We start from the raw sequence: 72,089 nt of genomic DNA, 5'->3' as shown, positions 1-72,089 counted from the left end.
CAAATGCCTGTTAATTGTGCTCAGTTTACTATGAAATGATTGTTTTTACTTCTAATGGCTTATACAGCAAATCAAACGGAGATTGGCTCATCCATCTGACCTCACGCTTGCTTGCACGTTAACAACAGGGCAGAAGAAAGCAAAATTATGCCTGCAGTTATTGCAGGCAGTCATGGTCTTCCAGATAGTCTCCGAGTAATGTCACTGGAATCCCATTATCTTCAGCAGCAGAGATTAGGCTGAATTAAGCAGCTATTTTCCACCAAGTTCCTCCTTCACCAGTTACCGAATTTGCAGGGCTAATATGCAGTATTAACAACTTTCCAGTACAGTCTGGATTTAGTGCTTCAATGAAGCACATGTTCTCTTGGCTACATTTACTGGATACATGTGCATTCAAAAAGAGGGGTGTTGAGGGGAATGCAAGCAAACAAAATTCACCTGCATCTAACTTCAGCAGTACAGAACTGTTTGGTTTAAAGTTGATAAATATAAGCCATCACTGAACAGATCAACACTGACCATGAACAAGACCAGAAATTTGAGCTCTTACCATCAGAACAACGAGGTCCTGGAAGAGTTTTCTTCTAGAAATATTACGTGTTAAAGTAGGAGTAGCCCAAATGTAACCCTGGTCCTTCATGAGGATTGCAAGTGCAGTGTGCTCCAGCCTGCCCAGCAACAGGCAACCTCTGGAAGTGACTCCAGATAGGAAGCTTGCCCGTGCACACATGGAGATGGCAGGGTTCCCACCCCACCACCGCCTCCCCTCACCTCCCAGCCCTTGGCTGCAGGGCTCCTGAGACAGCGTTAGAGCTGCCGCAGGGAAGCGTACGCTGCTCATCACTAAATTCTCTCCTTTTTTGATTGAACTGCTGTTTCATCTGGGCTGGTAATTTGTACTCCTAGAATGTAGATTCCAATTAAATTCAAAAGGAAAACTAAAGTAACTATAAATTGATGTGAAAACTGAAAGAGTCTGATGAGCAGAACCTAAACCCCATGATACCTTTTTAACATTTCAGCATGCACATAAAAATTGCAAAGGTATCTCTAAAAAATTATGACCACTGCTGTAACAGAAATATGTTCAGAAATCATCAAGAAAGTTGTAATTGGGTATTTAGGCATTTGCAGGCTAATTTGCCCCCAGAGCACTAAATTTTCTGTCCTTTTCCCGTAATCTTCTTTAACTGTAATTTCATTTCAGTTCCTACTCACTGTAAGACTCACATGGCATTAGCTACAGTTCTGCTCAAGGCACCTGCCAGTTTGTCAAAGGCTCTTCTGAAGTTGGTTACAACATATTTTATGCTAAGACATATTCAATAGTTCAATAATCTATTAGTCATATTAAATTGAAATATCTAAGCAGGAGCGATTGGACATTTCAAGAAACCATTGGCAGCACAGGAGTAAATATAGCCATAACTCCATTTTCCTGGAGTTAAATTTATCCATTTGTTTTTATTACATACAGAAAAACTCAAATGTATTCTGAGCTTAAAACATCACCCTTGCTATGGCTGCCACAGGTCAAAATTCCACTCACTTATGTAGCACATGGGAAACCTCTGGTATCAGGGAGGTTGTGTGGAAGGGAAGAAAATAAAAACATGAAAGGCTCCAAGACAGCAGAAGCTTCAAAGCTGGGAGCTCGTGTCTCTTTAAGATCCTCTCTGTGAAAGCTCAGGAAGCTCCTTCTCAAATTAATTTTGCATCCTTCTTGATGGCACTAATGAATGTGAACACTGATGTTTTCTCTGGCACTGCAAATAGAGGATCATGCATGGAGTCTCACTGGAGCCAACTGCGGGCCATGTGGTCTAGCTGAGAAATAAAAATACCTCGATAGTGCACTCAGCGCAATGTGTACAATTACTGCCTCTTCTTACCAGCTCGGAATCTTGAGACTTTCCAACAACAGAACCTCTGTTCTGGCTTTTGTATACAACCAAGTAGCAGCAATTCATTAAAAGACTTGTTAAGTTGTCCAAAATAGCTTCAGTGTTGTGGTATTGCTTTCACACCATTAAATCCATGAGGCCTTTCCAAATACCCATAAATTGCCTTAAAATATCTCTTAATAATTTAAATTCCCGATCAACTCTGCTGAAGTCAACAGCATTAAACAGACCTGGTTGTATAACAGAGTTCAGCAAAGAGCTCAGCAAAGAAGGACTCAGCCAAGGGGGAGATTTGGGAAGAAAGACAGAGGCCCCAGTAGGGCTCCCAAGCAAAGCTTCGCACTTTGGCTCTGAGACACCTCCAGCAGAAAACAAACATTTTTTTTTAAATCACTTGAAATTTTACCAGTAGAGGGAAACAGAGCACCTTGGCTTCAACCTGCTCAGAGTTGCAGGGCTGTGGATGGCACCTTAAGCGCCCCTTTTCCTTGGTGATGAGCTCTTCTCCTGCCTCTTCTCTTGGTGAGTGCCAGGTTGACCCCTTGCTTCCCGCAGCCGTACATTTGTGTGCAGGCAGCCCCGTGCCTGGGAGCGGGTGAGGGAAGTGCCCGGGCCATCTGCTCAGCTCAGGCGATAAGCAATACTTTCAGCATCTTGCTATCCAGGCTTGTCTCTTCCCGAAAACAGGATAGTGTTTGCCCTTGGTATATAAATGAAACATGCAAAGCTGGTTTCGTAAAGTTAGGGTGCTAAATCTCCATTAAAGCACTTCAATACAAGTAGCTTAATCTTCAAAGTTACATCCCACTGACTTAATGGAATTTGTGGCTTCTTAGCACTTCTGAATATCAGGCCCCTGACGATGTACTTCAGCACTTACACTTGGCATTGAGATCCTGGCTTGAGGGACAGAGTTGTTGTGAAGTGGTGTGTGATTTGTTTTTCTCAGTCTGTTAAGAAGTAACACTTTTATATGTAACCTATAATCAGTGGTTTTGCTTGCTTTTCAGCCTCCCTGCCTTTTTCATAGATGGGACCGTGGTATAGAGGTTTAGCTAAAAGGAATGTATATCTATATCTTGCATGGTACAAAAACAGCAGCAGTTCATTGAAAGCAGTAAGTTCATAAACTCAGAAGAAAAAAAATTCCTTGCTTTCCCTGGGATACATCCTATCTTTGGCAGCTGGAGAGCAATAGCACGGTCACAGAGATTTTCTGCTCATGCAAATCTGTGTGCAACCTGTGCTTCACCACCCAGCCCAGATTTCTGTTCTCCTTCTGTTCTCTGTCCCACATCCTGCAGTGGCACCTTCGTGTTCCAAAAAATTATTCCTCTTAGGAGTTGTAAAGGAGGGAAGCTGGCAAGGCTGTGTTTTAAACTTGCCATTATTAATCCAGCAGATGTACAGAGTGATACCAGGCCTCTGGTTGCAGCCTACAACAACGGGTTGTAAGTAAATTTTTTAATGGACTTCATTTCCTGAAGTGATGCCACGGGGAGGAAGAGTGCTCCAAAGTCTGGGTCTCCCATCATCAAAGTCAGGGACTCGTGGTGAGGTGCCATGGTGGCTTTGTCCAGGAGTTGTTGGGAGGCAATGGGACTCGCTCCAGCATGGAGCCAGGATGCGACTGAGATGGGCACCCGGGTCTGAAGGACACTCCTAGATCCCGCAGCTGAGAGTATCCCTTCAACAGACATAAATGTGCCACCCATTATCTGCACACACAAATGCAACAGCTTCAATTGATATTTTGATTCTGGAAAACCACAGACTCACAGCAAAGTAGTGAAGAAGTGTGAGTTACAATTAGCAGAGTTTTTATAGTTTCGGTTTCCCTTTTGAGTAGCATGCCCATTAGCACGCTCTTCTTCTTAAAGGAGTCAATGCTCTACAACTATTCAAAAGTAATTTAAAAAAATAAAAAGTGTGTCTCATTAAGAGAGTTATCATTCCCTAGATATGATCAATAGGCAAAAGTGATTTTTCCAAGAATCAAGGTTATTTTGGGGCTTAGTCTTGCCACTGAAAAATTTTCTTGCATTGAAAGATTGATCTCACAGAGAAACAACGAGGAATTACTGAAAATGAGGCAGTCTGAAAGCGCTGGAAATGTGTATTTTTTCGGTTGTACTTTTACAGATTTGTCAATGAAAGATGTTAATGCAGCACCACATCTGCATTTTAAGGGCAAGAATCTTTATTTTTCCTCTTTCATATAAACTATACCATTATAATAACCACTACTTATAATGAAAAGTTTGCATATGGCTGGAAAAATATTGAACAAATGATAGAGGACATTAAATCATCAGTATCACCTGTTTCAAAGTGAGAGTATACAGAAGATTACTTTAGAATTGGTTATTTTTTACAAGGTTTCTCTGTGATTTTTTTCCCATTTGGTTTTAATACCAGTCTGTGCAGAAGTGATAGACAGAAATTGTTACAAGCTTTTTCCAGAGTGGACTATAAGCTGCAAGTACAATGCAATAGATGATAGGATTATATTAAATTGCCTCAGTCATCAAGCATTTTCTTCTCCTTGTTATCTTTTGTGGTAACAGCATTACTTACTTGGCTCATTCTTGCATCTCACTCTTGTTTGTTGGGAGGGGAAAAAGAGAAAGTTTTCTTACGCTTTACTCATTTCAGCTGATTTTCTTTTTTTCAAAGAATGACAGGATTAGCTAAAAATAAATCGGGTATTGACAGTGTCAGCTGTTTCACAATATAAATTACCTTCCAACAATCATAATATTAGATCAAAAATAATTTCTTCCAAATAATTCAATCTGAAAACCTATTACCTTCTTAAGTAATCTGGATCGTGCTTTCAGGTTTTTTCCTTCTAAGTACAAGGACAAGGAAATTGCCTTCTAATGGAATAAGTATTTTTTTTTGTTTTCCTTTGACTGTAGAGGATAAATACCTAAAACATTGAGTCTCAATAAGATCCTGAGAGTTAGGAACACAAATTAACAGTATGGTCAAGATTTTCAAAAGCTGGTGGATAAAGCTGGGCGATAACTTCATCAGATGACTTTTATTCAGCTTCCTAGCCCTTGTAATGATAATTGGAAAGAATTGTTCTTTACCCTTAAATGATTCCTTAAGCCTCTCCATTTCTGTGTCACTTTAGCTGAGGGATGGCTTGGGTAACAGAAACTCAATTATATGTTGTTTTCCTCTTCATACAATATGCTCCCCTTGTTTAAGAAAACACACTCAAAACTAGAAAAAATATTCAGTTCCAAAACAATAGCCGATAGCGGTACTAATGATGTTTTATTTAACAGGGCTCTAATACTCACCACCCATGGTGAGTACGAAGTTTACAGAGAAATCATCTTAAGCAGACCATTAGTATTCTTTACAGATGTCAAAATAAAAAATGTCTCCTTAAACAATATGTATTTTCTATTCTGTCTTTTTTCTCCTTGTATTTAAAACTCTTCTGATTAAAAAGAAAGAGCTTGGTTGGTTGTGTGAGGGATTTCAGTGATGGTCCATGTAGGGCCACTGTGGGAAATTACAAGCTGCACACAGCTGTGAGAACGCAACCTTGGAAAGGGGAGCTAGGAGGGTTGTTATCTCAGAGAGGGGAATTAGGAGGGTTGTTATTGAGCAGGATGTTGCTGCTATCTGGGAACCGCTGTTAGCCAGCACGTACTTGGCAGGGCACGTACTTGGCAGGCCTTGCTGCATGCGCTGGCCATGTGTGCACCAACACCTGGTCAGTACTCAGCCACTGAATCCGCTGAGGGTGTAAACAGAGGTGGCTCAGAGCAGAGGGAGAGAGAAAAGACCCAGAGCACACTCTACGAACAACAGGGGACGCCCTGAAGGTGCTGCGCCTACCTCCCTTCTCTGCTCTGACCCCGCTGATCATCATCCTCCTGCTCGGCGGTGTCTCCGGCTTAGTTGGGTTGGTAAGACTCTCACAAAGGGAAAACAATATGCGAGTAACTGCTTATGCTAGGAACTGTAACTGCTTATGCTAGTAACTGTTTATGCAAGACTATAATAGAGCAATAAATACTGTTGTGCTTTTAAATATCATATGCTGGGTGAACTTTGTGCATAGGAATCCTACGAACCAGTTACATCGATGCTAACTGTCCCAGTAAGAGTGCGTTGTGTTGATCATTGGGCTGTGGTAATGCGTTCCCCTCTAACGCTATTGCCATTTGCTGGTAGTTGTCCTCAATGCTGATTGCTTGACCTGAACTTATTTTACACACTTTTTACCAGTTATTTTTTCCACATGCTTAAGATTTAAGCAAATAGTCACTCAGCTTTGGAGATACAAATAAAGCATAAAAATACACGTCATATTTCACTAAACTGATTTATATTTGATGAAGCTGTTCACTGGAGGATGGACTTTCCTACAGAAATAAGCTTCAACAAAGCAGTACCTTGCAACAGCCTAGCAAAAACCATCTTTGTGCCTGTATCTTTGCAAGTGTTGACATACCCTGCTTGAGTGCTTTCAGCTTGTAAATTATTCAGATGGAAACTTTATGCTGCATATGATCACACTGAAGAGCTGTGAAATGAAGAGTGGTGCACATGGACTGAAGGAAAATGTGTAGGGGAGTCTGCGTAAGTAGCTGTCTCTGTTCCTCAAATCCCAAATCTGTGAGGGCTTCTGGTACCTACAAGAGAAGTTGTTGCTTTTGGGTGCTTTACTTGAAAGGGAGCACGCTCCTCACCCTGCCATGCCATTACTTTCCCTGAAGCATTGCAGCAACAGACAAATACAGTTTATAGCACTTGCTTCTGGGGTTTTATGCTGTTTGATTAACTTCATGACACTAAGAAGTTCAATCTTGGACTGCTCTCTTAGTTTGACATTAGTTTGAAGTTATTGCATGTGTAGTTTTGTATACACACAGGTATTTAAATCTAGTAACTGAGATGACACTTCAGTGCCAAGGTCGGAGTTACAGGGCTTTTTAACCTGCCAATAAGAAATTATCAAATTTTTGCACCTCTTGTCCTTGAACTTACTCCATCTATTCTAAAGTAGGGATTATAGTTTAGTACCAAAATTCAGCTAGCAGGTATACTGCTTTTTAGCAAGATATGTGGACTTCCAGATCTGCAGATAAAGCTTTGTGGTAAGGAGTCTTCTTCTTGTCTGAAAATGTAAGCAGAAATACAATACTTGGCCATGTTTTGGTTTTGTTAGTGAGGGGGGGCCTAAGGTGGTAGCTTCTGTAGGAAACTGCTAGAAGTCGCTCCCCTTTGTTCAGTGGACTCGGCCGGGCCTAGGGCTGACGCGCTGCTGGCCAAGGCCGAGCCAATTGGTAGCAGAATGTCCCGTGATAACGCCTCTGCGATAACGTATTTAAGTAGGGGAAAACAGGAAAAAGAGGAGGAGAAGATGTGAAGCAGCTGAGCGGGGGGCAGAGAGGGGGAGGCGCGAGCCTCATGGGCCTTGCAGGCCTCACCCTCTGGCCTCCCGCCAGGCAGCCGACTGGGCCCAACTCGGCCCGGCCTGGCTGCAAGAAGTGGAGAGGAGATGAGAAGAGAATAAGATGTAAAAAGGATCCTGAGAGATGTCTGCCAGCCTGTTGTGAGGAACGGCTGCAGACACCAAGGTCAGTGAAGAAGGAGGAGGAGGAGTAACATGGCTCCTGGCCGAGATTCCTCTGCAACTCGTGGTGAAGACCATGGTGCAGCGGGTTGTCCCCCTGCAGCCCATGGAGGTCCACGGAGGGGCAGAGATCCACCTGCAGCCCGTGGAGGACCCCACGCCAGAGCAGGTGGAGGCCTGAAGGAGGCTGTGGCCCATGGAGGGCCCGCTGGGACAGCTGTTCTAGAGGGACTGCACCCCGTGGAAGAGATGACCCACGCCGGAGCAGTTTCACGAAGGACTGTGGCCCGTGGGAGGGACCCCACGCTGGAGCAGAGGAGGAATGCGAGGAGTTCTTCCCCTGACGATGATACAGTGGCGTAAAACAACGCGTGATGAACTGACCGCGACCCCCATTCCCTTTTCCCCCCCCGTGCCGCTCGGGAGGGGAAGGTAGTAGAGATAATGTTAAGCCCGGGAAGAGGGAGGGGTGGGGGGAGGTTATCTTGTTCCCTGTCTCATTCTCCTGCTAATTTTAGAAATAAATGAATAGTTTTCCCCAAGTCGAGTCTGTTTTGCCCGTAACGGTAACTTTAAGGATTTCTCCCCGTCCTTATCTCAAACCTTGAGCTGTTTTTCTTATATCATCTCCTCCTATTCTCTCAGAGGGTGGGGGGAGCGAGAGACAGACTGCGTAGTCTGGTCCTGATCGGGGCTGAACTATGACAGGCCATTACCATATAAAGAGAAAGTTTACACTGAAGAAGCATCAGCTTTGCAGAAATCAGATGCTACGTCCAGCTGGAATCAGGTATGTTCCTCAGCACGTGTAGTCACCGGTAAATAGCAGATCTGATTACATGCTTTGCAACATAAATCAGAAGTCAGAATGCTGTTACAAATTGTGGCACTTCAAATCTCAGTCTACAAAGCAAAGAACAAACGGCAAGAAAAAACTTCATTGTTGTTGTTCGCTACAATATTTTTCTATTGCCTACCACTTTGTAAAGCAAGTTGCTACTCATTTCCTTCAGACCAGGACTGCAGTTTCAGAAAAGGGGCAAGAGTTTCTTTATGATGAACTGAGAAATGTGCAAAGACCTATTTTCACCATTTTCATTGTTGACTGGGAATGGAGTGCTCAGAGGCTCCCTCTGCCCCATGGCAGTGCTTAGCCCCATCTCTCCCAGCACTGGGGCACCCATCTCCCCATGTGGGGCTGCCTCGTGGCGGCTCGCTGGACCTGGGGGACAGAGTAGTGTCTGTAGAAGTCTCGAGGGCAGAGGGTAATGTGCCTGCCAGGTACGCTGCCTCAGACACACATTTTAGTGATTGGCCATGGTGGTGTCATTTCCTCCCATCAATTTTCACAACATATGGTTATTTTGCTACACAAAGCAATGTCTTATCGTACTGAAATACCTTTTTTCCTCCACTTGCTGCTATGGTAATTAATGTGATTTTTTAATAATCTGAATTTTATCAAAAACCGAATGTTTGGTGATTTCTCCTAAAAACCTTTTCCAGGCAGTTTGAGGCTAGCCTCTTCACAAGCACTGCCGAAACTGTGGTCACTCTTGGAGCTCATTTCCACTTCTTTTTTCAGTAACATTTTCTCTGTCAGTGGTCAGTTTTCTTCCAGGTGAAACATGAAGCCCATGCCTAATCCTGCAAAGATTTTAGTGAATGAGTATTTAGAGATAATGTGCCCCAGCCCAGCTCCTAAGAATAAAACTCCCTATAAAGACTGTAGGAATTTAGGAAGTAGACATGTTCATTAACTGCACCAAGTTAATTTGATTTTTTGGAAGCTCATCAATGTTTGTCTACTCATAATTTGTATTTTTTGCTGAGACATCAGGCAAGGGAGACTATCCTATGCTATCCTATCCTATCCTATCCTATCCCATTAAACAACCTATCACCATCAGGGATGATAAGGAAATTATCTGCCCTGTACTTGGGTCTCACGTGGATGGGATGATCTGACTAAGGCAGCTAAGTACCCTCCTACAGGCAAAAGGAAGACAGGTTTAAATGATGAAGGTTGTTCTTAGTCATAGTTACAACATCATAACAGCCAAAGAGCAGTTAAATTGCATGTTACCTGCATTATAAAGGCAAAAATGAAAAATGATTTCACCCTGGAAAGCTTGATCTTATTTGAGTGCCCCTAAGCCTCCAGAAAAGAGGCTATCAAGGCTGTGAACTGTAAAGCAAGTAAATGTGCCTGAAAAGTGCTCCTCTCTCTCCTAAAGTGCTGCTCTTCCAGCTCCCCTGTGGCTCAGCACGCATGGCAGCTCAGGTCTTAAAATTGCTCATGGACTTTCCAGGACACTACTTCTCTAAGGAAGAAAGTGACACCTTGTACATTCACCTGTCAGCATGTGCATTTTTGCACATAAATGCAGATTCCGCAGCAAATGACATTTTTTGATTGATTGATTGATTTTGTTAGACCAACTGTTGCTTTGGTGCTCATTTTCCTGTAATTAGTCACTCCCTAGAGCATCAGTTGCAACATGAAAGTTTGTTCTGGTTTCTAAGAAAACGTACTAAAATGCTGCACGCTGCTTATGGTCAAGGGAGGGGATTTTAAAGGAAGGAGTAAGCTCTTGGCAAGTGTATGTGGTGGCAAGTAGGTCACAGAGCTTAAATTGGTCCTTGTGACCCTCCTCAACTGTGGCATGAGGAGACTGTGGACCAGTCACCAGTAGAAGGCTTGTCCAATTTTACAGAGTAAGAAAAATGACTAAATACTAGAATAACTTGTGCTGGCAATGTTCAAATAAGGAAATAATGCTTGATTGGTAATAATTATAAACTCTAGTCACCCCCAGTAATTAGAATCACTCACTCATCCATGAGCAATGCGCTGCCATGTGCCCCCGATGCCTTTGTGTTCAACAAAGCCTGACCAAGATCAATGGAGCTGTCACAGGCTCCATGCCAGCATATCCTGTGTCACTCAAGTGCCACGTTCCTCTGACTGTGACATTCACCAGAGGTGATGGGTTCCAGACAGGCCAGCACATATCTGTGCATAATGCACTGCCCTGTTCTGTACCATGGCCATTCATTCTTGGCAGGGCTGGAAAAGGAGCAGGTTTTGACTGCCTGTGATCGAACTGGTCTTGTGTCCCTGGGACCACTGGGCTGTCCTGGACCAGTTGTGACACAGTGTGGCTCAGGAAGGAAAAGTTGCTGAAAAAGTTGTGACTGGCAAGCCATGGTTTCTTCCTCCCAAACATGCGGTTTTTCACCAGGCGACAGAAACAGCCACAAAAGGCGTTTTAGAGGCGAAAATTGCACAACTTCTTTGGAAGCATGTTGTAGTTTATCCCTGATCTGGACCAGACTATGCAGTCTCTTTCTCTCTCACTCCCCTTACCCTCCGAGAGAATAGGGGGAGATAACATAAGGAAAAAGGCTCGAGGTTTGAGATAAGGACAGGGAGAAATCCTTAAAGTTGCCATTATGGGCAAAACAGACTCAACTTGGGGAAAACTATTCATTTATTTCTAAAACCAAAGCAGGATAATGAGACAGAAAACAAGATAACCTCCCCTCACCCCTCCCTCTTCCTGGGCTTAACATTATCTCTACCTCCTTCTCCCTCCCCCCAAGCGGCACAGGGGGGAAGAGGGGATGGGGCTTACGGTCAGTTCATCACGCATTGTTTCACGCCGCTGCTTCATCGTTGGGGGAAGAACCCCTCACATTCCTCCCCTGCTCCAGCGTGGCGTCCCACCCATGGGCCACAGTCCTTCATGAAACTTCTCCAGCGTGCGTCATCTCTTCCACGGGGTGCAGTCCCTCCAGAACAGCTGCCCCAGTGGGCCCTCCATGGGCCACAGCCTCTTTCAGGCATCCACCTGCCCTGGCGTGGGGTCCTCCACAGGCTGCAGGTGGATCTCTGCTCCTCCATGGGCCTCCATGGGCTGCAAGGGGACAACCTGCTCCACCACAGTCATCACCACAGGCTGCAGGGGAATCTTGGCCAGGAGCCGCATTACTCCTCCCCCTCATTCTTCACTGACCTTGTGTCGTAGTTCAGCCCCGATCGGACCAGACTACGCAGTCTCTCTCTCACTCCCCCCACCTTCCGAGAGAACAGGGGGAGAAAATATAAGGAAAAACGACTCGAGGTTTGAGATAAGGACAGGGAGAAATCCTTAAAGTTACCGTCACGGGCAAAACAGACTCGACTTGGGGAAAACTATTCATTTATTACTACAAACAGCAGGATAATGAGACAGAGAACAAGATAACCTCCCCCCACCCCTCCCTCTTCCCAAGCTTAACATTATCTCTACTACCTTCCCTCCCCGAGCGGCACAGGGGGAAAGAGGGAATGGGGGTTGCAGTCAGTTCATCATATGTTGTTTTACGCCACTGCTTCATGGTCGGGGGAAGAACTCCTCACATTCCTCCCCTGCTCCAGCGTGGGGTCCCTCCCACGGGCCACAGTCCTTTGTGGAACTGCTCCGGCATGGGTCATCTCTTCCACGGGTGCAGTCTCTCCAGAACAGCTGTCCCAGCGGGCCCTCCACGGGCCACAGCTGCCTTCAGGCATCCACCTCCCCCGGTGCGGGGTCCTTCACGGGCTCCAAGTGGATCTCTGCTCCTCCGTGGACCTCCATGGGCTGCAGGGGGACAACCTGCTCCACCATGGTCGTCACCACAGGCTGCAGGGGAATCTTGGCCAGGAGCCGCATTACTCCTCCCCCTCCTTCTGAACTGACCTTGGTGTCTGCAGCCGTTCCTCACAACAGGCTGGTAGGTGTCTCTCAGGATCTTTTTTACATCTCATTCACTTCTCATCTCCTCTCCACTTCTTGCAGCCGGGCTGGACCGAGTCGGGCCCAGTCGGCTGCCTGGCGAGAGGCCAGAGGGTGAGGCCTGCAAGGCCCATGAGGCCTGCGCCTCCCCCTCTGCGCCTCTGCCCCTGCTCAGCTTCTTCACATCTTCTCTTCTCTCTCCTTTTTTTTCTGTTTTCCCATTCTTAAATACGTTATGGCAGAGGCGTTATCACGAGACATTCTGCTACCAATCGGCTCGGCCTTGGCCAGCAGTGGGTCCGCCCTAGGCCTGGCCAAGTCCCCTGAACAAAGGGGAGCGACTTCTAGCAGTTTCCTACAGAAGCTACCACCTTAGGCCCCCCCCTCACTAACAAAACCACGACACCTTGGCATCTGCAGCTGATCCTCTCACAAGAAAAATTCTCCACAACAGGCAGGCAGACGCCTCTCAGGATCTCTTCACATCTCATCTCCTCTCCACTTCTTGCAGCCGGGCTGAGCCAAGTCAGGCCCAGTTGGTCGCCCAGGGGGAGGCCAGAGGGTGAGGCCTGCAAGGCCCACAAGGCTCGCACTTCCCCCTCTCTGCCCCTGCTCAGCTTCTTCACATCTTCTCTCCTTTTTTTTTTTTCTGTTTTCCCCTTCTTAAAGGGAAGGTTTTCCCTTCTTATCACAGAGGTGTTATCAGGGAACATTCTGCTACCAATTGGCTTGGCCTTGGCCAGCAGCAGGTCAGCCCTAGGCCCAGATGAGTCCACTGAACAAAGGGGGACAACTTGTAGAAGCTTCTTACAGAAGCTACCACGTTAGACCGCCCCCCGCCAAATAAAACCTGAGTAAAGCAGAAAAAAAAACAATGACTAACATTTTACACATATTTTATTGTTGTTAATTTGTTTGTTTTCTATGTGGCTGAACAGGTGTAATGAGATCTATCTGCTGGAGATGAAGCAACGGCTGCCTACCTACTGATTCTGCAACCTCAGTTTGCATCCACATTGCAAAATAAGACACAGTTAGAGCACCTTACTATCTACAACAGTGAACGATATCTTATACCCTGGCTGTCTTTGGGACTACTCCAGCTCCGCCTTTCCAAGAAGAATCTGTAGACAGAGCTAGTCCTAAGATAGAGTGGCGAAAAACCGAAGTGTGTCACGTAGTCTCAGGGCTAAGGGTTGAGTTTTTGGCCCTTTGTCATACACTCGTCTTGAGAAATCTCTGCCTGAGAAGCCCATCTCCTCATGAGGGAGTGAAGAAGATAAGGAAGCCTTTATAAATCCATAACAGCCTCTCAAGCAGGACAGTACATGCAGTTCCTAAGTGAAGAAGTTCCCCACTACACAATATCTGGAAGAAGGAAGACTTCTTGGACAGCCGCATTGTGGCAATGGTTTCCAGGGAAGTGGACAGCGTCAAAACGAAATAAATGTCTGAACTGTGAGTAAGTAAAACGGGAAAAGAAACCAAAAGCTTTGGACTGAAGTAGGAACAGATAGTGTGGGTGTGTTTGTGTGTCCTAAAGGGGCAGAGATTAGATAGGATTGAAAACACCATAAAAACTTATCATATAAACTGATGAGAGTTAGAAGCTGTCAAGAAAAGGGAATTAATAAATACAGTAAAAAGAAAGATCTGTTGTTGAGTAACTCAGGGACATAAGGAAAAGTATAGAAACAACAGCACCCTAGTAACAGCAGAGATTAGCAGCTAGTTAGTAAGATAAAATTGTTGAAAATTATACAGTCGTGGCACAAGTATCACTTTGTCCCTGGAGTTACTTTATCTCTGGCTTGTTGGGTTTCAGTAATGTCATAGGGTGACAGGACATACAGAAATGCTTTGTCATTTTACCATCCATCACAAGGCAGTTGTTTATCTGAACAGCATTGTGGTGGCCCAGGAAAGCAGCTTTGTGGCAGGGAGGGACAGGTCTTCAGGACGATCAAGGTGTCACAAAACCAGAGTTTCAACGTGCTCTTCCCTTGAACTAGAAAGAGCAGATCTAGTTATGACCATGCATGGTTCTGGATGTAATTTTTTATAGTGAACATATTTATTTAAGTCTTTATTTAATAAAATATTGATCTGTTAATGAAGAGTTCAAAACTAGAGATGAAGAACCAGAAAGAAGAAATCAACTTTACAAGAACAAGTCTTTGTTCTGGTTATTTCTCCTTTGTAGATCAAATGGAAACTCAAGTCATGGCAATCTACCAAATTACAAGCCATTAACTAATATGCCCTAACTGCATTTCCACTCCCTAGCCTATCCCACGTGTGTTCAAATGTCCCACTGAGAGTGGCCTGGACTAAGTTACCTTGTCTAGCAATTGGGAAGTGCTAGGAGCGATTTGGCTCTGCGGTCCCACAAGCGGAGTTGGGTTTGGATAGTAGAATTTATTGTTTTTATCTTGTAAGCTCTTTGTAGCACTTGAGGCAGTGCAGTACGACAGACCGTTAAAGATAAAATCCAAACATCTGGTACCACTCAGTTGTGGTTACAGCAGTCTGCACTATGGCTTCTGCATAGATGTGACACAAATTCCAGCCTGACGTGAAAAGAGCTTAGGACTCGAGAATTTTTGGCCTGCTTGTAGCTTTGTGCATGCATTTCATGCTAAGAGCTCAATGTGGCAGTCACACACAGCCTTCCCACACCTCCTCCCCCACTGCTTGTGCATTAGGAGAAATAATTCTCCCTGTGTGGCTGCAAGTGATAACAAAAAAAATCCTGGTTAACACATGAACCAGGCACTCCCCCACCATTTAAAGCTCAGCTCTGCTGACAAGCCGTGACATTGTGCTGCAGGATGGTCTCACGGGTGACCTGGAATACCACCTGCCATGTGAACCACTTCTCTGTCGCACAATTTCATAAGGGTGCTCACTGGCATGATTTGCAGGAGGCTGGGATTGTTAGTGTTCTTCCCTTTGTAATCTCTGCTCTAGTGTGTTTCAGTGATGGGTTGTTTGTTTTTTTTTTTTCCTGCATGCTGGAGCCTGGAAGAAACAAACTGTTTTCTGATTAGAGGGATCTGAGCTATGTGCATATTGTTCTCAGCTACACAGTGTGTTTGATTACTAACATTCTGGAAATGGCAGGCTCTTCTTCTGGCAAAATCGATTCTTTTCTGCAGTCTCACAGCATGAACACCATTGTCACTTGAAAATTACTTTTTCAGGATTGTGTTTTATACCACAATTTTATTCTTCCCTTAATTTAGCTTTCATCTGTGTTTTTCACAGAGGCAGCTAGAGCACGTGCTGGAAAGCACCAACCAGGGCGTCATTCTGTTGGTTTCAGTATTACGTGTGCTCCCATTAACCGTAGCTGCTGTGATAGGCAGGAGCCCTGACTCTGGAGCAGATTCCCACTGAGCTAGTGACTCCACAGACCCAGAGAGTGAGAAGTTACACATGGGAATTTACAGCTGAAGTATATGCATAGAATCATAGAATCACTAAGGTTGGAAAAGACCTCCAAGATCATAAAGTCCAACCATCAACCTAACACCACCATGTCCACTAAACCATGTCCTAAGTGCCACGTCTACCCCTTCTTTGACCACCTCCAGGGATGCTGACTCCACCACTTCCTTGGGCAGCCTGTTCCAGTGCCTGACCACTCTTTCAGTAAATAAATTTTTCCTAACATCCAACCTAAAACTTCCCCTGCTGCAACTTGAGGCCATTTCCTCTTACGCTAGTTACTTGGGAGAAGAGATCAACACTGCCTCCCTCTACCTTTCAGGTAGTTGTAGAGAGCAAATGCAATAGGTATATATGAAGTACAGGAATACAAGTAAGCCAGTGTAATACAGTGAAAGAGGAAATACAAATAAGGCAATCTTAGTGAACGTAGCAGATAGTGTTCTTGGCACAGGAGCAGCCTAATATTTTTGGTCAAGCTTTCTTAAGTGAGGCAAGGTAATACTAATTTGTAAAGCTGTGCAAAAAGATGTGAGCTCTTTGGACATTCTGACCCTTTTTTTTTTTATGCCTGTGCTGTGTAGTCATAGTTGCTAACAAGGGGAAAGAAGAGGAAGCAAGTAGCTCCATGAGTGGTAACAGGGAGCTCTCCTCCCTTGGGAAGGGTGGCAAAGAGGAGGTAGTTGGATGAAGAGAGCTGGTATCTGAGTAAGGGCTGCAGGATAATCATAGAATAATAGAATAGTTTGGGTTGAAAGGGACATTTAAAGGTCATCTAGTCCAACCCCCATAACAGTTAACATTACACACCTTTGCTACCCACTGCCCATCACACTTCCCTGAGTCTGCCTCTGGCAGGGTGCTCACCAAGCTCCATGGGCCACTGGCCACAGGATGCCCTGCACCTTGAGTGCCTCAGCTGATCTAGGAGTCCTCGAGTTGCAAGCTGCATCTCCTGTCAGCGGGTTGAGGGAAGCAGCCTAGGAGGACATCTCCCCAAATGGCTGGTGAAGGAGGCACAGAAAGGCCAGCAAAAGGGTAACTCCCTCAGGTTCATGGTAAACCTATCAGAGAGTGCAAGTGCTCGGCACAATTTCAACCCTGCAAAGAGCCTTTGGAAAGGAAAGGTATCAGGAACACTGCAGCGTGCATCCCTCAACTTCTAAAATGTCTCTGCTGGGCATAGGATTTGGCAAAGAGAAGCCAGGCAGCCAGACACAAAGCTGTCAGTAGTGGTTTGAGAGAACCTAATCACCCAGTAATGTGGAGAAAAGCCGTGTTTGTGGCATGCTAAATTACATGGGTAGCTGTTTAGGTGGAAGGTAGGGTATGAGTCAGCCAAAAACATATCCGAGTAGCTCTGCAATTCAAACTTCAAATAGTCCTAGCTACCAGCTCTGCAATAGGCATCTCTGATCTGGCAGAGAAACCGAATCTTTCATCTCCATAGCGTGAGCTGCCCAAACCGAAGTCTGCTGCTCAGGCACGTCATTCCCAGACACCTGCTTGCATCAGCCAGGCCACAAGTCGATAGTGAACCCCGCCAAGTGCAGAGCTGAGGGAAAACTCTGCTTTTCCTGACTGAGCTCAGCCTCCAAGTGATGGGAGAAAAAATACCAGAATGTGTGGGTGGGAAGTAACACGTTGAGAAAGAGAAGTGGGGATGCTGGAGCCTATAGGATTGCCTGAAGAAAAGAAAAGGTAATAGGATGCAAAACCTCTGGCAGCAGATGCAGATAGACAGGTGTAGGATAAACACAGGATTCAATTAACCAGAGGAAATTTCTGTCCATGAATTCAGGCTGATTTGTTTTCTGAGTGGGGCTGGGTTTCTGAGAGGACACAGCAACTTGAAATGCTTCTTGGGGAATGAGAATACTGAGGCTGTGTGCAGGACCTGAGCATGCATGGCGTGAATAACAGATTTCCACGCGCCAGATCACTCTGAATAAAGAAACGCCTTCTCTATCACCAGCTAGTTATTTATTCACTTTCAGGAACGCAGGAGAGGGGGAAAGAAAGAGAGACTAGCAGTAGATATTGGTATTCAAGAGCAGATTTAGAATTTTAATCTATGTCTGCTACTCGGGAGGCAAAATTCTCAATATAAATGCTAAGTATTGCATGTTTTTATTATGATGGCTGCATGAATATGCATTGTCACTGCTGGCGTGGGGAGGCTGTCTGGTTGTCCTTTGGCTTTGCCGCAGTCTGGGTGTGCAAGTGTCATAAGGAAGCCAGCCAGCAACTCCACCTGAGGGCATTAGCAACAGAAGCAACCAAGGCTGGGATGGCTCTAACATGGGGTTAAAATAGTTAAAGGCAAGGCTAGGATGTCCCAATGCAGGGGAGATTCCTCCCCCTCCCTATGCTTTGGGAAGGGAACCCAGGGCTCACACCCTTCCTCTCCCCTCCCATGTGGCAGCAGGGACAAAAAGGGGAGGCCAGCTAGAGATCCCCAATAACAGGAGCAGCAGCTGGAGCTCTCCAGTCACTCAGAGATGTGTGTACAACCTTGCTGGGACTGACTCTGGAAGGGGGGAGACCTGAGCAGATTTGATTACTTCCTGCCCTCTGACCTCCTGCTCTCCTCAACTCCCTTTGCAAAGTTTTCCTGGGGTTAATACAAACACGTCTGCTGTGGCTGGTCCATTTGCTGCTCTCACACTACTGCCTCTCTTGTAGGATCTGCCCAGTGTCTGGTTTGTCCAGGTAGACCCCAGGTCTGGGTTGTTTGTAGGGTGTCAATAGTGTGACGACACAGCCCTGGATCGGTCCCTGGCTGATACTATCAGGAGTGTCTATACTGACAACGAAGCGAAATGCTGCTCCATCCCATCACTTACCATCTCAGGATCTTGTTTATTAGTGCTGCTCAAGGAGCATTATTTATGCGGTAAATTATTGATGAATGCAGCTCTGTGAACATTGGAAACTGTTGTTCATCGTTCTGCTGAATGAGTAACAGCATGTGGAGCACTGTGTCTCCCTGATCTGAAGAAAGGGAGGGGAAAAATAGACAAAAGCACTTTCCTTGGATGACTGCAAAGGTACAGAAAATACTTTGCTTCTCCATAACCATATTTGATTTTACTAGGAACTACATACAAATTAAGGAGTGTAGTGAGCTCCCAGCAGCTCTCAGAAGAAGGCACTTAGCTTGTGATGAGGAGACACCAGTGGGTTAAAAACAGGATGCTCCCTTCAAAGGCAGCATTGAGTCCTCATTGTCTTCAGTAGGCACAGGAAACATTTTTATTTAGGGAACATGTATAAATTGGATCTTATTTGCATAGATACAGTAAATTTATTTTTAAATAATAATCTAGAGGAAAATAAGTGTCTGCTAATTATTTCAGACCTGCCCCTTCTGGAAGCATGCACTCCAGGCACTTAGACAACTCTGCACGGCATTACTGTGAGTGTGACTAATGCACTGTGGGTGACTTTTTCCTTTAACACCTGCTTTCTTTCTTTTGCTTTGCAACATTGAACAACAAACGACTCTTGAAGAACTCTGGAGGCTTAACTCTGCATTTCAGGTATAGGTTTGCCAGCTAAATGGTTGACTCTATACAAGCATGGGAACAAATGTCCAGAGTGGTCCAAGAGCAACGTTCCCAGCCACTGGATCTGCTGAGGCCGTGAGGACTACATCAAGCCCTTCCGAGGGATGCAGCCCCCCAGCTGGAGTGATCTCCTTAACCAGCATGAGGTTCAGGTGGAGGAAGGAAAGCCTCCCCAGCACAGAGCAGTTGCCCAGCCTGTGGTTGCCAGCAGCATGGGTGCTTTGCCGGTGGTGAATTTACTCTCCTTCAGCCTGATGCCTGCTGTCTGGCTCTGGAGGAGGAAGCAGCTTAGGAAGAGGAAGGGAAAAGGGAGCTGTGCGCTGGGATTAGTCTTCAGCTGCTTTCAGGAGCTTGTAGCAGGGAAGGAGCCAAGAACTGTCAGAAGGGAAAGATCTTTTCTGCTGGAGGAGGAAACCTGGCGCCCACTTAGAAAGGCAGCTGTAGGTTGGGCAGCCTACACAAAGAGAGCTGCGGCACAGCCAAAGAGGCAGCACTGTTCCTTTGCTCACCCTCCAAAATGTTTGCAATGAGATGACTAAATACCTTCCTTCTCCTGCTGCTGTTCATGAGATGAGAGGCTGGAGTTGTGCCAGGCTCGGCATGGCTGTGGGTGGTGAGGAACAGGGACAACTGAGGTCCCTGCCTGTGCTCCTGGTGTGCTCCAGCTCGGGATGCTGGTCCAGCACAGGAATTTTGGCAGTAACGAAAAGAGCAGGTTTTTTAGTTTGGCAAATTGCTTGCCATGGAGTCAAGGGTCCAGCTACGGAAGGAGGCGGGGCTCTGCAGACGAAGCACCCTGCCAACAGTGCAAAACTTCCCGGCTGGCTGGGTTCAAGTCCTGGGAATAGTGCGGAGACCCTTTAAATAATAAATGCACAACCCTGGTTTCTAGATGACCTGACGTGATCACATCTCCTAAAACTGGCCCACTGAGTCATGGCTCAGACTGCCCTGATGGCCACAAGGGACAGCAGAGAACAGAGGAGACAAGGGCTGTGTGAGGAGGTGACATGGGTTTGGCAGAGGGCAGAGCTGCAAGAAGGAGACACAGCACTCACCCGTCTTCTCCACTTTTTCCATGGGAATTGCTCTGTCAGCCAGACTTTGCAACAGGCTGAGACTCAGGAAGGAGAAGAGAGAGGAAACGTGGACCTGCGGGATCAGGGAAAGGAGTAAACCCAAGCAGAGAGAGGGGGAAGTGCCAGAGGCCGGGGAAGATGTGCAAGAAGGAAGAAAATCAGCCCAAATCAGATAGAAAGTTTTAGAGATGGCAGGAGAGAGGAAAAGCATGAACATGTTGGCTGCTTTCAGGTTAGACTCTCCTGGCAAGCACATTTTCACATTTTCAAAGCGGGGCAGCTGCAGTGGAGCCGAGGCTACAATGGGGGCACAGGGCTGCACTCCCAGACGGCCGGGAATGTGGCTTACCCACCAGCCACTGTGTGAAAGCTGCTCTCCACCTTCACCTGGCAAGCCCCAGGAGGCCAAAGGGGACACCCATCTCTGCAGAGGCTTCCTGGGACATGCTCTCCTGCTGCCCCATCCACTGCCCAGGCAAATGGCAAACACCACCAGTCATCTCCATCCCAGCTCCCTTGCCACCTTCTGCTGTTCAGACAGGCTGCCCAAACACGTTACACCTTTCTGAAGGCCAGGTTACAGATGATGAGGATGTCTTCATCCAACTCTACAGCAAAAATCTTGATCCTCCAGGCCTGATTTCGTTTCAGATAGATCCACTAAGGCCCATCAGAAAAGAGTGATGGAAATCTCCATTCTGGAGGTGGCAAGAGAACCACTTTTGGGTATCCAGGAAAAACTGTCCCATAGTTGCACTTGGTAGACACAAGATCCATAATTTAACCTGATGCACAGCACTTTTCCATACTCACATAGACTTTCCACATGCTGCAAACGATGCTTTTCTCAACAATGCATTTCAAAGGAGACTGAAATTACTATAATTTGTTTTGCAGTGCAGAGAAAGCCCCAGGCTTACTTCCTGGCTTTTGTTTTCCTTCATTACTTAACAATAATTATACCACTGCATCTAGATGACTAAAAAGTAGCCAAACAGGTTTTCATTTTATTAAAGAGTATAACCAGACTCCAAAAAACCACGAGATTTAAGCCCAGTTGTCATAATTTGCTGGAGTCAAGTGACAGGATCCAACCAAGGTGCTAAGGTAGAGCTAGATTTTCTGAACTACTGGAATAATGAACTCTTGCTAGATTTAAGAAAATTATTCTATATCTAGATAAAATTGTCCAGAAGTGTAGACTCACACTCAGTAATGAATGAGCAAACCAAATACAATATTTTTCAGCAATGTTATAGTTTTTCTTCTACTCCCAGGAGTTAGAAAAGGTAGAGAAGTTCAAGTGGAGAATGAAGAAGAGCGTGAGCCCACGTAGCACAGTAAATGAACTACAGTTTTAAAAAGCCTGAAAAGCAAGACCACATCTCGTCAAAGCGTAGCTCTGCTCTATGGACCTAATTCTGCAGCCAGGAGATGATTCAACAGCCTTTGTGCTGTTGAAGCATCAAGTTTCCCCAGAAACCCAGAATAGACATTCGAAAGTAGGTGATATGGAAAAGCTATATTTTAAATATACAATTTCCCCTTGTGTCTTACTTTTGTGGTAACCTCTTAAGAGAGTGGTTACTTGTTTATGGTTATGGAAAGGGGAAGGAAAGGTTGTTTGTCTTAACTGAAAACTGTAGGACTGCAGGGTAACTGCAAAAAGAACTGAAAAATATTTGGGCTGCATTCATTTTTGCTCAGGCATGATGGATTTAGCATCTTTATGTAAAATGAACATATATTTGGATTACCCTGATCCATGTTTGGAAAAAGTTATTCCTGAAATTCTGATGCTCATCTGGAATCCCATATGAAAACTGAGACTGCAGAATCCTATTCTTTCCAGCTGAGTTTAAATCTGTTATGAAAATAAAGCATACTAATTCAGTTACTCTTCACATAATGTGTTGGTCTCAAAGTTGTGTCGTACACACAGTCATGAGCAAGCTTAAAAACTTTTCATGAAAATAGACTCTGCTGCAACAGGAAGAATTCAAGAGGTGAGTGTGCATGCAGGACAGCTTTAGGGTCTTTTAATTTGTTTTTTTTTCACCTGAAGAACAGGTCTTTTAGCCAAAAAAAAAAACAGGAGAAAGAACTGCAGCCTCAGAAATTCATCAATAATGTTTAAGTTATGGTTTATGGTATATTAAAGAGAGGAAGTATTACGTGAGATTCAAATTTTGACATTAAAATTCTTCTGAGAATGCACTTTTTTGTTCTATTTTAGACAACAGTTTGCTTGCTACAGAATCCAAGCTTCCTTTTGATTGTGTACAAATTGAGCAAAAAGTTAGGAAAACTATCCTAGTATCCTAATCCTGCTCAAACTGACCCAAAGGTATGGTCCACACCAGTGTCCCCGCTCCTCCTTATCCCCTGCATAGCGATAAGCACATGCTGGACACTCTTCCAAAAACCACCCCAGCTTCACCATGCCACTCCCAAATGTGGCCACACGTTGTGAAGACATTGGGCAAGAGTCAGCCCCACCAACAAAGAAGGGTACTGTAGAATAAATGATTTGCTAGTGTTACAGGTGACAAGCAAGGGGCTCAGCCTGGGTGGGACTTGATGGCTCTTCGTTCTCCATTATATGGAATAGGATACAATCTACATCACGCTTAGTCTGGTGGGGGTCACACAATATTCACCTTCCATCTCTGCAAGGTGTCTGAGGTCCTTGGAGGTGTCAGAGTGCAGTCACACACAGAGCCCAGACCTGACAGCAGCACCTTCTTCTCATGGAGCACAGGGATGGCAACGTCTTTGCATGGTTTTTAGGAGAAGACCATCGAGAAGAACCCTAAGTGGGTGTTGAATTTCACTGTCATGACACAGTAGAACAAACTCCTCCTGGGAACAGCATGAGTGGTTCCCATTTGCACTGTTGGATGCCTCCAGCCTTGACAGCAATTAGAGTCTCACATGATGTTTCTCTACAATATCCAGTTGAATGTACAAAGCTGTATCATTAAATAGGTCACTTTTTGTCTCTCTTCATTACAATCTTGATTTTATTACTCTACCCACATAATGTGCTTGGGTGTTTATTCAGCCTGAAGTCAGACACAAATGGTAGTGGAGCGGTGTGTCCTGTCCTTGATGGTGAGGAAATGTGAAATGCAGCTGATGCCTGTTGAGGAGCTGCTTCCAAAATATTTGGCACTAAGAAATGTTCAGGACAAATGGGAGAAGACACTGACTGACAGTGCCATGCAGTCACCAGCTTGGCCAGTGACCACAAAGGTTCCTCATTCCCTGCTTTATACTGGAGATGATTATGGGGGAAAATGTATTATATAGAATCATAGAATGGTTAGGGTTGGAAGGGATGTTCAAAGGTCATCTAGTCCAACCCCCCTGCAAGAAGCAGGGACATCCTGGACTAGATCAGGTTGCTCAGAGCCTCATCCAACCTGGCCTTGAACATTTCCAGGGGTGGGGCATCCACCACCTCTTTGGGCAACCTGTTCCAGTGCTCTACAACCCTCAGTGTAAAAAATTTTTTCCAGAGAAAGCCATTTTGCTTTGATTTCAGAGTATTACTCCGAGTATTATTCAGAAGCATAAGCCAGTCCTCTTTTCATTCAAGATACATACGTATGTATATATATACACATATATATTGAGAGAGACTGTATGGACTTGTGCAAGTCCCTTGAAGCAAACTCCCACCCAGGTAAATTGGTGAAGACAATCCCTACATTTGCAACACAGCAGCACGGTACGATGGACAGACAAACAGGGGGAGCCAAGCACAGATGCTGAGGTCCAGTGCCTGCATTCTGCACATTTCCAGTGGCTTTACCTCACTCCTCAGGGCCAGCCAGGGGAAGTCGATCAGGGACACGACATGTGTTGGCCTGGAGCTGCTAGCTGGGGTAAAAAAACCTCTCCCTCTCCTATGGGGTAATTGCTAGGAAAAAATCAGTGATTAGGGGACCCTCTGAGGGGTCTGAGGTGGGGCTGTGTGGCAATCGGGCTTCTAGAGGGCCTTCTTGCTCTCTTTTCGTAAGGCAGTATGTGAATTGGGCCACTCCACCTAGAACGCTCCCGGGATTTGTGTCCCGCCTTTCGCCTGGGGAGAGCGCTGGGTGAATGAGTTCAATTCTGCTCCCTTTCAAGTCACAAAAAGCAGGGTTGGACCCAGTATGACAAAATGTCCCCGTTAACTACTGTGTGGCGTACCAAGCAGCCCACTGTTGCAATAAAATATTTATAACTAATCATTTCGTTAAATGAAACATGTACTTTAGGGCACCTTTTATAATTAACAAGCCATGTCCCAGTTAATTGTGCACATGATGTTTCACAGTTTATTACCAGGTACTACACGGATACATAATAAGTACCTACAAACAACTGCCCATATTAAGCTGTAGTTTTGCAAACAAAAGCAATTAAGCTCCTGGGAAGCTTAGTATTGTATGTTTATGAACAGGTATAAGGGTAGGATCTTTGCCAAACAAAAGGTTGGGTTAGTGGGATGAGAAAGCAATAAACCTTGCAATGCATGAACGCGTTATTGTGGAGTCATGATGATGTTTTTGTAGAGACACTAATGAAGCTGGGTTTTGTTGACAGTTAGTGTTTAAACATATTGGTAGGGTCAAGCGGTACTTAATGACGCCTTAGAGGACCTGAGTGCTGGCATTAGCACTGAAGTAACGGCTCACGATCTGAGTAAGGCATTCTCAGTGGATTATGGCTGCGTGAATATATCCAGCATTTACCATTAAGTTGTCTAATTTGCAGATCAGAGACTAAAAGAAGATGTTTGAGGTGTTTGTGCTGAAATGAAACTTCCAATGCCTGTCATTCATCTTGTTCTCAACAAGCCAGAGCTTGTGGACATCAGGAACTGTTAGAAACTTGTTCTCATCTAACCCAGAGAGTAGAGCTTTTGCATTCTTAATTCGCTGACTTGATCCCAGCAATGTAGAGCGCTAAGCCATCTCCTATTTGTTTCTGCCATGCAGGCACAGAACAGCCACTGCCGCCCTTTCCCACACACGTCTGTGAGGACAAACCTAGTCAGGACACGGGTACTCACTGGGCTTCATCTTGCAGTCGAGAGCAGAAGTAGGCTTAAAGCAACTAACCCTCAACATATTGCAGACATGAGGAGACAGCTCCCAATGCTTATTGCAGCATCTCCTAAGGAAGAATTATCCCTTGGTTAGAGCCAGCAAGATGGGTATCTTGCCCCTTTTATCCATGCCTGGCGTAACAAGCAGGGTGTACAGTGCTCGGGTTGAGCAAGGGAGGAGGAAGCCTGGTCTGGTGCACCTGAGCAAGCCTCCCTCCGTCAGCTCTTCCTACCACAAACCCCAGTGCTCCCTGGGGAAGGACGGAGTGGGAAATTAACTGTGAATGTGGTGGTTTCTGTCTTATTTTGAATGCAAAAGGCTGGGGCTGGCTCTGCTAGTTCTTTGGAAACCGGCAATTCTCATGTATTTGTTACTTTTATTGGTACTCTGGGTTCAATTTTTGCAAATTGCTGAGCAGCTTTGCAAAGCCAATGTGTTCCTTCAGCCCTCGCTGGCTTAATCACTAGTCCTTTGGTAACCAATACATACAACATGAATTAGCCATCTGCAAAACGCTGCCCCCCTGTATTTGTGCCAAATCCCTGTCTCCTTATTTGAGATCAGGGACTGAGGGGGAAAATGAGTCTTCACGTACAATTTTCTTTCAAAACATTTCTTGGCTGTTTCTTTTTTAAAGGCTGTGTCAATATTTGGCTCATGTCCTCTGCAGAGGTAAGCATTTATATTTCAAATATCATGCAGAACCAGGTGAGAAATCAAGGTCTTTAATGATGCTCAGTTTGAACGCTGACAAAATTATTGTGAATTTTCACTGCATTTAACTTTCTTCTTCTTGTCCTATATTCTCGTAGTCTGTCTGCAGGACAAGTAGCTCTGGTTAGGAGTACCCATCCTAGTTGCTGTTGCATCGGTTTCTTTGAATTTGCTCTAAAATTGGAGGCAGAACACCCGAAGAGATGCGCAAGCCGGTGAAAAATTCCTGGTTTCCTTTTTCACGCTGAAGCCAGCAGATGGTGCTTACTGCCTTCACACGCTTCTTGGAGAAACCCTACGCTATCGACTGGTTTATTTATGGCATTTACCAGGGAAAAGCTATAAGGCTCACAGCTACTTGTCACTTTTCAGAGACCTGAAGGATTGGGCTCTTAAAGCAAAACACATCCCACAGTGTTGAGAGCTTTAGGATTTCAAACCCCTACGAGTTTGGTTGTTTTCATGGACTGTTTTATCAAAATGCTGCATTGCTGCCATCGTAATCGTTTAGGTTTTTTTTGTTTAAAACTGGAGGGTAGGAGGAGGAGAGCGAGTTGTACCGTCTCCTTGGACAGGTTTCAAAGTGGAGCTTGCAGAAGCAGCCTGTAAGAGACAGCTTGTGCCTCTGGTACGGGGTTGCTGAGGCCTGGGGGAGCCCATGTGAGTCGGGATGATTTGCAGGGAATACAGAGTAACACATGCTTCCAGGCTGGCTGCTCTGAGACCACTTCAGCCTGGAGGAAAAGGGTGATAAGCTCTCAGAAAAGCATCTTCCCAGTCCATTCCCAGCACTGGTAAAGAAGTGCTACCCATCCTCACCGCCGAGGGGAGAAATGTGTTGAGTTCCCACATGCACTTTGGAAGACATTTACACCTTGAATATTCTTCCAAAACAACTACAACTGTTTCCTCTCCCAGTGTGACTTACCTCTGCAGGAAGGTGCACAGAGGCTGGGTTACATGAACTAGAAAAATAAAAATAAAAAATACGTCAGAGGTGCTCTGTCATTTGGTGATGGAGAGTGTGAGCAGCAGTGCACAGAGGATAAAAGGCTCAGCTACACGTCAACATCATTCACTCCCATGCAAAGAGCTTGACTTTTTCCTATTTATTTACTTATGTATCTCCTTTCTACAAACACAAAACCAGAACAGAAACTCGCCCGGCAGACTGCACCTTCCTGTGAGCACATATTTTATTCTCTTTCTCTCATTCTTTGTAGCTGAATTATTATGACTACATTAAAGCGGTGATTTCTACCTTCATCCATGAATCAACAGCTTTAGTAATAGGTAACAATTTTGCTTACCTTTAAAACCAGTAGAAATTTCTTTCAAGAGAGCTCTTGTCCAACCAGCTCTCTCTGCTTCCAGCCCCACCACAGTGTCAGTGCTACCTGCATTTCTAGGAGTAGCCTGAGGTTTAAGCTCATCCTTTGGTGATGGAAGTAGAAGCAGTATTGCCTTTTGGGGTTCTTTTTTTTTTGTTTATTTTTGACAAATTACCCGTTGAACAAGCACAGCTAGGTTTTCTACATGCGAGGGCAACTTCTAAATCCATTGAGGCTGGTTAGAGAAGGTGGCAGCCTTGCAGCTGGGCTAATTTCCTGGCCACCCTTACCAGCTTCGGCAGCTAACCCAGAGGAGCGAGAGTTGCAAGGAACCTGTGCTGCTCAGTACTCTACCCTACACTGCAGTCTGGACGTGCAGCCTCAGGTTTCTCCAAATGACCTTGTTCCCTTCTATCTGCATGCTTACGCTGGAAACTTGGTGAAATCTCAGAAATATCAGTCTTTTCCTGAGACTGTCAAATAGTTATTTTTATCTCATTGGAAAGAATGCAAAATGAAAACCTCTGATGATTAATATCCATATGATTTGATCATATGTGGGCAGTGTGAATTAAAGATTTTTCTAAATTACTGGGGAGAAGAGTGTGTCCAGGCTTGAGCAGAGGAACCAGGGAGCTCTGGGCCTGGAGGGGGGTCTGGTCCAGTGTCAGCCCTCACTGGGAAATCAGTGTATTTCAAATACCTGGAGCTGATATCCAAGGCATTAACACTTTGCATTAATAAAAATAATAACATAAAAGTAGACATATGGAATAACTTCTTAGTTTTCAGCTGTGTTCAGGAGTGCCGAGCATGTGCCCTTTAATATAACTTTCTATCAATGGCTTAAAAATAAGATGCCAAAACCAAACACTAAGTGGTCACTGAGGTATTATCAAGCTAATTAATTATTGGTATAAGTCATGTGCAGGGTAACTAGCTTTGTTTGGTCCTTAAATAACCAATTTACAAGAAAACAACTTGCGTATTCAGTTCACTTTCTGTCCTATTTCTGGGACCGTGGGGCGAGTGTAGGTCTTGTTAGTGAAGGCAAAAAGTGCTCAGCGACTCTGCGGCCCCATTTCAGCAAAGCACAGGCAGCTGCCAAACACTGAGCTCCATGGGAGACGTGCAAATGTGCTTCCTTGCTTTGATGGACTGAAGATATAGGAAGGTCTCTAAAACCTGCTTTGCTCCCAAAGAAGTAAATTGCAGAGCTCCTATCGATTTCAGTGAGAGAAAAACCCTCTTTCAAGTGTAAGTAAATAAATGTCTCACTGATATAGAGATCAGCACTCACACAGCTTTGAAATGCGAAACGCTGAGCATCTCTAGCATCACGGGGAGTGCCATGCTGCCCTGCTACGGCGTGCTGTGTCACCCAGCCCAGACCTTCCCCCTCCCTGGCTGTCTTCATCTACCCACAGGAGCAGAGCAAGAGGAGCCACATCTCCTCCAGGTCACCTTGGGTTTCCATAGTGACTATTTGAATGTGATTGTCTTATCAATCAGAACCTCCTTGATTCTCATAAGCAACTATAAAATTTCTTCTGGTTTCTATAGTAACCATTTTTAGACCCATATATTTGTTTTCTCTAGGCTTAGCTGAATTGTTGGAAATAGTGCAAATTAACTGTTTGTGCAATATTACTTACATTTTTTTTTCCCTTAAGCTGTCCTTTACTGTCATCCAGAGCAACAGTTATGACGAGGCTACTGTCCTTGTGTTTCAGTTACTTAGAGATCCTCCTTGCTGTCTAACCACATGAGAAATGCCTCTTAAAAATAATTGTTTTCCTGAGGAACATTGCAAACCTGAAATCTCTGGAGTTCAGCCTTTCCCTTCCCCAGTTCAGGCCCCTATGTCATTCTATCCCCAGGCACTTAAAAGAAAAAATGGTGCTGTTTTGTTACCCTGAATGACTTCTTGTAATAATATGCAAGAACAGCACCTTCCCTCCAGTAACCTCTATGCAAAGTACAGTCGTTACTTAACAGCAACACTGTGAGTTAGTCAAAGATTATTATCGGTGTAGTAGGAAGAATGTGCACAAGGTTAATGGCCCATCTACACTGCAGACTCAAGAAATGTCAAAAAGGTTATTTTTTTTTTTCAGCTTAGATGTGGTAACTGCAGTCAAGGCTGATATCACACTGTCTGTGGTTTCCTTTCACCAGACAGCAGGCAGACATAAAGTTATCAAAGAGAGCTGACGCTGGCACAACCGCAGCTACGCTCTCACTTCATGATCTGACTATCAACACACATTGCTTTTCAATACCAAAGTTCATTTTTCCTGCATAGATAATAAGTGGAGAATGTACTTAATTCAAGGTTATAAAATTAGTCATAGACAATTATTCTGCTCTGAAACTCCATGGCAGTGTGTTGTAGTTTAGCCCTGCTCGGGACCAAGCTATGCATTCTCTCGCTCACTTCCCCCACCCTCCGAGGGAATGGGGGAGAGATAATGTAACAAAAAAGGCTCAAGGTCTGAGATAAGGACAGGGGAGATTCTTAAAGTTACCGCTACAGGCAAAGCAGACTTGACTTGGGAAAACTATTCATTTATTGTTAAAACCAAAGCAGGATAATGTGGAAGAGAACAAAACAACTTTCCCCCCACCCCTCCTTCTTCCCAAGCTTAAACGTAACATCAGTTATCTCTGCTGCCTTCCCCTCCCCAAGCGGTACAGGATGGGGAATAGGGAATGGGGGTTACAGTCAGTTCCTTCCTGCTCAGGGGAAGAACTCCTCACATTCCTCCCCTGCTCCAGCATGGGATCCCACCCCCTCACCCACAGGCTACGGTTCTTCTTGCAGCTGCTCCAGTGTGTGTTGTTTCTTCCACAGGGTGCAGTCCCTTCAGAACGGCTGCCCCAGCAGGCCCTCCACGGGCCATAGCATCCTTTGGGCATCTGCCTGTCCTGACGTGGGGTCCTCCACGGGCTGCAGGTGGATCTCTGCTCCTTTGTGGACCTCCATGGACTGCCTGCTTCACCATGGTCATCACCACAGGCTGCAGGGGAATCTTGGCCAGGAGCCGCATTACTCCTCCCCCTCCTTCTTCACTGACCCTGGCGTCTGCAGCCATTCCTCTCACAAATCAAGTTCTTCACAACAGGCTGGCAGATGCCTCTCAGAATCTCTTCACATCATCCATCGCCTCTCCTCTCCACTTCTTGCAGCCGGGCTGGGCTGAGTCAGGCCCAGTCAGCCGCCTGGCGAGAGGCCAGAGTGTGAGGCCTGCAAGGCCCACAAGGCTCGCACCTCCCCTCTGTGCCCCGACTTCTGCTTCTTCCCATCTTTTTCTTCTTTTTTTTTTTTTTTTTTGTATTTTTCCCCTTCTTAAATACGTTATCACAGAGGGTTATCACTGAACATTCCATCACTAATTGGCTCAGCCTTGGCCAGCAGCAGGTCCACCCTAGGCCTGGCCGAGACTACCCGACAAAGGGGAAACTTCTACCAGCTTCTTGCAGCAGCTACCACCATAGTCCCCCCCACTAAACAAAACCAACACACAGTGTTTTCTAGGATCCTCTCGGTAGCAGCAGATTGCAGCCACACCAGAGCTACCTCTGTGCAGGTTCCAGGCGGCATGGAAAGGCAGATGGATTATCGAAGGGGAAGAGAGGACCTCAGCTCCATCTGTGGTGCTGATTTCTAGTTGTTCTGGGCTTTTCTTACTCCTCTTCCTCTGTATTAGGAAAACAATTTTGGTTTTGGAGCAAGATGACCGAATTGTTTGCTTTTCTCTTAATTTCTAACTTTTGCTAGAAACTCTTGGTCCCTCCAATGTTTTCATTTGCTCCTCTTTGCCCAGAGCTGGCTCAGGTGCCGGCACAAGGTGTGTTGATGCAACAGGACAAGTGGCACGTGCAGAGACAGCAGCAAAGCCACAGTCAGTCCACCTTGCTCCTTAGGTAAAAGGGCTGCTAACAAACTGGAAGAAGCTCAAGGAAAGGTGGAAAAAATAGCCAGGGGGCTGAACGTTTCTTCCCTCTCTTTTCCCTATGTATTTGGGATACTGAGGACCAGAGCTGCTGGTTTTTGGCTTGCCCAAGGACAATCAGGGGTGAGCTCTCCACTTGCCTCTACGTACTTGGCATGCAACCCCTTTACTTTATTGTGGATACACTTGCTCTGTTCTACTAAAATAGAGGAAAGGGGCAGCTGGGGAGAAGGGGTGAGGGAGAGCATTTTGGATTGTGGTTTTCTTTCCGAACCTTGTGTTCTGCTGAGTGCAAGGCCCTGAGAACAGAGCTCAGAAATGACCACAGGCATGCTGTAACAGGGGCAGATAAGGAGCACATTGCTTGCAAGGACTAAAAGCCTCATTCTCCTTATCTCGGTTTTCAGAGCCACTTAAGCCCCACGTCTTTCTTTCACCTGTGTGGCTGATGTATCAGGGAAATAATGCAGCGCAGCTCCACTGCAGAGGAGCTCCACATGTTCCTGCTTTCCCTGGGGCTTGCACAGCCTGGCCAGGGGTCCCTCCCTCCTTCAGAGACCTTGGGGTGCAGGCTGTACATGTTTAACACTTTCATGTTCTTCCCCCAATAACATGTCTTTGTTATTTCTTTTTCTCCCTCTCCTGCTCCTGCTCTCATCGCACTGTGTGGGTCCGGAGCCTGCAGTGGGTTTTCCCTTGGGTGAATGACTCAAGTGGCAATAAGCCCCCCAGCAGTTTCCTTCAGGGTTGATCTAGTGGGACAGCCAGTAACACAGACTCGTGCCACGGTCTGGCATGCTGCTCACTGGGCTCTCGTGTCCCTGCAGGGTGGCCTCAGTCCCTCAATCTAAACCACTTGACTTCCAGCCCTCCTCTGAAGCATCTCAGCATCTCCCACAAAAACCGGAGCAGCTTCTGTAGGAGGGACTGTAGGTAATCACTGGATATTGGGTTAAAACATGGCTGGCAACACTACAGTCTCCATCCCTCATTTGAAGAGGGTGGGTTGTGCTCTGAGCATGTTCACAGGGCAGGTCCTGCAAACGAGGTGGTGGTTGTCCTCTCCTCTGACTCTCGCCAGCATGCAGGGTGACGCAGCCTGGACCTGGGCAGCTGTGTGCCTACCCAGCAGTGGCTGCTTAAATGCAGGCTCTAGACACTCAGGTTCAGGTTGGTTTGAAGGGACTTTAAGTACTAAAGCCCAAACTCATCCTCTGGCCTCCATTGTAGCATTGGTGAGATACGTAAGATCTCAGTAACAGTGAGCAAAGGACGTGCCTTTTCCTTGCTGTCCAACAGAAAAGAAAGCTGGTGTATGACTGTGAGGACGAAGGGTGGGAATTTAAGTGGAAAGTTTGAGCTCCTTTTTAGAGTCCAAACTTCCTGTGTCTTCTTTTTTTTTTTATCCTTTAAAGGCAGCTGAAGTGTGGGATTTTGAAATGGGAAAAGCAGTTACTTGAGTTCACCAATGCTCATGGAGAAGCAGCAACCACCTGTTTGACTTTTGACAGCAGTGGAAGAAGGTACATTTCTTTTTATATTGGTTACGTCTCTGTAGGCATTATTGCTGGTGCCTGCAGCAAAAAGTGCTGCATTTGAGTCCTGTGCTAGGCTGGTTACAGGAGACAGAGAGGGGTGCCTGAAGATGGTGAGTTACAGCAAGAGGCATTGTCTGCATGCTCCGAAGAGGGGTAAGCAGTTTGCAAATTTCTGGAAGACTGGAAAACATTTAAAGTACCTAAATGAGAGCAGATTGGGCATTTTTTTTTCCCTGCAGAAGGAAAGTATAATGAGATCTGTGACTGCACCTATGCAGAGGTGAATAGGAGCAAGTAAAATATTCTCCGGCATTGCACGAGACTTGTCCCAGGGCCAGATGCATTGGGTGGGAGTTTATGCTGCAAGTTACCATGCTTTTCTGTGGGAAGTTCCTCCCCTGAGACATTCCTGAGGGATTAGTCAGATTCGTATGCCTCTGAAAGAAAAGTGTACTACAGTTTCTGGAGAGAAAAGAACAAAAATAAACTCAAGCAGAGCTGCAGTGCAAGCAGGTGGAGCTGCTCAGCCTGGCCAAGCAGGCTCAGGCTGTCCATGGCTGGTTTTGCAGAGTGTGTACAAGTCAGACGGTGCTCTAAAAAATAAGTTATCTGTGCACTTGCTCTGCTACACCATAGACAACACGCCAGTGCTGTTTGCAATTCAGCATCACACACAAGTCAGAGCCTATTGTGCTAAGCAGAGGACCAAGTACATAGATGAAATGTTCTGTAGTTCCCTAGAGGAAGAGTGATTCCATAGCAGAAAATTATTACTGTTCCATCCTTTTGGAGACCAGCAAGTAAATTGACTCATTTGAATATTTGAACTAACCATGTGTAAATATGACATCTCTTTCTAATTTTGGAAAAGTGTGTTGATAAATCAGAGTGTCCTGAATGTTCTTCTAGGTATATTGTGGCTGTTGGGTGGAACAGAAGAATGAATGTGTGCTTTGTAAGAAAAAAGATTGCATCTAAAATAGATGATGTATTAGCATAAAATAATAAAAAATTCTTTTAAAAGAAAATTCAAACTCAGTGTTTAGATCTTCGTAAAAAATAAAAGAGATCAAAAATCACTTTACCACCACTAGAACCTGCTGTTTGGGCTTGAAATCAAAACTGTGTGCAAGATACACAAATCCTGGGAAAACACCCAATTGCTTGGCTGTGGGCTGACTTTGGGAGCTGAGAATGGTTTCGTTGAGTTCAGCTTTACTGACCAGCCCGTATGTATGACCGTACATCTTTACAGAAGCACCACAAGGTTTTACTTCCTCTGAACGCAAAATCTTGGACCATTCATTGGGGAAAAAAAAAAAAATCTGTGTAAAGTTGCACTTGCCAGTGATCAGAGAAGTATCCAGCTGCCTTTTGTTGGGTAGCCAAATTGTGGTGGCAATAGTCAAGGCTGGATTTTAAATGCAGAGAGGAAGGATGTTTGCTGCTTCTGCTGACCTGAAGAGCCTGCTCTTTCTTTACAAGGTGAGGATTCCCTTTGGAGCCCACGGGAGGTGTCAGCAGGCATCTTCCCACAAAGGAGGTTTTAATCATAAACTCGCCATTTGTTGGAACCAAAAGGCTTCAACAAACTGGGCAATGCGCGGCATGGGACTGAATGGGAAAGGAAAAGCTTGTAATTAGCTGCTGGCTACTCTGGGGCATTCATCTTTCTTGCTTTCTCTTTAAAGGAAAAAGTAGTTCACTTTATCCAAAACTGGGGGAAAAATATCAGGAGCTTCTTTACTTCTTCACCATCTGTGACATGGATTTCCCATTTTCTGCCCAACTCCTTTTGCCAGCAGGGCTGTGTAACCTGTGCAGTGCTGACCTTCTCATCCCCTGAGCAGGGAACGCGTGTCAGGGGCCAAGAACAAATCTCTTCCAGTGGTGGCCAAAGCAGCCTCTCCCTTGTTGGTCTCTTTGGTCCAGGACTTCGTGGATGAGCTCCATCGTGCTCAGAAAACTCAGCCCTTTGGCAGGATGACATAGTACCTGGAGTCCGTATTTCAGATGTATTTTTTAATGACGGCAGTAAGTTATGGCATAGGGCAAATCAGCATAGCCCAACAGATAAATATTTGATCTTGATTTAATTCAGGCAAATGAGATTTTCATGTGAAACTGTCAATTTAATCTTAGGATGGCATAGTCCTCAGTTATTAGTTTTCATAAGATCTAGGAGGACAAGTCAGAGACAGAAATAATCTGACCTTGGGGAGGACTAGGCTGTTAAAACTGGCTGTGAACCAAAATGGGAGGTGGAGTTCAGGTGCCACCAACCTTGCAGTAGGGTTAGGCTTATGTGTACGGTCTGACCAAGCCAAAGAACCTGCTGAATGAAAGGGGAGGATGAATACTCTTTCTTTCATGGCTTTTCTCTGCTTCCATACAGCCCCATGGCCACAAAGAAGATATCCTGTGCAAGAGCCATTGTGCACCAGCTCTCCTCCGCTTGGCTGGTTACAGAGGTGATGGGTTACAGTTTGGGTCATGCCCTGTGGCTGTGTCTGCTGCAAACATCGCACGCTGCTTCTCACCAAATGCACTGGTGGAAGAGGCAGGTGCTACTTGGAGAAACAATGAACATACACCAGCTTTCAAAAATCTTTGCAAAAAGACCATCAGAAAAGTGAGATAGATTGAAATGGTTGGCTTTGACTTTCATGGGGTTACTTCTGCCATATGATCTTACAGATCACAAACATGATTTGAAGTGTTTTTCTAAATGAAAACAAAACTGGTTTTGTTCTAGAAGTGCTAAAACAGCCTCTTTTAGAAACTTGCTGGACTTTACTAAGGATTCTCCCCAAAGTGAAACCTTAGTAAAAGCCATCATTCAGCAGACTACTTTCCATTTCAGCAGACACAAGTTTTCCAGTGTAAAATGTTTCCACCTTTCTTTGGCCTGCTCTACGGAAAGCCGCCGGCGGTGATATCTGATACCAATAGTGGCACTGTGAAGCTGTGACAGGGCAGCGCTAATAAACGCCTTACAACTACTTCAGAAAAAGGCAAAGGTAGGGGGTTTGTTACTGTAATTTCAGCACAGCAATGGGGACATCTTGCTGTGTCAACAGGATGTATTTTATTCATTTAGCATCATTTGTTATAGAAAAGTAATTATGAATTCTGTCATGTAAGTAATTCTTAAATTCTTCCACATTTAAGCAGGCTTACAGTGAACACACACATTTTGTTCTTCCTTGCAGCCACAAGCGGTACCCAAGCAGTATTTCTACAGGTTCGCATGGCTGGGCTGGGGTCTGGAGCAGCAACTCCCATTGAGTTCAAGATCCATGGGGCAGCAAGGAAACTACATGGCAAGCTCTCTGCCCTAGAGTTCAGGAAGGCGGACTTCGGTCTCTTCAGGGACCTGATGGGCCAAGTGCCATGGGAGGCGGCCCTGGAGGGAAGAGGGGCCCAGGAAAGTTGGTCCATATTCAAGGAGCACCTCCTCCAAGCTCAGCAGAGGTGCATCCCGATGAAAAACAAGTCGGGCAAAAAGGCCAGGAGGCTGGCATGGATGAGCAAGGAGCTCCTGGACCAACTGAAAGTGAAAAAGGAAGCCTATAGAGGGTGGAAGTGGGGACAGGTAGCCTGGGAGGACTACAAAGAGGCTGCGCGAGTGGCCAGGGATAAGGTAAGGAAGGCCAAAGCCCTGGCAGAACTGAATCTGGGCAGGGATATAAAATGCAACAAGAAGAGCTTTTATAGGTACGTAGGGGACAAAAGAAAGTCCAGGGAAAATGTAGGCCCCCTCCAGAAGGGAACATGGAGAAGGCTGAGGTTCTCAATGACTTTTTTGCCTCAGTCTTCACCGACAAGAGTTCCTGTCCCACCGCCCAAGCTGTAGAAGGTGCAAGCAGGGACTGCGAGAATGAAGAACTGCCCACGGTACTCGAAGAGCAGGTTCGGGATCATATGAGGAACCTGAAGGTGCACAAGTCCATGGGTCCTGATGAGATCCATCCGCGGGTCCTGAGGGAACTGGCGGATGAAGTTGCCAAGCCACTGGCTATCGTATTTGAGAAGTCGTGGCGGTCTGGTGAGGTCCCCGATGACTGGAAGAGAGGGAACATAACCCCAATTTTTAAAAAGGGGAGTAAGGAAGACCCAGGTAACTACAGGCCGGTCAGCCTCACCTCTGTGCCTGGCAAGGTCATGGAGCAGATTCTCCTGGAAACCATGCTAAGGCACATGGAGAGCAAGGAGGTGGTTGGTGGTTGGTGACAGCCAACATGGCTTCACCAAGGGCAGATCGTGCCTGACCAATTTGGTGGCCTTCTATGACGGGGTGGACAAGGGACGAGCAACTGACATCATCTACCTGGACTTGTGCAAAGCTTTTGACACTGTCCCGCATGACATCCTTCTCTCTAAACTAGAGAGACATGGGTTTGATGGACGGACCACTCGGTGGATAAGGAGTTGGCTGGATGGCCGCACTCAGAGAGTGGTGGTCAACAGCTCAATGTCTATGTGGAGACCGGTCACGAGTGGCGTCCCTCAGGGGTCTGTGCTGGGCCCGGCCCTGTTCAACATCTTTGTCGGCGACATGGACAGCGGGATAGAGTGCACCCTCAGCAAGTTCGCCGACGACACCAAGTTGTGTGGTGCCGTCGACACGCTGGAAGGGAGGGATGCCATCCAGAGGGACCTTGACAGGCTGGAGAGGTGGGCCCGTGCCAACCTCATGACGTTCAACCAGGCCAAGTGCAAGGTCCTGCACCTGGGTCGTGGCAATCCCAGGCACAAATACAGGCTGGGTGGGGAATGGATTGAGAGCAGCCCTGAGGAGAAGGACTTGGGAGTGCTGGTGGATGAGAAGCTTAACATGAGCAGGCAATGTGCCCTTGCAGCCCAGAAGGCCAACCGCATCCTGGGCTGCATCAAGAGGAGCGTGGCCAGCAGGTCGAGGGAGGTGATTCTCCCCCTCTACTCTGCCCTGGTGAGACCCCACCTGCAGTACTGTGTCCAGTTCTGGAGCCCCCAACACAAGAAGGACATGGACCAGTTGGAGAAGGTCCAGAGGAGGGCCACGAAGATGATAAAAGGGCTGGAGCACCTCTCCTATGAGCACAGGCTGAGAGAGTTGGGGCTGTTCAGCCTGGAGAAGAGAAGGCTCCGGGGAGACCTGATAGCAGTCTTCCAGTACCTCAAGGGGGCCTACAAGAAAGATGGGGAAAGGCTGTTTAGTAGGGCCAGTTGCGATAGGACGAGAGGTAATGGTTTTAAAATAGAGGGGGGTAGATTTAGATTGGATATTAGGAAAAAATTTTTTACAATGCGAGTTATAGAACACTGGAACAGGTTGCCCAGAAAGGTGGTGGAGGCCCCATTCCTGGAAACGTTCAAGGCCAGGCTGGATGAGGCTCTGAGCAACCTGATCTAGTCAGGGATGTCCCTGCTCCTTGCAGGGGGGTTGGACTAGATGACCTTTGAAGGTCCCTTCCAACCCAAACCATTCTATGATTCTATGATTCTATGATTTCCAATGGGCCTCAAGGCAGGAATTAACACTGGGATGTAGTGCACATCCCAGCACGTCACAGCTTTGTTGTGTATGGGGTGCGTTTTTTTCCTAAATTATCTATACAGAGATTTTTTTGGGAAAAAAATACTATGCTTGTGGGGTTTTTTTTCGGAAAACTGTGGATTAGCTGTTCCTCAGTTTGCAGTCATAGCTAATCTTCCCTCTCCCTCTGCTTTTAATCTGTGAGCATGTATATGTGGTTTATTGATTCCAGCATCTTAAAACAAATCCTTAAATTGATGATGGCACAATACACCTCTCCTGTGTGGTAAAATCTGCAGGACCTCAGGCCCTGGCATGGCACAGTGATCCATCCTGTGGGAGAGCTCTGATTTTCCCTGACAGCAGAACTTGCTTTAATCTTTTAAACTGTTTTGGGGTTGTTTTTTTTTCATGAAATATGAATATTTTATGCATCCCTCCCTTTCTTTATGTTAAAGTTTTGAATGAAAGTAATAATTTGCTCAGAAGACAAATACCCAGAGAATACCTAAGGTGAATAATAAAAATGACAAAGCCAGCGTGTTACAGAGCACTAGTAAATAAACACCTTGTAGTCATGATAATCACTGGAGGAAGGTTTGGGATTGCTCCTTCTAACTCTAATTTCATCCCGTGTGCTCCTCTCCCAACAGACACACGTTCCCCCATTACTGAGAAGTGGTTTTGCTATCACCATTTGTTCTTCTGCTGGTTCTTTCCACTCCTGGAGCCTGCTCGGCTTCGCACCTGTAAACTTCCCGCTGGCAAGTGTACATCACACAGAGCTGAGCTTGGCACCATTCTTGTGGCTCCAGCCAAACTGTCTGTGAAAGGAGGGAGGAAAAGTACATATTTTCTCACGAGCTGCTGCAGACACACATCCCCTCTTCTAGTTTGTTACAGGCCTCGGCATGATGCAGTATATGTCCCTTAAAACAGTCTGTGCTGTATTACCATGGACTGTAAATTACTGGTTAATCACAAAACCATCCTGGCTGTCCGTCTCGGCCGGGAGGGGCAGCTCCGCAGCATAGCTGTTGCTCCCCATGAGTTGGTTCTCTGTGCGGTCAATGGCGATGGAGATGTGCATGCCAACAGCACCAAGGATTACGACCTTGGGAATCCAGAGCAGGAGCCACCACTGCGTACATGATAGGGATTATTTCCTACCTAGATAAACTGCGGGGTTATATGTACATGTGTCCATCTGAGTAAACACGATATGAGAAAATAAGGATTTAAATGAGTAAAAGCCTGCCTATGATTTCTGACTGTATCTTAAAAAAACCCAAATTAAACAAATCAAAATCCCCTCTCCTCCTCCATGTTAATCTCTTTTCTCCTCTTGCATATCCTCATAAATCTGTCCTTGGTACTGCAGTGGCTTGTTTTCAGCACAGCTAAGTTTGCCCCTGTGTAGCATTTCAAGTAAAACAATTTAATGGCCCATTGGCTAAACGCTGACAAACCTACTTGGAATTCAGTAGGAGGTAAGGACTGAGCAAAATCTCAGCAAGGACTTTCGCGTAGCATCCTGTGACACTCGCTTCCTTGCAGTTTAGTGGGAGCTATTTACCCACATGTGTCTGTTTATTGCTCTGTGTGAAAACTATTTTAACATTTTATTGCATTAAAACAGCATTACTGAAGCATCTACTTAGTTTTCATTTGCTAGGCTTTGTGCTTGGCCTGCACAAAGTGTGGCCTCTTTGCAATGTCGTTCAGTGACACGTTCTCTATTGGCCTGTATCTGTGTATTACTGCAAATCATATGGGATACTAGAGATTTATTCTTTATTTTGCTGCAGATACGAATCGTTGGCAAGCACACATAAACATAGTTGTAAGTATGATCTTACGTAGCTCAGTTTGGGCCATGGAAATGCCCACAAAGGACACAGGCCTTTAGCCAGCTGCTTTTCAATGGCAATGTGATTGGGTTACCTAATTGCCATCCCCACCAGCAGCACTGGAAACCTCAGCTCCACATGGTCCATAGGTCATCAGTAGTGATGACTTCTCAAAATCATGTGAAGCGCCATTCATGGTGCCATTTCTACCTCAGATTTATTCGGATGTGTCTGAGCCTCCCTGGAGCCTCAATTCCTCGAAACCTGCGGCTGGGTTTCAGCATTAGCACTGGGTGCAGGGACCGTACGTGTCATCAGAGCTCCTCGGTTGGAGACGGCTGGTACCCTCAGTAGTCCAATCCCTCAGTTCCCTTTCTAAATCTCTCTTTGGAAGATCTCTCTCCTCCTCATTCTCTGGACGGAGGTCCTGAGATGGATAAGCATCCACACATTGAAGCCAACATTTAAAGCTGCCTGCCACTGCTGACAGTAGAGGTTAACAACAGGCAGCCTAAGGTAGTGATGCTGTCACAGGTTTTCTGATAGCAGCCTGTGTGCCTACGTGCTGTTCTGCCTCCGCTTTGACAGATCAGAGGTGGTGGATGAAGGCAGAGTTCTGCTGTCCTCATCTATACATGGCACGGCTCGTCTCTGGGGCCTGGCTGGAGAGCACATGGGTAAGAAACGCTAACGGAAAACCACACAAACAGCACATAGCAGATGCACAGGAAAGAAATACCTGCAGGAAGGCAACGTGGCCTTTCCTAATCACCTTGCTGCCTTGTTACCTTCTGCTTTAGTCTGCATCTGTACTTAAAATCAGCAGGGACTTGAGTGACAGGATGGGCTTTGTTCATTCCACAGCAAATGCCTCTGGGCTTTTTATATTTTCCCATATGCATCCTACTTTCCAAGGAAGAACAATAATTAAAATTAACTTCAGCCAGAAGAACTAGAGGTCAGCTTTTAAGATACCTCAAAATCTAAAAATTCAAATGTTAGAGGTTTTATTATGCCTGTTATGCTTTTTTTTTTTAACAACAACAAAAAAAAACCTTTGAAAATTGTATGCTTATGTCCTGTTTTCTTATATGCAGTTTTATCTCCTTTGCCACCTTTGAAAGTCAGCTTAAAACAATCTGAATTAACATCCACTGAAATCAACACCGGTTTGGGGGATTGATGGAGGTCCATGGAATAAATAAGGTCTGGCTTGGAAGATTACATAAACACGTATGTATTTACTTTTGGAACATTTTTCAAAGAGCTGTACTGTGCCTTAATCACAGGAAGATACAAAATCCAGAAATAATACACATAGGACACAAACACGTCTGTAGCAGAGCAGTAGATACCCTGGCAATCAGGTGCTCAGTTGTAACAGAGAAGTTAAAACCTCTACCGCACCAAACATAGTAACTCAGCAGCCAGTCCAATATCCTTATTTAGAGTTAAGAGAACCAGTAGCTCTAATTCACATGAACAAAGAGCAAAGGGCCAAAGATCAATCATAGCAATTGATTCTATGATTGATAGAAATTGATAGTAATCACAGCATGATTCTGTGATTTTATATGCAGCAAGTGTGTTTGGTATTCCAGAGAGATTGTCTTATTTTCACTCCATCATTTCCATCACGTACATTCATGAAGAAAGTAAAACCTATCCAAATGGGAAAAGCAGGGGCAAGATACCTGACCAGGTATTAAAATGCATCATTTGAACTTCAGTGTAGTCGGTCCTATGCACTGTTAGTCCATCAAAACATTCTAGATCAAACCTTTATGAGAGGTTATACAGTAGATTAGAGTAAATTGAAGATTTTACCTTTTTAATTATTTATGTTGCCCTTGCCCTTTTGAGATTTTAAGCTCTTAGTGGCTTAAAATACTTAGAAATTTGATTTTAAAAAAGTAATTTCTCAGACTGTGCATCGTCTCACAATTTTTAGTTCCACTAAACCTTTCAAAAAAACCATAATGGCAGAGTAAAATACAACAATTCTGGTAAGTCTCATGTATTTTACATAAGTTTGAATCATCTAAGTTTCAGAATTACAGAAAGATTGAATTTCAAGCATTTTCATGTGTGTATGAGCTTATAAACTTTAAAGACAGAGTTACTTAACAAGTCTGTTATGTCAGCAAGATAATGGCAGTTAAGGAATATTTATATACACAACTAAGGTTAATAATGACCCAATAAGGCAGTCTAAGTAAGTGCTTTTTGAGTGTTTTCCATTCACATCCTTAAATATTTTTAGTGGGGATTTGACCTCCCTGTATACTTCAAACTGATTTCTGGATAAGAAATAAGTGTTTGTATTTATTAGACACTTTTCTAGGATCTTTGAAAGAAGTGGAGTCCAAAGAATCTCAGACAACAGCTTGAGAAAACCATACCTCAAAAATAAAAGTACATTGAATACTGCAGTAAATTCTCCCTATTAGTAATGCTACTATAGCAAAACAGTTGTAAAGACTTCGTTAAAATTGGGAACTTGGAGAAGCACTTTGTAAGTAAATGTAATGACTTAACACACACTATCCAAAATACTCCATCAAAAGAATTTCAAAAGCTTTTTTTTAGAGTAATCAAGGTCTCTTCTTTTGTAAAAAAAAAAAAAGTTCAAAGCTTTGTGCAATATTTAGTCAGTAACACACTAAGGCCATTACACCCCTATGCCAGTTAGATGAAACTGGCCAGCAATCTATGCCTTGCACTGCTGAGTGTTCCAGTACATTGCAACGTGAAGGAAATTGCCAGCGTGAACATCCTCACCTCCCTGTGATCGATGCTGAGATCAAAGAAGAAAAACACACACGTGCGATTTTCATGTGTCTGGTAAAAGGTAAATTAGAAAGCAAGAAATTCATTAAACTGGGGGCAGGGGAGAAGAGAAGTTGAATCACTGATTTCTGCTTTCATTCCCCCCCACCCCCCCTCAAGGTTAAAGGACAAGCACTGTAAGAATTAAAATAAGCCACTTAATCATAAGGGATCAATCATGTACCACACCATTAGCTACTGTGAAATAGTTAATGTTCCAGAAATCTGAAAAAACTACAAGATTTGTCTATTTTCAGTGCAGCCTTCTTTTATGAAGGTTCATTAGAGGAAAATTAGAGCAGTACCTTCTGCAGAGGTAACCGAACACATGACAACCCATCACTCCAGGGCCAGCAAAGCTTCTTTTTGTTAGATCCAGGACTAGATGTTCCAACAGAATTCTACTTTAAATATCTCTACAAAGTCTTCCTCTGACCAGGCTAAGCTTCCTGCTATGGCCTCCTACTGGATTTCACAATGTGAGTTTGTATCTTTTACGGTGCAAGAACCATAATTTCCATTTTAGCAATAATCTAAGCAAGCAGCAGTCTGTTATAAAAGCTTAAGCCTTAATGCTACCACTCTGACAGTACCAACACAGAAGTACTCTTCCACACTCCAGACACAGTTTTGAAGTCTGGTCTGAGTTCCTACTCTTTAGCTCTTGGAACAAGATGGGGAAGAATCAAAGTACTCTTAGTGTTGCCCACTGGACACAACTATCTGACGGATCAGCAGAGGTGAAGAACAGGCAGCTCAAAGCAGCCAATAACAGGGATCTGCATTTTGATAATCCAGTTGCTTACAGTCAGAAAATTGGGTTTTGCTGTGGGAAGCTGCACACGCTGTAGTATTGCTCCTGCCCCTGGCTGTGAAAAGACTTCAGGCGCTGTTAAGAGCACCAACAAGAATAAAAACACCTAGCCATGAGCAGGATTCAGTGGACCTGGAAACCACCAGTCCTCTCATCTGTACTCCTTCAGTAGCTCGTGGGACTAATTTATCTTTCCTCCTTTTGATTTTGTTGTTGCAGGCAATATAATGCCAGAGTCACACTAACTCTTTTTTAAAAAAATTGCATTTAGTGACACTGATCTTCCAGGCCCTTCTTGTAGATGAGCATCAGATGGGCAAGCCTCCCGTCATCTGGGACCTCCCCTGTTAACCAGGACTGCTGATAAATGATGGAGTGGCTTGGCAAGCTCCTCCCCACTCTTGGGTGGATCCCATCCGGCCCCATAGACTTGTGAGTGTCCAGGTGGCATAGCAGGTCAAAAACTGCTTCCTCCTGGATTATGAGGGGTTTATTCTGCTCTTTGTCCCTGTCTTCCAGCTCAGAGGGCTGAACACCCTGGGGATAACTGGTCTGGCTATTAAAGACTGAGGCAAAGAAGGCATTAAGTTACCTCAGCCTTTTCCTCATCCCTGGTAGCAATGTTCCACCCCACATCCAATAAAGGATGAAGATTCTCCTTGGCTCTCTTTTTGTTGTTAATTTATTTATAAAAACGTTTTTGTTATCTCTTACAACAGTGGCCAGATTGAGTTCTAGCTGGGCTTTTGCCTTTCTAATTTTCTCTCTGCATGACCTAGCAAGATCCCTGTACTCTTCTTGAGCTGCCTGTCCCCCAACTTTTTTTTTTTTCCCCTTTGGTCATCTTATGGCACATGGGAACAGCCTGCTCCTGTGCCTTTAAGATTTCCTTCTTGGGGAATGTCCAGCCTTCCTGGACCCCTTTGCCATTCAGGATTTTGTCCCAAGGGACTCTCTCAACCAGTGTCCTGAAGAGGCCAAAGTCTGCCCTCTGGTAGTGGTTTTGCTGAACCCTCTCCTTACTTCACCAAGAATCATGAACTCTAACATTTCATGGTCGCTATGCCCAAGACGGCCTCCAAACACCACATCTATCACCAGTCCTTCTCTGTAAACAGCAGGTCAAGCAAGGCACCTCCTCTGGCAGGCTCACTCACCAGCTGTGTCAGGAAGTTCTCTTTCACACACTTCACAAACCTCCTAGACTGTTTCCTCTCTGCTCTGTTGTATTTTCAGCAGATGTCAGGTAAGTTCCCCCATGAGAACAGGGCTAGTGATTGTGAGACTTCTGCCAGCCACTTGGAGAACACTTCATCCACCTCTTCATCCTGGTTAGGCAGTCTGAAACAGACTCTCAGACGGATATCTTGTTGGCCTTCGCACTCATCCTCACCCATAAGCACTCGACCTTATAATCACAGTTGTTGAGCTCTGTGCAATCGAAACACTCCCTAACACATACAGACTCACCCCACCGCCCCTCCTTCCTTGCCTATCCCTTCTGAAGAGCTTATAGCCATCCACTGCATCACTCCAGTCATGAGAGTCATGCCACCACGTTTCTGTGATAGTGACTAAGTCATAGCTATCCTGCTTGTTAAGCAGCTGAGTTACTTTCAACTCACTGCACAACTGTTCTGGGCTAAGTGTGAGGGCTTAAAGCCCTTTTATAACTCTCGTGCACAGGAACACAAAGCAACGGCCAGTCACAAACTGTGACAAGGGCAACACTTACACCAAAAGTAACAAAAACAGCTAAACCCAACAAGTCAGGAGATACCAGTAAAATGAACTTTATTTTAAAGCTCATTAAAATGCTTCACAATAACACTAACAGAACTAGCATATCCTTCATTTTATGTATCCCACATGAAAAATGTATTGTTTAGCAAGAGATGAAACATAAGCGTTTCTGCATGCTACTAACACATTTCACCATCTTATTATCTGGCAAGTGCTTTGGACTGCAATAATCAAACCTTAGAACAGAAGTATTTCTTCTGGAAAGTCCTTATGAATGGGACAAACACTGGCTTTTTATTGACCTACCCAATTAGATGTCCAGACGAAAGAAAACTACCTTGGCATCTACAAATGCCTACGAAGGTTTCGATTACAACCTTTTGAAGGAGCAGTATATTTCAGAGCAAGGGCTTCTTTTCATCTTCAGTGATGCAAATGGTTAAATACTGCACAGAAGCTTAGTATGAACTCACAATTCCACAGGAATCTGAAAGTTACCAAGGCAATTTTCCTTTTAGGATAGTCATGACCAACATTATTACTATTCTTCCTCCCATAACACAACATCTCTCAGACAACTCTTAAGAAAAAAATATAAATAGTTCCCAAAACAATGCATTCCCACCCCTGCATCACATATGACAGCAAAAATATCTTCTGTCATGGGATGAAATAACTTGCTGCAAGTGCAGTGGTTTAGTCCAAGTCCATGCCAACAGTGTTTTGATCGCTCGGATGACATTCGCCATTTTGTTGGGGCATTTCAGAATTTTTGTCATCTTCTCCCATGTCTTCAGTTTTGTAATCATTCCGCTCATTTAACGGGTTTTCTTCCTTAGGAGAGTCAACCTTTGGTTTTGGTTGTGTCACAACTGGCTCACAGACATTGTTTAACTCCTAAATGAAAGGGAAAATATATGGTCAGAATATATATTAAGGGCACACCAGCTTCACTATTGTGAAGAGTCCTGTGTCCAAAAGACTGTTTGAAACTTGATTCTGTGTTTGTTTCTTAAGTCCAAATTGACAAGTACTTTTTGTACCCTGAAATAAATTAACTGGTCTACTTTCTGAAGTTCTGTGGTCAGTTCTTCAACTTAGTATTTTGGATTTCATGTGGGGTTTTTTTTCAAGCCTATTTTGTACTTACTGGTAACACTGAATAACAACCTGACTTAAGGTAACTGAAAGATATAAAATGTCAATAAGCTCCACAGAGTTGGATACAGTACAGTACAGCTCCTCTGCTTTACACAATCTCCTTCTGTCCATACTTTCTAACTACCCTTTAAGACTACTGGAGCAGTAAGACCAAATTGGGGAAGAGGGAGGGAGACAGCTATCGGTTTAGCTTTAGCGCTTCAGTTTCTTATGGTACTTACCTGTAGCTTTGCCTTAATTTCACTTGAATGCACAGCTGGATCCTGATCTAAGCTCTTCTTAGCCTGTGCGCTCACAGCACTATTCATCCACTCTACCACTTCACTAACACACTTCTCTACTTTCATCATTTCCATTTCATCGATATGGATGTATTTCTCATCCTGCCCAAACACAAACATTTGTATTAGTTAATAATGTCAAGTTCACTGTCATCAAGTTATGCCAACAAAACTACCCCAATTACTTAAAATTTATTTTTCCTAGTGTTCAAAATAAATTTAAGTTGGCAACAAGCCAGATCTGTTACAGCAAGACACAAGACAGACATCAAAATAAAGCTTCCTTTGTCCAATGACCAAACAAGAAGTGTAGTTCACAGAGGGAATAGAGGCTTCCCAAACAGGTCAGACAATAAAAAAAAAAAAAAAAACAAAACAAAACATTCTCAACAGGGTTGATAAAAACTACCCACTCCTTCCTCTAGAGTCTTTTGTGGGCCAAGGTAGTTTAGATAGTGTGATTCTACTGTACACAAAAAGGGAGAGGGATCAGTTTTTCAACTTCAGGAGCATTCTCTACAATGCACAGTTACATAATTAACTGTTAGCAGGACCACCTACCCAGTAACACAACCTATGATTTTAGTTAAGAATCCTAAGTATAGACTTAAGTATTAAATGTACTATTTTCAATGATGCTAGTTATTTCAAGACTGCATAATACTGCTGGAGGACTTCACTTAATAATGACAACTTTGTAATCTGTAGCTATGAGGACATAAATGTTTCTGATGCAAGTCTCAAACTGAATTAGCTTGAGTGTTGTGAGCTGCCCTATTAAAACTCATTAAGTTGAAACCCAAAGTAAATTTTCAAAAGGCAGGAGTGCTTATCAAGAAAGTAATCTTCAAATATCAATGGCAAAAGACTCCCAAACATCTATATATAATAAAAAAGCTAGATGTTTTAGTTTATCCTGAGTAGCTTTTACACTAATGCTTCTCACCATGGCACAATTCTTGTTCATAAAAGAAATGGAAGAAGAATGCACTTCTAAAAGTGCCGAATTAGCTTTTAAAAGGTCAAGAATCAGACCACAGTCTAACCATCACTCTTTTTAAGAATGTCCTTTTTGGCCTCAAAACATCCAGAAGTATCAAGCAACTGAAGATATGACGAACTATGTGAGTTTTTGTTTAGAGTACTGGGAAACATTTGCGGTGCTAAATTTGTGACCTATATAACAGTAGACTGCAGCTCATCTGGAAGCGAATTTGAAGCCTTTGCCAGTTGGTGAGCCTCAGTGAAATACTATGTGGTAAGAGACAGGTACTTTGAGGCCACTTACTTTATTCCTGAATTCCCCAGCTATTGTAGCATAATACTGGAGCTTGTGTCCCAGTTCTTCTAACAGCTTTGGTCGTTCTTCTGCTTCTTGATAGCGCATTTCAATTGGAGTACCTAATTTCTAGAAAAAGCAATTCCCGAGTGTTATGTAATTCGTTAACATTGTTTTGTGTGATAAGTTGGAAATTCTGCAGTTTGGGCATACCAACAGACCTACCTTTAAATCCTCTAATTTGTCTACATACACTTGTTTAGCTTCATCCTCACCCTCTTCATACAGCCAGCCTTCTGTCTGGGTTAAGAGCGCAGAGAATCCCTGCAGATCCTATTATCAACATAATTCAACATGTCAAACATCAAAATATGCACCAACTGACTGCGTATTACCATTGTAACAGGACACCGGTAAAATATGCACATTAATTCCTAACCTCCTACCTAAAAGTTATGTTTCTACTGCAGCTTGTGCCTTATCAAGTCAATTAAACCACACCAACTTCTGAACTGGGAAGCATACACATCTTCACCATAGGTGGTATTTATAGCTTTTTGTCCTTGATTAGGCCAATGCTTGGCCTAATTCATGTTTTAATTCATGTTTTTGGTTATGGATACAGCAACATAGCTTCCCCTTCTAGCCACCGACTTAATCTGGAAACAAATCTTTACTCCATTTGTGACAATATTTATTTTTACAGATATGTACTATTTGTTAAGCCTGAACCTAATTCTGGATCAGTTCCAGCCATCATTCAAATGAGTTATGGTTTTCAGCTGTTTCCAAGGTAGCTATGTGAAAGCTTGACTAAGGAATACAAAACAGATATTTAATATCAGTATTTTCAGAGAAGCTCCTGAAACCGTAACATACCTTTTCACAAACAAACTTTTCATACGGTCCAGACAACTTGTCCCTGAACTCATACACATATTCCTCCACTGCATTCTTTGCATCATTCCTTTCTTTCTCCAGTTTATCTTGCATAATCATCTTTCCCTGTATAACCACAGAAAATATTTCAATTAAAATAAGTACCCATATTCAAACAGCATTCTAACAAAGCACAGCTCCTGTAAAACAGTAATCTGCCAGAGGCCTTGGAATTCTCATCGCCACGCAGTGGACTCACCTGAAGAAGTGGGTTGCACTTCTCTAGATTACAACAGCTTGAACCAATCTGTGATGTCATCCCATGGATCTGTGCTCTGACACCACTGCTATAAACAACACTTCAACCTTTCTGATTAACATTTGTCAGTTATGTGTTAAAGCTGGACTGGATATTAGCTCACGGTAAATTGAGTACACGCTCCAGGGTTACAGTAAAAGATCAGTGGTTTCCTTAAAGGTAGATGAATGGTTAATAACTGCAATTAAGAAAGCAGTCTAAACCACACACTAACTCACCTCTGTTTCAATATACATATTGAGGAGATCTTTTCCTAACTGCCAAACCAAGTTAGCTTCAATAGGTAGTTCCACATTCTTCACTTTTATCTTGGGTTTTTTAGCTTCTGGGGGCTGATCACCTTTCTTCTCATTTGTCTGAGGTGAAGAGAAGAAAAATAAGATAATTTTCCTGACTTCCTTCTGATGAAGTAGCACTATGATGAAAGAAGCATCCACAGGAAGAACATGCAGAAATTTTCTGTGTTCTTTCAGAATCTTCAAAATGCACTTGAGAGGCGCTTTCCTTTCAGGGATTCCACCTCCTATTCTAGCCTCCTTACAGTCTATTTCATGTACAGTAAATACTGAGCTACAGGAAGGACATTTCTCAGATATATGGTGTATCTGCAGGTTTTCTAGAAGTGCCCATCTGCAGCTTAGCACTTCACTAGTGATGCTGACAGTAGTGAGATTTTAACCCAAAACATTTTTAATCTTATACAGATGAAATAGCAAACTACTAGCAATATCATGCAGGCATATGTTTGTCACATAGATTATTTCCTCTTAGGTTTATGAATTTCTAATTTCAACTTCTCTCAGCAGACCTAATAAGCTCAGCCTCTAACAGCTGTTAAACAAATTTATATTTCTGCAACCCAAACAAATCAGCTGTATAACACTGCGTAGACAGGGAAGTGGTAGAAAGACTTCTTGCAGGCATTCTTTTGCAAACTCTGTACAAAAGTGATCATTAGATATGTACTTTTTTCCCCACAATAGAAAAAGGTATAAAAATTAAAAAGCTTCAGAGTTCCAGGTTCCTTACTTTTTCCTGGAATATGTTACCGTTTTAAAAGCCACCATTATAGAGCATAACATTTTCAAGAGTTAAAGGGTCACTCACTTTCTTGACATCTGGGATTTTGTTTTCTTCAGAGGGAGGTTCTGATGAAGGGGGAGACTGTGACGTTTGCTGACCATCAGTTTGTACCTGGGACTGTGTTCCAGCCTCACTGTTCTCTTGCTGGATATTTTTCTGAAATGAAAGCCCAGGCACAAAGGATGTAGAAGGCATGTGCACTTGTATTTAATAAAAGTTATAGGGCACTTCACCTCTGACGCACATACTATACAAAGTGCCCTACAAAGCATTCTGTGCACACGCAGAAACACCATGCTTTAACTAACGGAGATATAGACTAGGTGCCAGTTCAGAAGGACTTAGTGAAAATACTACCAGTGCCAGGCTTGCAGCATAATACTTCTGTATGTGTGTGTGTGTGTGCATGCTACCACTTTCTCTTACAAAAAGTGACTTTTAATTGAGTCATAGCTTTTAAAGGTCTTTTTTTCCCCCCTCAGAAAACTATTAAAACAACAAATACATCATAACAATGCTGCATTATCCTCCAGTGTTCCCCTCCCCTTCAGTACTGTAGAAAACAATCCAGCCTTCCCTTTCACAAAAAAAAATTTCAAAACTTTACTAATACAAAGGATTGCACACAAATCCTTTTATCACAGAGAGCCTGGAGACTAATAATGCAAACCAAGTTTTCCTATTTGGAACACTCTGATAACAATGGCAACTGCAAACAACCCCACCCTCAAGCAACCCACCTGCTGCTATTTGGCACTTTGCCCAATTACTAATTTTGAAATCCACACACTTTCAATTAATTCACTAATTTTCTCCTGTTCTTATAAAGACATTATATTTCCTGACAGCTATGCACATCTCAATTAACTTGACTTTCTTCATTCGAAGAAGGTATTTTTCTTCCAGGGTATGTAACAGCGGAACACACTTTCATCAGTAAGGACATTCACACACAGGAAAGGTCAACTTACATCACTTGAGTTTTCAATAGGCCTCTGGTCCTGAGATTCCACTTCAGTCTCAATGCCAACATCTTCACTGTCTTCACTTTTAACTGGTTCTACCATGGACGCAGTGGACACACTGAAAATGCCATGAGTATTGACACGGACTTTCACTTTGACTTTAGACTTCTCTCCATCTTTCTGGGCTGCCACGTTCTGGATAACATACCTACCTAAAAACAAAAGAATCAATACTTACACAGTGAAATTAAAGAGGCAGTATTACAGAGCCAGGAGAACACCTCACTCTTTCTTACAGGACACATTTTCTAAATATTTGATGAAGTCTCTATGCAAATCTCATGGTCCCCAAAATGAAATGAATACTACAAAAACCCAAGAACTATGCTGTTTTTCAGACAACTTTACCTTACAAATCAAAAAGGAGAACATTTATTTTCATCAGGTTCTCCTGTCACTAATAATATAGACTAAATATAAAAAGTAAAAGCTTACTCCCCTCACCTGTCCCATCTGTGATGCTGTAGTGAGATGAAAGAAAACTACACATTTAACATTAGTCTAATGCCAATGTTAAACGGCACGTCTTTTTAATACAAGTTACTGCCTAGCATAGAAAGAGTATTTCTAGAAGTGTTCTTTTCAGCTTCTAACATCCATGTAAGTCTGCCTTTACCTTTTACTCTAGGGCAGAATGCAATTGTTTTATAACTCCTGTAATATCTGAAACAAGTATTGTGAAACTAGGAAATGGACAACTAGTTTAACAGTATTGAAGAATCCAATCTCCCTGACATTAAGAGCAGACAGTGACCTGGAAAGGACCATGCTTGTAACGTACAACCTCACTGCTTTCATCACAGGCTGCATATGCACAAGCTCACACACATCTTTCCTTCATCAAGAGATCTAAACCACAAGCATACAAGCTTTTACCTGCTTACTTTACAGGCTAAATAATGTAATCCTCCCTCCCTTGTAAATCCAATAATACTGGAGTTGTGACCTGTCCTCTCCCTTTCGGGTAGTCTCATCAGAATTACTGACTCACCCGTTAGGACTGCTAACAATTCTGTTCCGAGCAGAATTAATCGGAGAGTAAGCTGAAACCAGTCTGATTTTCAGCTCTGTTCTTACAGCAGTTAAACATCTACTCATTTGTTCAAGCCTTGTAACTTGAACAGTCACAAATCCCACTGTCAGTCTTTATGGTAAGAGTTAATACGAAACGAAATCTGCTGTTTGTGTAACTACAAAGTATTGGGCTGGTTTCTAAGACATGGTATTTGAACTTTAAGACTCCCAGTGAAATGACCACATAATTTGTTTCAAAGTAGAGAAAACATCTGATGTTTCCTGTTAGGATAACAGTTTTTGGTAACTTTGTACTGCATTACGTATTAGCTGAAATACTGGCAAATCAAACGGACATGGTTTTGCCTGTATATTCTCCCACTCATGTAAAGAATATTTATAAAGCTATCTTTTAACACTACAGTTCTGGTGATACTATATTTTAAGTGCACTGTTAACCAACAGGACAGCTGTATTGTCAAATATGTTAACAAAGATTTGTTACTTCTTCTACCACTCTAAAAAAAAAGAGTTGAGCTTTAACTACTGACCTTTCTAAGCAAAACCAAGCAATTACTTGGCAACTAGTAATAGCTTTATCTTAATTTTATATGCAAACACACAACATTTAATTGCATGCTTAGAACTCAACAGCAATCATTTAATTTGCCTGTCTTTGCCATCACAATCTTCTAACCACATTGCAAACTCTTTGTGTCAATACCATCAATGCTGTAATTTGTCAAAAAGGATGAAAGAGCTGCTTCTAAGTGTTACTTAGACAATTCAAATTAATACTGTAGTCTTGTAGCTGCCACTATTTCAGGCTGCTTTGATTAAAACTTATTCAGTATTATGCAAAATCCAGAAAGTATAGGGGAAAAAACAACAACTAGTTACTCAAGATGTATTTCTGGTTTTTTATATGCAGGAGATATTTTTTTTCACGTATTGCTAGCTTGCTCCAGCAGTAAGCTGAAAATAAAATTTAAAAAGTTTAAAAGTTATCTTGCAGTGATAGCCCCATTGTAGTCCTGGGCACTCAGCCACAGTCCCCCCCTTATTTCTTCATTGGACTGAAGAAACTTTAGAAGCTAGAAAAATTAAAAAAAAAAATCCAAATTCAGTTACCTATGGAATGGGAGAATTGAAAATTGAGTCCTCCAGACACAAGAAACCTAAATACATACATGATATAACCATACTGCAACACAACACAGTTACAGAACTGATTTAAGACCAAACAATGTAAGACAACACCATTTCCAGAACAACTACTTACCAATTTTTGACTCAGGATATGGGACTCCGTTAGGATCAGAATAAAAAGCTTCTAACTCAAATGGTCCTTTTCTATAGAACGTAAGAACCTTGGAGAAAGGTGCTGCATGATTTCTGCTGAACACCTCATGCACCCTATAATTCAGAGGAAAATGTCACTTTTGGTATTTGAGCTGATAGTCTTTGATCTAGGGTGAGAACTCTTCAGAGAAATGTTGCCATGTTTTGACACATTTACCCTTCTGAACAATTCCAAGTAAAGTATTTCACCACTGTACTGTAAGGAAAAAGAATTACTGTTGTGTACTGTAATGGGGAATTGTCCTATTCCACTAATTTTGAGTCTCAGAAGTAAATAAGTTTAGACATAGGTGGCAATTCAGTGACAGACCATCAGCAGACCTCCAAAATTTGTTTACTGCAAATACATTATTCTGAGCTTGGAACAGCATGATTTAAATCATAATTTGCATCCTTCCTCAGTTAGCCTCAAAAGTCTAATTATAGGCCTAGCTAATGCCTTACTCATTTAATTTCTGTGGCTCAGTTGAGAACCCTGACACCAGATTATTACTCATTCCTTGATATGACAGAAAGACAACCAGCTTTATCTTATGTTCTTCCTCTATGGTCTGTCTGCTATTATGCCACTCTGATTCTAATTTCCAACTAAGTTTTGTCTCCTAACTATGGAACGATCTCCTATAATAACCTGAATGTAAGAAAATTAGAGCTTTACCTAGAATGTGAACTCACAGGTTGCTCTCGGAAGCACATGACAGAACAATTAGGTTCTGCATCTCCAGAGAAGACAGAAAAAAAACCAGGCTGAATTATGAGGAATATGAGAGAGGTATGAACAGGTCCCTGTAGAACTCAACTTCCTAAAAGTTAAACTCAGGATCTCTCTACATCCTAGACAGCAAGTGCATTTTCCACAGGCATGGCATAGTTAATAGCACAGAGGTCAGCTGTAAAACACTGCAATTGGAAGAAATATCTCTTATAAAACCTTTAAAATTAAATCCTTGCTTCTGTTTTCAGCCAGACAAATAGAATTCATGTAAGCTCACAGTATTCATACAGTGCATAATGTTCCTACTAGAAGAAGAATCCAGATAGGTGTTAGAAACACCTTGAGTCAAAAAAACCCCAGAACAACAAAACCAGAAAGGGAAGTGGGATCATGATCCAGCAGTTTTTCTAATTCATTCTGTATTCCAAAAACTGACAACCAGATAAGTGCAATACAAGACAAAATATTGGTTGGTAGCTCATTCAATCATGGTTTTTTTTTTTTTAATCTTTAGTTTTTAACATACGAGGAGTTATGGTTAACATTTTAATGCATGCTTTTACACAATCTCCACTGCCAACCATCTCTGGTAAACAGCCTATGGGCCTTCTGCATCAGAATGCCAAGATCCTAATTTAAACGTTACCAAGAACACTATCCTTGAATTATGAAGGCCAAAAGCTTCACAGAACTGCAGTCTGAGCTACCTACCCTTCAGTGTCCTCTGCTTCTGTGCTCCACAGCAGAGATATTGGAAACGGTGTAGCATCTGTCACAGAGAATTCTCGCACTTTAAATGCTGGAGAAAGAATTGCACACTAAACAAAAAAGAAACGTGTTAAAGTTGGTTAACTGCTCTGCTCCGACTGCCCAAGACAGCTAAACATCTTTAAACAAGAAAGAGAACTGTGTTGACTTTACTAAAACAGAACTAGGCAAATTGCTTGATTTCAATGGAATATGATAAGAAAACAGAAATCTCAGAAGTGTTCATACCATTTGGGTTAGCAGGACTTTTGGCCTTATTCTGACTGTAGCTTGTGAAAAAAAAAAGTTAACAGTCTAAATGAATACCAGGACTGTAAAGAATGCAAGTGCTGCATTACTTAGTCCTAAAAGAAGCATTGTTCATCTTACAAGTCCTACTTCCTTCTCTGGAAACAACTGATTGCTAGCGATTGAAAGCAATTGGTGAGATGGGGTAAAGAAACAAGTCAAAGAAGAGACGGTGAAATAAGAGAATAAGTAAAGGAGAAAAAGAAGGCAGAATGAGTGGTTTACTTTTAAAAATATAGTTCACCAGTTGGAAACAGTAAAAATGGAGGGGAAGATAGAATAAAAGCCTGTTTCACATAGATGGAAAGTTCAAGACCAGAAAACTCAAACTTGCAAATCTTGGGCTCCCCATAGATATTTTTCACACGCTTATTGATTAAAAATACCTCTTCCCTCAGCCTGACAGCAACTTTGGACCGTTTCTGTCATTTTCTCATAATTGCTTGGCTAATTCTTCAAAAAAGTACTCTCAAGAAAGGTTTTAAGTTTATCAAGTGTCAGTAGTACCTGCAAAGCACAGCCCCTAGCTATGGCTTCATCTGCATTCAGTGTTGTACTGACATCCTTGCCAAAGAATTTAGCAATCCTTTCTTTGACAGCAGGAATGCGGGTTGCACCTCCTACAATCTCTACAGCAGTTATATCTTCCACTTTCAGTTGCGTTTGTTCCATTAATGAAAGCAGAGGCATTTCTATCCTTTGCAGCAGGTCAGCACACAATTCTTCAAACTGTGACCTAAGGAAAGAAATGGAATTAACCAAAGAATGCCTGTCCCACCACTGAGATCTCCTGGTATTCTTTGTTTCCAAACTGATGCTGACCAGGTCTGTTAACTACACTGCAAAGAGACTTAAAGCTAAACCTCTGTGAGCAGGCTGGAGTGACAACCATAGATGAGGCAGTACATGAATAGCTGCTTACAGTTTTTCCTGTGCTGCTATCAATGTCGTTAAATGAGATAAAGGTGTTATTTGGGCAAGCGCTCTATATTTGCCTCTCAGCAGAGGTTACGGAAAAATCCAGAAAACACTGATACTTCCTTTACAATGAAAAATTATTGCTTAAGTACCGCAGGGAAGAAAAAAAAAAAACAAAGACAAAACCAAAACCCACAAAAACCACCACCACTCTCTTGGCAGTAGTTACAGGACTAACATGACTGCAAATTAAGTTGTGCCTGTGAGTCTGTGCAAGAGAGACAGACACAGACTTCATTTACACTCAGGCCACAGTCAAGTCATCCTCCACAAGCACTGTTTCTGCCCTCCATTTCTCTGCCAATATCCACAGTACCAGAAGAATAGAAAAAGAGAACAAAGCTTCAATTGTTTTTATCTTAAGAGCAGTATAGGATTTAGGTTACCTAAAATACGCAGGAGGCCTAACTATGCAGCCGACCCCCCCCCGGTTTGGTTTGCATGCATCAAACCATGGTTTTAAGAACATCTCATTCTACAAAAAGTATCCAAGCTTCTTACACATGCATTATTAGACTGAAACACTGCTCAGGTAGCTGAACATTACATTTCACAGCCTTAGTTATTCTAGTATTACAAAAATGCCACAGCTATTCAGCACTTACATTTAATTTTAGTACAGTAAGATTCTTTCAAGCATAGAGAGAAATACATAATACAGCCACTAAAGCAACTGTCTCTCTCGTATGGAACTAACCTGTTCATTTTTCCAGACACATCAGTATCATTCATGAAACACTCAATATTTAGGGGAATATCTGTGCTATTTGAACTCATTAGTTTCTTCAGCTTCTCACATTCTTGATACAAACGAAGAAGAGCTCGAACTTTTGCTTTTGGATCCAGTTTGTACTTTGCTTTTATTTCTGCACAGAAGTAATCTACTAACTTTCCATCAAAGTTTCTTCCACCTAGGAAAGGGTCAAATGCTGTGCCAAGTACCTGGTTTGAAAGAACACCATTATTTAGTCTTATGCTCAGTAGAAATAAAATCAAATAACAGCCTTCCAATATGAAGAAACCTTTGCTTCAAAAATACTGGAAACAATTCAGTCTATCTGCCAATGCACAGGCTTAAGTACTTCAAATCAACCACATTAGCCAAAAATTGCTCTTCACTTTTACAGTGGAAGTAAGACTAAGTAACTAGGAGACAATCCTAAGCATTCACAATTTTGATCCATACACACATTCATTTAGATAAAACAAACTGAATTATAGGAGTTGTATTGTGTATCTTTTACATTAGTGTACTGCAAGGATTTTACAGCCTCTATTTGAAACCATCTAATAAAATGAAAGACACTGATGAAAACCTTCACCTTTTGACTCTTTGCCACTTCCCATGTATTAAATTATTTTAGATTTTTAAAAACAAGGCAACTTTACAGGCTATTTGATTCTAATGTCTCAGAAGATCTTGTATTTTCATTTAATCTTACTACCTTTAGTTTACTTTTGTTGAATGCACAGGCTGATACTTGAAATGCAGAATGCCCCATATCAACAAACACAACTATCCGTGGCTTCTCTTCAGGAGCTGGAAGGTCTTGTTTATAAATTCCATAATTCAGAGCCACTGCAAAACAAGTGTCAGATATTATCAATGCAATCTCTATTGAGTCTCCAACTGTACGCCATCACATCCCTGTGAATACTAAGCTACAGGATCAAGAGCAGCAAGACAAATCCAGACATACACCTATACAAAGTCTTACCTACATGGAAGCTTCATTTCATTAATATACATTGTAGGATTTGAGAAGCAAAAAAAAAATCCTTCCTCAGTCACAAATACACTCTCCAAGTGTTAAAGCATGCAAAACTAAGAAGCAACTCCCCTGGCTCAGGGGTTTTTGATGTTGACCCGTTTATTAACAGCTCCGTTTTTTTGTTTTGGATAGTAATAAAAAGCATAGAGCATCTTTACAACAGAACCCAGACCCAGTTCTGTAGTTACAAGGAGCATCTCTCAGGTATTAAAGTTCTGTCTGACAATTTCATAAAGTGGTCAGAGGCTGCAAAGGGGAAGAATCTCAGTCTATGTAGAGTATCAGGCAGGGACAGCTTGTGAAATGCATCACAAGTGTGGATTATGTAGCCACCCCCTCACAACAGAAGCCAGTGGGGTATGTAAACACAGGATGATGAAGTCAAAGGACAGAACACAGTTTTGCAGCAGCACTCATTCTGGACAGATAGCAGTGTCAAAGCTAAGCAGGAGGCTGATGCAGTAATTGAAGACAAATAAAACCCTAGAGAGTCTCAGCTACACGGTTACACGGGAAAAGCTGAGATTTTGGCACAAGATAAGATGTGCTAGAATGAGCATTTGCATATGATGAAAACATCCTAAGATGAAGGTAACAGCTAGATTGCTAAACAGATTATCAGGCAAGGGAATTAGAGCACCAGAGAAGGTGTAAGGAACGCCAGGAATATGTTCTCTGAAGAGCAATGTTTCATAGTCACAGCAATACCCTCTCACTTGAGGAGGAAGGGACATTGACTCCCTCTCTCACGCCAAAAGCAGGAGTTCCAGACCATCTAGAACAAGGACAGCCAAATTTCCCACTGACCAGAGACTTGAGCTTTACGGATTCTAGTGTCTAATAAAGGGCCCCTGCAGTTGGTGCAAACATTAATCTCTCCGACAGTTAGTCATTAAGAGGCAGTTATTTAAAAAGAGAAACTATTTCGCACAACATATCTGTTATAGCCTTGAGATCTAGATTTGATAGAAATAAGTGTATTGGTCTGTTCATTCACATAATGTCTGTATTTCTGAGCAGACTGAACACATTGTCCTTGTTTCCAAGCTAAAAATAAATCTATGAACACAACTTGATAAATCAGAGCAGAATTTGCCTTTTGTTAAAATAAATAAATAAATAAATGAAATTGCAAAACTGTTTTTCTTTTCTGCCCTACTATACCTCAGGATCCCTTCCCCAAAGATACAATCAAAGATTCTTACATTTAAAATATTAGGAAAACTTGGATAACATTAATCAGCCTTGCAAGGTGTATTGGCTTTGCATGGTAAGTTATCAGCAGCAGAGGGGCTACAGGGGCGGCTTCTGTGATAAGATCTCAGAAGCCTCCCCTATGTCCAACAGGGACAATGCCAGCTGGCTCCAAGAGGGACTCGCCACTGGCCAAAGCCAAGCCAATCAGCAACAGTGGTAGCACCTCTGTGATAAGGTATTTAAGAAGGGGAAAGAAAACTGCCATGGAACAGCAGCCAAGGAGAAGAGTGACAATCTGTGTGAGAAACAACTCTGCAGACATCTAGGTCAGTGAAGGAGGGAGGTACTCCAGGCACCGGCGCAGAGATTCCTCCGCAGCCCATGGTGCAGCAGGCTGTCCCCCTACAGCCCATGGAGCGCCTCATGCCAGAGCAGGCGGACGCACCTGAAGGAAGCTGTGACACCGTGGGAAGCCCACATTGGAGCAGGCTCCTGGCAGGACTGGCAGCCCAGGTGGGGCTCCCATGCTAGAGCAGTCTGGTCCTGAAGGACTGCACCCCTTGGAAAAGACTCACACTGGAGCAGTTAGTGAAGAGCTACAGCCTGTGGGAAGGATCCCACACTGGAGCAGGGGAAGAGAGTGTGAGGAGGAAGGAGTGGCAGAAACAACATGTGATGAACTCACCACAACCCCCATTCCCTGTCCCCCTGCACCACTCAGGGACAGGAGGTAGAGAAATCAGGAGTGTAGTTGGGAAGAAGGGAGGGATGAGGGGAAGGTGTTTTAAGACTTGGTTTTATTTCTCATTATCCTACTCTGATTTGATTGGTAATAAATTAATTCCCCCGAGTCAAGTCAGTTTTGCCCATGCCCTGTCCTTATCTTGACTCATGAGCCTTTTGTTGTATCTTTTCTCCCTCTGCAAAGTTGAGGAGGGGGAAATCACAGAGCAGCTTGGTGGGCACCTGGCATCCAGACAGAGTCAACCCACCACACCAGGTAAAGACAAAAAAAAATTAGAAAATGTAACATGCTATGCAGTAAAGAAAAGCTGCTGGTGCCACTAAGGGGATGAAAGAGCTATCTGCTTTTCTGAGGACTGTTCATCTCAATGGCAAAGCTTCTAAAGATCGTTGCTAAGAAGTCCTGAAAAGCTCTCAAGGTTCTTGCATGGCAGAAGACTGGGCTGATGTGTTCTGCCAAACAAAAAGGAAGTGACAACACCCTTTTTGGCAAGGCCTTTAACTGGCTTATATCAACCCCATTGTCATAGTTCAGCCCCGATCGGGACCAGACTACGCAGTCTCTCTCTCTCACTCCCCCCACCCTCCGAGAGAATAAGGGGAGACAACAGAAAAACGGCTCGAGGTTTGAGATAAGGACAGGGAGAGATCCTTAAAAGTTACTGTTATGGGCAAAACAGACTCAACTTGGGGAAAACTATTCATTTATTACTAAAAATAGCAGGATAATGAGAAAGAGAATGAGATAACCTCCCCCCATCCATCCCTCTTCCTGGGCTCAACAGTATCTCTATCCCCCCTCCCCAGCGGCACATGGGGGAAGAGGGAACGGGGGTTAGGTCAGTCCATCACACGTTGTTTCACGCCACTGCTTCATCATCAGGGGAAGAACTCCTCATGTTCCTCCCCTGCTCCTTCGTGGGGTCCCTCAGGCTACAGTCCTTTGTGAAACTGCTCCGGCGTGGGTCATCTCTTCCACAGGGTGCAGTCCCTCCAGAACAGCTGTCCCAGCAGGCCCTCCACAGGCCACAGCCTCCTTCAGGCCTCCACTTGCCCCAGCCTGGGGTCCTCCACGGGCTGCAGGTGGATCTCTGCTCCTCCATGGACCTCCACGGGCTGCAGAGGGACAGCCTGCTCCACCATGGTCGTCACCACAGGCTGCAGGGGAATCTTGGCCAGGAGCCGCATTACTCCTCCCCCTCCTTCTTCACTGACCTTGGCATCTGCAGCCATTCCTCTCACAAGAAAAATTCTTCACAACAGGCAGGCAGATGCCTCTCAGGATCCTTTTTGCATCTCATTCACATCTCATCTCCTCTCCACTTCTTGCAGCTGAGCCAGGCCAAACTGGGCTCAGTTGGCTGCCCAGCAGGAGGCCAGAGGATGAGACCTTCGAGGCCCACAAGGCTCGAACCTCCCCCTCTCTGCCCCCACTCAACTTCTTCATATCTTTTTTTTTTTCCCGTTTTCCCCTTCTTAAATATGTTATCAGAACATTCTGCTACCAATCGGCTCAGCTTTGGCCAGCAGCGGGTCAGCCCTAGGCCCAGCCGAGTCCACTGAACAAAGGGGGACAACTTGTAGAAGCTTCTTACAGAAGCTACCACCTTAGGTCTCCCCTCACTAAACAAAACCAGAACACCCATAATGAGAGGTCACCTCTGAATCATCAGGTGTGAATTATTACTTCTGCTTCAATACAAAAAGGGGTAAAGATAATAATACTGATGAAACAACTATGTTTCCTAGAAATCCTATAGATTACCATGTAGATACTTGTCTGAAACTGATTCTGGAAAAACATTTTAAGATACCACTCCATCAATGCACAGCTAAGATTGTTTTACTTAAAAAATAAAATAAAATTCAAAAGCATGAATCCAGCTGATGTGTACCAAAAATGCTACTTATCTAACTAACATGGGCAGTAGGAGCAGAAAAGTAATTGTCTTCTGGTACAGACCTCTACTTAGCAACCCCTCCCCCAGGAAACAAGTGCTAGTTATTATGCCATTTAAAAACACAGAACAACTGCTCTCTCAAACACAAACAGAAAAATGCAGGAAGACAGGATAAGAATGCTTGTTTTAAGAAAGACAGAATAAACTCTTGGTTCTGCCAATGTGTTTTTAGAGTCCCAAACAGATTAACAAAGGAGATTATTCACCTTTTTTTTGTCTGTGTGTTTTAAAAAAAATCATAATTATACTGACAAAATCCTCGGAAATTACAAAGTATTGACGTTTAATCAAGGAATTTCCTCTAGGAGTGCTTAAATCCTACAACTGTGCATCATGAGGTTTCTTCCATTAAATCTGGACAGTAAGCTAAATGGACAAGTAGTCTGGGCACACGTGGTGACTCCTAAGTAAGTACTCAGGGAGATACCTATCACTGAAGCTTCACCTCTTCTACGCCTTCACACAGAAGACATTAAAATGAAAGACTGTAAATCAAGAGCAATCAAATTCTAGAACATTTTTGTCTCATATCTGATTTTTCAAGTCAGTCCTGCTTCTTTGAGCAACTAAATGCACCCTCTATCACACCTTCCATTTGCAGAAACTTACCTGCTGTCATGTCATTCATTAATCTAAGACAATTTAATCCAACAATCTGAGCTGCATCCAAAAGGGATCTCCTTTCAGCATCTGTGAAAAACGATGGAACCTGAAGCAAGGGGGTGAGAATGGCAAGTTATTTCCAGAAAATAAGATATCACACTGTTTATTTGAAAGTATTCATTTAAAAAAAAAATCTACTCCTCCTCTTTGAGAAAGACAGTTGCTCACTGCAAGTCTTTTAACATGCAACTACTGTACTGAATGGAGACTTCAAATATTCTATTCAGTCCAGCTGGGACAGATTTAAACAAGTATCAGCTAGTTTACATGAGCACACACCAGCAAGAAACAAATGAGCTATTTGTATACAAATGCTAGGAATCTTAATTACTGGTGCAAAATATAAAACTGGATATAATGGAGACAGAGATATGCAATAACCTTAATTAGAATTAGTAGATCTATTCCTGTCCAAGAAAGTAAAGAGGAAAAGAAGAGTACGGCAGTATTACACATGTGAAAGACACAAAAAAGTAAGGGCTACCAAATAAAGAGAATCTGTTGTGGCCAAAATTACTTTGGGCAAGAAGTGGTAAAAGATTCTGAAGGAATATGTTGTTGAACGTTTGCTACAGATATCTAGCATTGGCATTGGATAGTGACCTCTAACACCCTCAGGGACAGAAACTATATCATTAGAAGACACTAAATTCCCAGGTATCCACTGGAGAACAAACTCTTCTAATAATAACAGAACTAAACAATCCTACATGCAACATGAGACAGACTTGTTCAAAGACACATCAAGAACTCAGAGGCAGATGTTATTCTATATTCAGGCTTTGCAATTGAATGACTGTTCTTTATCTGAGGTCATTTTCTGTGCAGAAGTAAGTTGAAAAAAAATTAACTTACTGACAGGATGAACATAAACAGAACAGAAACTAAGGTTTTCAGCAGTCAGAAGGCAAACTCTGATAAAGGTGTCTTTAATGAGTAACTAGTGTGCTTAGTCATGGAAACAAGCTGCAGCAGAAGGGTATATACCTGAATCCCATCTTGGAGATGTTTGAAAGTTCAGATATCTCCAAGAGACTGAGTTCATGAAGTGGGTCAGGGTCTGGAACGTGGAAGGAGCCTCGGGATTTCTTTAAGTCAAAAGCTCTAAAGCTAGTTAGGATTAATCTCTTTGTAAGTGCTTATGCAGTGTTCTTTTTCACGCTACACGAATAGAAACAAAATGCCCTCAATAGCTGAAGTTGAAAGACATAATGTTCCTGTGCACTACAATTACTTACAGAAATAACACAGTCTGTTACTGGCTTTTTCAGGTTACTCTCTGCTGTCTCCTTTAATTTAGTCAATAACATAGCTGAAATCTGTTCAACACTGAAGATATGCTCCTCATCCATGTACATGACCTGCATAGAAGAAATAGGTAAAATAATTCCACAATTTCAACTGGAAGTACACTGCTGACTAACACTCTATCAATCACAACATGTTTAATTATTTCATTATAGAGCTTCACTTTACAATTTAATTTCTCAGTTGAGTGTCTACAGAAACAATAATTCCATTTTCAGACTTGAAACACTGAGAACCATATCAACTCTACAGATGAAGGAAATAGCTAGCAAGTGATTTAAGAAGTGACATAAGTCTAAAATGTGACTAAAGCTAGACATGGTCACACAGCATTATGCCAAAAAAAGTAAAAACAGCTATCAGTTTTCAAACTGCTGCCAACTTTAAAAAATAGTCCAGAATTACTTGCTGACTGTTTTCCCTTGACATTTTTATGCTTCTGCTCAAATACAAGAACAGCCTCTGAAAGGAAGAGGTGTGCTGCAACAGTTCACCTATGCACATAAAACAGCTTCATCATAAGACGAAGCTCAGCAAAAAGTTTATTTGTTGCTTCCTTACCAAGAAATTGTTTGCGAATCATCATTTTTCTGTGTAATAGAATAAATGGCAATGATGAAGTGAAGGAATGTGTTAGAATTGATTCTTCAAAACAGTACTTGCCTTTTATTCACATCAGTCCAAGATGGGGAAAAAATAAGCTTTTCAGTTTTAATATTAAAATTGTTCTTTAAACATCCCAGTCGTACTGAATGTTACTTACTGAATCAATTCTTAACACTTAACCACAGTTAAACAGAAAAAAACACTAATTTGTTCTCCAAACAGCCTGAGAACAAAGAAATACCAAGTAGCACTGTTCTCCCAATACTAAACTTTCTTGTACAGTGAAAGACTCTTACACACACTGTAATTAAAGAAAAACATTAATTCGTCTGAATTTATCTGTTGCCTCTCCTCTTTTGTAAAGCTTGACTACTCTTCCAGTTAGAATTCTTTCTAATGTATAATCTCTTCTGTAACCTATTCATTACCTAGGACTGATCTATACAGAAGTTTTGAGGCACCAGTTCAAGGTATGGAGATAAGTCACAAACTAAATGCATAATCCTAAGCTAGGGTCTCCATTAGTGAGGCATCATCAATATTTTTTATATACTTCTGTAAATAAATATGTTTTTAACTACGCCTGTTCTAGGTAAAGCTGACATTATACAGTAAACTCCTTGCAGTGTAAGCAAGAGTCAAACCTATGATGTGGTATGAATTGGTTGTGAAAATCCCTGGCAAGTAACTTACACCACACAGTCCACTAAATACAAACATGTCACTCATTTATAGCAATTGTGCTAAAGAAGAGTTCCTACTACCTTATAAGGAATTTATAATCATGTAATTAGACTGTTGCAATGTATTCCACACAGGAGTGACAGAAAGGTTAATACTTTGAAGTAAGACTATATGACCTCATAATTATCTTAGCAGTTTTTTTTGCCAGTATGTTTGAGCTGGATGTGCAGCTTGCCAAGAGGGAAGCTCACATTCCAGCAATTACTTGTTAACTAAATTAATGTTCATTTGCAATCACTATTTAAAGATGGAGTTGTCTACTCATACAAGAGCTCTTCTTTAAGAGAAAGGTTAAAGAAAACCTCCAGGGTAATTAAATGAATTCCATTATTTTCATGACTAGGTGCTGAAATGTAAACTCTTAAATTTACCTATAAAACTGAACAAGATACACTGAAAATTTACCTTTACTCCAACTCCGCCATTCTTCATAGGAACCAAATCATAGCTCAACTTTTCTTTTTCCTTCTGAACAAAAGGATCATTAAATGCACGGCCATGGAATCTCTTGAAGTTAGAGACTGTGTTGTGGGCATGAGTAATTTGCTGTAAAGAAACAGAGGATATTTAGAAATCCACTCTTGATCTGCAATGTTCAGTGCTGTTCTGTATGCATCAGCCAAGTTTTAAGACAACTGCTCGCTCACTTGTCACATCTGTTTCTATAACACCTGTAATTACTATCTGGTACTTTATATCAGCTCATTACTAGAGAAGATTATATAAGTCAGAGACATAGATACTTACAGACCATTATATATTAAGTATTATAAGGATTATACAATTATCTCTAAAACCTTGAAGCAATCAGACGGGCAGCAACAAGATCTATAGTGCCTACTACTTTAGTCACTTAATTTAGACAGAATTCAAACAGCTAAAGATAAGGGCCAGCTTCACAAGTACTTGCAGTGCCTGTCAACTGTCTCTCCAAACCCAGACACCTCACCTCCAGCTGTTCACTTTAAGTCCCATTATATTAAGTGCAAACAACTGTTTTCACAGTCACTAGGTTTCAAGCTGGTAAGTCTCTCCATACATTTCAATACTTACTTTTTTTTTGTTTCCCCTGAGCTACTTTTAAACCATTTCATTTCCCTTTTCATGTTCACCTAGTAGTGACTCAAATTCTTGCACCAGACCAGAGACGGGTAGAGTGCATAAACGACAGTAAAAACTATGAGACTTTTTTGGTAACAATGTCAGTTTAAAGTATATGCTAAACTGCAGAGCAAGCTCTCCACAGAACCAACCGACCAAGATAAGCATTCTTTATCAGGAATGCAATGCAGAACAGATATCAGACTAGACCAGCCTAAAAGAGATACTGCAAGTATCTCACAGCAGAATGAATCCTATTCTATTGGACAGAAACTATAAAAGGGTGTCTTTCTCTCCAGAACAGACATAAGCAGGCACCAAGAGATTGCATGATAATCACTCAAATGACAAGCATACCGAGGAAGATTTCTAGCACTCACTACCCTCAAAGGAAAGCATCAGTTTCTTACTGCATGCAAAATTTTCCATCATGGAATTGAAGAATTTGAGCTACATCTTATTAGAAAACTATGCAACTATGACAGCTCTCCAACAGAAAGCTCCCTGATAAAGAAGCAGGCCATACCCATACTATTAAACAGTAACTTTCAGAAAGCTGTGTGTGTGGAGAGAAAGATGTCACATCCAAATTCCTTACTGGGTGTCATCTCTGGTGTACTCTAATCCCCAGAGAGTGCTCAGCAATTATGAGTAAGAGCACAATTCAGTACATGCCAAAAAACACGCCAGGAACTATTCCAGTACTTCAATGCACTGGAGTATTTAGGGTCTGTGTCCAAGATGGTTTCCCAGCATGGTTTCATTTATTTGTATAGCCATAACTTCAGAGTACTTGCATGCTACGTAATTCACAGCTGTACGGCCGAAGAACGTAGCAGCAATAATAATTACCATGCAGTGGGCAGAGAAGCACAAACATTCTGGTAGCTTTTATAGCCTAATTTAGAAATTAAGCTCAGAGCCTTTTCTAAGAGAACAATCTTAAGATATTTTTAGAGTAATTGTATGCCATTAGTCTGTAGCATGTTTTAATATCTTCCTGCTTAGTCACAATTAAGAAAGCTGAGAATTGTGGTCTGTTAACTAACATACTGCTCTCATCTCCAATGCCACCAGACTTACCTAAAGGAAACAGCAGTTCTCTGACAACTCACTCTAACAGCAGCTCCTCAAGTGTTAGAGAGTACCTCTGAGCTCTCTCAGATATAACCACATTGTTGAAGTCACCAGTCAAAACCAGAGGTTTTAAAAGTTTATTTTTATGAGGGTTTTTTTTTCGGTTTTTTTTTTTTTGTTGGTGTTGTGCTTTTTTTTTTTAAAAAACCTAAGAAACTAATTAAAACGAAAGGGATCATTTTACTCCTTGATTTAAGCAGCTACTACACCCTAGGACACTGAAAATACAACTCTCAGTTGTCCATGTCAAGAAAATTCTACATTTACAAAAGAAAAATTATTTACATCTCAGGTGGTCGGCCAAACTAGACTGCTTACCGCAAAAGAAATAAATGCTCTGAAATCATTTATCACTCTTTTCTTCTGGCAAAAAAAAATAGTTTCAATTGCTAGGACAACCAAGCAATGAAAGATTCAATACAGTAACATCTTACAATGGTTAGTCTGAAGGCAACTGAAGTCACAGGTGCTCATCACCGCAAATACACACTTTTAAATGTAATTCAAGAGACAGAATCTACTTCACTTTCAGCTTACTTCACATTTTCAGCAGTATTTACTGGAATAATATAACAATACTGAAACACATTCAGAAGTATATAGGATTCAGATAACTTGCTGTTTTGAGTAACAACTCATTTCTGCACACTGAATGAATCATAGTAGTTTCCAACTTGAAACACCAGAAAGCAGTCAAACAGACAAGAAATTGCTGAAATTAAATTTAAGAAAAGAACACAAACATGCATTTACCTTATTACTCCAAATGTTAACCTGCAACTGAAAACGTATGCATGCCTGTGAACATGTAACCTATTCATATTTCCTTGGCTGTTCAAAATTAAGAGAGGAGCTTATTACAGTGGAGGGGGAAAGTCCCCTTTAGTGCTCTCTCCATGGAAACCCACTGCAGTCCTTTTACTACAGGAGATGCGCACAGGCCAGCGGAGGCTGCACACTTGGGCTCCACCAGCAGCAGTTATGTAACAACCTACAGTACAATACCCATTTATTTAACCATTACATTTATTTATTCTAAGGTATGTCAGAATTAAGCTCTCCTTTTAAATTGAAAATACTACTTTAATAATGAAAACATTAAATCTTTCAGAGCACCTCAATAAAAAAAACCCCACAAACAAAACTAAGGACTTATACCTTTAGGAACATAGGCATTTACCTTTCAGTGAAATCAAAGTTAGTAAAGGTACCCATAAACATACCTAAATAGCTTTAGGAATCTGAGCCAAGACTCTCCCTTTGCATCTGATTTTAAGAAGATATACACAGCATTAGGAAAAGAAGCCCAACAACCTTAAGTTGTCAGAAAAGGAAAATATTACCATTAATGAAAGAGAGAACAGTAACGTTCTAGCAAGATCATCGTGCATTTCTCTGAAGGAGGCATGGCAGCATAGTGCAGCATTTCTAAAATAAAAGGCTTGACAAAGAAAATGAAGTTGTTTGGTTTTAACTACTCTTTACACCCAGTGGTACTTGAACAGTTTGCACCGGCCAATTTATTGTTACACACAAATGCCAGGGAACGACCCACCTGGTTTTTAGCTGAGACACCAATAGCCCTGTTTTTGGATCCAAATGAAACCACCGATCTGAAAAGAACAACAGGCTAATTAATTAACTCAGTGCTGCCAATGAACGCGACTGAGGACAACCATGGATACACTTGCTACAATAGCAAATAAAACACCACAGCCTTTCTGATGAAGTGCCATTCTTCCAGCTTGTGGTACAACAGACAATAAGGCTCTTATCCATCTTAAAACTCTTGGCTCGAGTCCAGGACACTTCAGAACGGTTTATTCAAACAGTTAAGCCCGACGATCATAATTAACAGCTCACAATCCAGGCTACATCCCACCCGGCTGTGTTTGGCTGCTCATAACTCTTACAACTAACTCCTGCTTTGAGCCTGAAGCTTCCCCTGCCTGACCTCAGACTAAAGGAGAACTGCGCTGGGGCAGTTATAAGAGTCCACCCGACCACAAAGGGAGGGGGGAAGGGGTATGTCCCATTTAAACCAGGCTGTCCCGACGGGGATTCCTTCACCCGGCAACGGCCACCTTCCCCAGCCTGTCGCTCAATTGCCGAGCGCCCCCCCACCGCAGGCTGGCCCCCATTTCCAGCCCGTGCCCGCGGGACACGCTCTGGCCCCGTCCCGGGAGCGGCTGGGGGGAGAGGGGGCACGCAAGGGAGCGCCGACCGGCCCCCCACGCCCAGCTTCCCCCTCCCACCCCCCGCGGGCCGCGCTGGCCACACACAGCGGATACCCCGCCACCTCACCCGCCTGGCAGCTTCTAGCGCAGGCCCCCCACCTGTCAGCGACCCCCCTTCTCCCCCAGCCTCCCTCACTCACGGCGTGCACCGGTCGCTGAACTCGTTGGCAACGGTCTCGATGCCGCCGGCCCGCGCCACGGCGATATAGCAGCTCTGGCAGCCCAAGTCAAAGCCCACCACGGCCATGGCCCCGCCGCCGGGGGGTGAGGCCCCCGCCCTGCCCCGGCTCGGCTCGCTCCCGCCCCTGCGGCCGCCGGCTCCGGTACCGCGCGCGCGGCGGCTCCGTGCGCAGGCAGGAAGGGAGGGGAGAGAAAAGGAGCGGAGCCGGCACCGCCGCTTTAAATATGACAATGAGACGAAGTTTCCAGAAACTGCGGCAACCACTCACCGGCTCCACGTGCGGCTTCCGCTTCCGCCTTCGGCGGCGTTCTCGAACAATTCCTGCCAATCGGCGGCGCCGGGGCCCGGTGACGCGCGGCATTGTCATGGCGACCGTGGACGCCGCCGGCTCCGCGAGGCGGGGCGGGGAGGTGCCGGCCGGTGTCAGAGCCGGCGGGGGAGGGGCGGGGCGGGGCGGGGCCAGGCGGGAAGGGGCTGGGCCGAGCCGAGCAGGGGAGGTTGGTGAGGGGCCGGAAGGGCGCGTAGCCGGTGGTGATCGTTAAACGGCTGCTGCGCGTGGCGGGAGGGGAACCTGGGGGCTGCCTCGGCGTGGTCCTCTGGTCCCGCCGCCTTCCTTTCCCGGCCCTTCTGCTCGCCGCCTCCCCTTCGCTCAGCCGTTTGGCGCTCCCGAGGCGCGGCGGGGTTTTCCCCCGGCCCTAGGGTCGTCCGGGAGCTGTGCGGAGAACTCCGCTGTTGCTCTCTGACAAATAAAAGGGGGAGAGGGGGTGATGACTCGCTGAGGGTTCGTTGAAATACCGCAAGTGGCGGTACGCGCCTGCGGCGGCCGCTTTGCCGGCGGCGGGGCGGAACGAGCCTGGGTGTAGCTGGGGGCGGCGGGAGGAAGGGCGGCAGCCATGGAGGCTGGCAGCCATGGAGGCTGGCGAGCGCGGTGGCAGGGGCTGTCTGAGGAAACTGCTGGGACAGAGGTGAAGCGCGGCGGTACTTTGCTGTCTGAGTGTGTCACTAAGCTCTGCGGTGGAAGGAATTTTTATTTTGCTGAATCTGTGTGGGAGAATGGAAGATAGGCAGCCATTTGTGACAATATCCTTACACCTCTAATACACTGGGAAACCTCTCGGTAGGTCGACTATCACATTATTACAGATATCTCCCCAGCGTGCTGTTGGGGTGCTCTTAGGGCTAGCAAAAAGTAGCAGAACAGGTTAAATATATTCTTGCTACTGATCACTTGCTCTCCTTAGGAAGACTCTGCCTCCAGTGCTACAGTCCACTGTAATATAAAGGTCCTGTTGCCTTCTAGCTGTAGCTGCTTGTTCAGGACCCCATCCCCTGCAGGCCTTAACCTCCTGCATTCCATATAGAGGCATGGCAGGTACACAGATCTTGATTTTGCTTGTCGGTGGTACATGAGTTATGTGCTGCCCTTCTGCTCCTAGCTGTTATGAAGAGCAGGGAGAGGTGGTTCCACTCAGAGTCCTGAGGGCCCCTGTGTGGAAAAAGCAAAATGTCAGTATTCTGCCCCTA

General features: G+C 43.6%; 1 protein-coding gene across 2 annotated transcripts; it reads right to left on the bottom strand.

Annotated features, from left to right (window-relative positions):
- Positions 1-45,796: 45,796 nt before the first annotated feature.
- Positions 45,797-70,741, bottom strand: HSPH1 (heat shock protein family H (Hsp110) member 1). Of its 2 annotated transcripts, XM_086772001.1 has the most exons (18): positions 70,525-70,741; positions 69,703-69,760; positions 66,315-66,455; positions 64,490-64,612; positions 63,198-63,297; positions 58,360-58,493; positions 57,612-57,856; positions 56,444-56,672; positions 55,592-55,698; positions 54,086-54,219; positions 51,736-51,941; positions 50,789-50,920; positions 49,900-50,037; positions 49,363-49,488; positions 48,709-48,816; positions 48,493-48,612; positions 47,145-47,306; positions 45,797-46,659 (listed from the first exon to the last, which is right to left on the bottom strand). In XM_086772001.1, exons 1-18 carry the CDS (start codon positions 70,629-70,631, stop codon positions 46,459-46,461), a joined length of 2,571 nt encoding a protein of 856 aa, XP_086628127.1. In that variant the 5' UTR covers positions 70,632-70,741; the 3' UTR covers positions 45,797-46,458. The 2 variants fall into 2 exon arrangements, with proteins under 2 accessions (XP_086628127.1, XP_086628128.1); XM_086772002.1 differs by lacking the exon at positions 50,789-50,920.
- Between the last annotated feature and the right edge of the window lie 1,348 nt (positions 70,742-72,089).

This window comes from Chlamydotis macqueenii, chromosome 1 (assembly GCF_036417535.1).
Source record: "Chlamydotis macqueenii isolate bChlMac1 chromosome 1, bChlMac1.mat, whole genome shotgun sequence".
Lineage (NCBI taxonomy): Eukaryota > Metazoa > Chordata > Aves > Otidiformes > Otididae > Chlamydotis > Chlamydotis macqueenii.
This window is presented reverse-complemented; position numbering and strand designations above follow the sequence as displayed.

What these genes read in the sequence shown, in the direction of transcription:
- HSPH1 (XM_086772001.1), bottom strand. Translation starts at nt 70,631, where the DNA reads ATGGCCGTGGTGGGCTTTGACTTGGGCTGCCAGAGCTGCTATATCGCC. An exon ending in TCAACAAAAGTAAACTAAAG is followed by an intron (nt 57,857 to 58,359) that starts GTAGTAAGATTA and finishes CTTTCAAACCAG; the next exon opens with GTACTTGGCACAGCATTTGA. An exon ending in ATATGTATATTGAAACAGAG is followed by an intron (nt 49,489 to 49,899) that starts GTGAGTTAGTGT and finishes GTGGTTATACAG; the next exon opens with GGAAAGATGATTATGCAAGA.